The sequence below is a fragment of the Anas acuta genome, chromosome 1 (genome assembly GCF_963932015.1).
Source record: "Anas acuta chromosome 1, bAnaAcu1.1, whole genome shotgun sequence".
In the NCBI taxonomy this organism is placed as follows: Eukaryota; Metazoa; Chordata; class Aves; order Anseriformes; family Anatidae; genus Anas; species Anas acuta.
The window spans coordinates 102,148,606-102,220,694 of record NC_088979.1 but is presented as its reverse complement, the minus strand read 5'-3'; positions in this window follow the sequence as shown (position 1 = coordinate 102,220,694).

Here is a 72,089-nt window from a genome sequence, read left to right as displayed (position 1 = left end):
TCTATAGCCCTCTCACTTTGGTGTTTACCAGCAAAGGAGCATTCTGCTCTTCGTTTTACCTTAGTGAATATTGGATTCCTAGTGTATGTTTTTTTTCATTATTTAAGTTTATAAATGCTTTTCTCTGAAACAAAGCAGATCTATTACAAAATGGTCCAATTTCCATCCTCCATTTTGAAATTTGTAGTAAAAGCAGTATTTTGAGCTCTTTGTGGTAATATATGGCATGACATACCAACACTGGCTCTAAAATAATTTTAAAGGTAAATTGTATAGTAAATTAGAGATGGCTCCAAGCCAATTCACAGCCACCTTATGCAATTTTAGAGCTTATGAGTCTCCAGAGGAGGAAATAGGTCCACCAAAGTAGTACAATTTGGTTTTCCAGATCAGCTTCTACTTGCACTCACTTTATTTGAGCCTTAGCTTGTCTTCCTTGTCAATTCTGCTTATTTAGAAATCTTCCTTCAGCTCATGCTTCTCAAGCTAAATTTAAAGCATCTCATCTGGGTAACTCTTCTCTGGAGCAGAATGTGTGCTCTGCAATTCAGATTTAGCAACTGGATGTCTGATTTATCCTTTTTTAACTTTATTTATTTATTTATTTATCTATTTATTTATTTTTAATCCCCTTTAGGGGCCATAGAATAGCTAATGTGCTGCAGAACATTCGGCCTTGACAATCTCACCCCTTAAAACAGTTTGTCTGGTTGACACTTAAGGACTTTCCTGTGTATCTGAAGGTCTCTGGATAACCCTGAAGAATTCACACCCCTCTAGAAGGAGAGTGAGTAACAGTAAAATTACCTAAAATTTCATTGGATTATTTTTCATTACAAATAAATAAAAAGATACATACTTGTTTACTTCAAATGAATTAACATCTGCTGGGACATGGTTTAGTGCTGGGTTTGTGGCTGGACTTGATGATCTTAGAGGTCTTTTCAAACCTAAATGATTCTATGAACATATTGCCTAAAAACTGAATTGTATTCCAGTTACAATTGCATGACTTGAACTAATAGGATTTTAAAGGACATTTTGGTTAGAGATTTGTGCTTGTTTCATCCAGTAAGGGTGAAAATGAATCTAACAAAAGCAACTGAAAAAAGCTGTTTTGTGACTAGAGAAAAACAGAAAAGGGTCCATTGTGGCTGATGATAATTTTATCACAGTTGTATAGTGTAACACAGGCTGAAAGGAACCTCCTGAGGTCAGCTAGTCCAACCATCTGCTCAAAGCAGGGCAAAATTTTGCTTTTTCCTTTTTTTTTTTTTTCTCCTATTCTTTTTTTATTAACATAAAGTTCAAGATAATCTCCAAATCATTCTATCAAAAATGATTTTAACAGATCAAAAAAAAAAGATTGCTGGTAATAGTCTACAGGAATTCCAAGATAGAATAAAAATTTGCAAATGTGTTTATCCTCTTCTGATGGGTTTGAAACAGTTGTATATATTCATGGTAGACGTTGGACTAGATGATCTTAGGGGTTTCCAATCTAAATGATTTTATGATATTCAGGGGTTTCCTTGTGCTGGTTCTTTTATATTTTTATTTTATTTTATTTTAGTTTAGTTTAGTTTAGTTTTGTTTTGTTTTGTTTTTGTACATGTGTGTCCTTTACCTCTGATCACATGGAGACCTCAATTTAAATGAACACAGTCCATTGTGTCAAGGTAGAATCCACCATTCAACTCCTGATAAGAGGTGCCATTAAATAAAATAGATGTTCTCTGATCTAGTTTTATTTTTAAATGCTTTGTCTTCTGTTGAGAAGGGAATGATATTGCAGACACATCAAAATGCACAACAGCCAGTGCTGGAGTTGTTGAGTACTGACGTTATCTACATTGAGTAATGCTTTTCTCTTCAGTAAGCTCATAACCACTTAGGAGGAACTATGGTTAAGCTAAGGCTTTTACAGAGATATCTGGGCCAGTGTAGTGAAATGGCTCTGCATATTGCTTAGACAATTAAGGAGATGAGCATTTGATTTCAGTCCAGCAAAGCACTTAAGTTTTCCTGTGCTTATGTGCGGTAGTTGTCTCTCACAGGAGAAAGTACATTGTGAGTGGTTTCTAACTTTTAGACAAGGTAGGTCTCAGTGCCATCCCTGTACGTGATACTCCTGTAAGATTTTGAACTGGTTTCATGAGACTTAGAAGAGAATCAGCATGTCTTTACCCAGCAGTCTAAATAAGAGCTGACTTTCATAATTTTTTATTGTGTATGGAGTAAGTTAAGCCATTATACATTTGTTAATAGATGGAGACTGTCTCATCTCTTCTTTTTCTACAGCTATACTAGCTATACAAGGCTCTCTGAAATCACTTTTCACTGGTAACCTGAATTCTTTCTCTTCCATCCTTGATTTCAGTGTGGTCTGCCAAACACCATTATCTTTTTTTTTTCAGGTGTTCACCTACTAGAACTCAAAAGGAAGATCAGTGTGCAATGCCTCTTGAAACGTTAAAGATTTCATTAAGTTCTATTTACTTTTAGGTTTTGATGTGAAGTATTTCTTTTCCAAAGGTTGGACAGGGCATCAAGGAAAAATGGAAAAGGAATGAGGTTTTTAAGATATTCCCTAGATGCAATTTACAGCAACATATGTAGTCACATGCATCTATTGCTGCTCAAGGCTAGCAGTTCTTACTCAGTTAAGTGCATTAAGACTTCTGCATCTGGTTCCTGAACTTTTGCATGGGCAGTCTTCTCAATTGAAAGATAGTTGATTTCTCAGGTAAAACCAGTGGGGAGAAGTTGATTTAAAAAAAAATAAAAAAATCATAGAATTCATCCGGTGGTACCAGCAGTTGTGAAATTTTGAAATATCCTTTCCTTTCAATAGGTGGCTTATTTTTAATTAAATTGGCAAGACTTCAATTATCTCAAGTAACTAAATACATTATGTATTCATTTAGACAGCCCATATTGAGGCTTAGTACCAGTTGCACTCATTTTGACAAATTTTAGGCAGAAAATTTCTCAGGGGAGTCCTGCTTTCTGTCATTTAAAAAGCTTTTATAATCACTTAGTCCAAAATGGTGATGTAGGCCGAAGTTTGAATCCCTGGCATATTGCTATAATGCTGCATTAGCTTAATCCTTCATTTTCTTGTCAATTAAGGACTTATCTTTATTCACAGATTCACTTATCTGTTATTCTTAGTGTATTTTAATGCTAGTAGTTAAAATCCCTTTGTTTATGGCAATAAGGCACCATTCAGTTTGTGAACTTTATAAAACCAACCTCTGCCAATTTTGCTGTTTGAGAATTGCTGTAAAGAAGTGTTCCCACAGTAATTACTTATTCCAGAGATGTTCACTAAAGAATGAAGTAAGGGGAAAGTGTATAAAACAATTGTACACCAGCTGAGGCGAGTTTTACCAAGCACCTTCCCAGCAACTGCAGGACATTAAGAAAAAAAAAATCTCCTTGCAAAACAGTACACAAAAATCTGTTTGTCATTAATGCAGTTGCATATACTGACTTTACAAATATTGGCAATTACTTAAGGTATTCACATTTAAATTAGATCTGGCCAAAAGGTTGGGAAAAAGTGAGGGAGGAGAAGCAGGGGGGTTGGCAATGGCTTTTCAACATGGGGCTCAGCTGCCCATCATTACTTGCTTTGAATGGTTTGGGTCATGGGTAGTGTCACTCATTTTAATACCCACTTAGTCACATTGAAGGAGGAACAGCAACGCTGAGATAAAGAAATATGCAATAAACAAAAACCTGTGCAAAATCTTTCCAGTTGGATATTGCTTACAACACTTTATTTTTGTTGTTGTTGTTATTTTTGAAAATGTACTATAAGTGAAAGTGTGGGGTACAAAAGAAGAGTTTGTGCTATTAATATTCAATATTGATTGTGGAAAGCAGCCATGGGCCTGTACTTTGAGCAGTTTATTGTAGCAGTACTCACAGAACACACTCAGACCAGAGAACCATTGTGGAAAGCTTAGTGAAAACTTTAATGAGGCCAGGAGTTTACCCATAGCAACTGCCCCGATCACTTGAAGCATCACTTCTCAGAAAAAAATAGCAACTCTGGAAGATTCTGTTTTTATGGTACCTTAGAACACTCAATTAAAAAAAAGTATAAAACAACTTTTTACTTTAAAATTTCGGTAAATTTTGCCTTGGAGGCCCTTAGTGGAAATATATCACTGTTAGTGTAACATAGAAATGACAGAAAAAAAGGATAACAAGTGCATAATTTTTTATTCACATTTAAATTTTTGGTATTAGTAACCTAGTTAGATGTGTTCTGCTTTCAGCCTTTAAGGACTGTACTTCTTCATGGGCATCAAGGCAGTTATTGGTATACTGGAGAACGGTTTGTTATGATCATTTATTTTGCTTTCTCAGAAAAGAGATATGGCCTGTTTTTCAGATGGCAGAACTGTCAGAAGCTTAACACTATTTTCAGATAGCTCCACCTGAATGAACCAGCTGTAGCTCATCAGGACCTCGCATAGCAGTCTCATTTTGTATGCTAGGTAGGCTTCCCTTCTGAAGACAAATGTCAGTTGAAATTATCTCAAACGTGCACACATGTTGGTGTTCTACTTGCAGAGGAAGCTTGGCCTTTTTTGAGGTCAGAGAGACTTTGGGACTGTAACCAAAATCAACCCTGTGCTCAGTCATCCTACTGGTGCAGTCTCCAGCACCAGGTGATCAACATCCTGCCACAAACAGAAACATAAAATAATTTCAAATTGTAAACCTTTCACTAGCATTTAAAAGTCATTTCATTCTTTAAAATATGTGTTCCTATAGTACAAGATAAGGCATGTCTCACTGTCTTAACAGATACTTATTGCTTTGTTTCTATTTCTATAACACGAATAGGTAAGTGATCTTGGTTGAAAGGAGGGAGTAATGTAGGAGTTACTGAATTCAATGAAGAGTGATGAAATGCAACCGAAGCTGAAATTTGGTTGCATAACTAGTCAAGTAATGGTCATTAATATGAGGAGCTTGCCTTTCAAATTCCAGGGTGATTCAGTCCTCTTGTTTTTAGCTAAAAAGAATAGGAAGATAAAAAAAAAGGAGGGAAGGAGGGAAGAGTATGTCTGTTCCACTGATACTGTTCACCTGAATAGGCTCATGAAGATTTCTCCTGATAAACCATAACAGTCATTTTTAGGGCATTTATCTTTTCTTTCATTATGGCTGAATCAGGAAAAAAGTTAGAAAAATTTACTAAGAAAAAAATTGCCAAAATGTTATTGTGAAACCTTGCAAGACAGGATTCTAAGGTCCCTTTTAAATAGAAACTTTATTCAGGGAAAAGGTTGGCATAGTAGTTATAAAGACCAAGCTTAATAGATTTCTTCCACTTTTCAAAGTGTTTCAGAATTGGGTTAGTAATTGGATTTTAACCTAGAAAACTGGGTTCTCTCATTATTGGTCTTTGCAAATAATGAGATACTATTTTGCCTGTTTTGTTTTTTGCCTTTTTTTTTTTTTTTAACCTGCAGCTTAATGGCATGGGATGACCTGATGCTACATGTTGTATGAGATGGCAAATGTCAGCAGAAAGATCACAACTTAAAACTGATTCTTTCTATCTGTCTAGTGTGCTGCACTAGACTGAATGAGTAAATTTTTCTTGAGCACTTGGTTTTGAGGGTTATTATATACCTGTAATACCAGACAGACAGACCTTCTATCTTTGTTGTAAACCAAAGCAATCTCTCTAACCAATAGAGATTACTGAGAAAAAGTAAGACTGCTGGTTCCAACTGACCTGTATATTAAACCCTGAGCCCTGTGCTCGTCTTCTTGGGTGAACTCTGACTCTGACTCTGCATTCCTCCTGTGTTATTTAAAAATGACATTTGCCTGCCAGAAGCATGGCATGAGCAATAGCTGTAAAATGTTGCCTAAGGATGGAAATGCTACTGAGATGGTTTCACAATTAAGTTAACTTTTCTCTTGCAAGTTAAATACTTTTCATAGCATTTGCTTGAAAACAGGCACTGTTTCCATTGCATTTCCCTGGTTTTACTTTTAACTGTTTTTGTAAAACTTGATTTCATATTAACTGTCCTTCTTTTTAGTTATTGTATGTCTCACTACATACATTGCTTCACAGGTTTTAATCAGTAGCTTGTTTTTTTGAGGGCAAAAACGTGCATTTGTTTTAGGTTACATAATGCCAGTACTGAATGAAAGCAGATAATGTTGTACATATGCAACTATATAATTTTTCAGAATTCTCTATGCCATTATTCTGTGGAACACTATGTTAAAATGCTTTTCTAGTAATGAAAGTGTAGATTGTGAACTGTAATCTCCTCAGCCATGTCATGCTTCAGATTCCGTTAAATGATCCTCATCTTATCTTTTAAATGATCAGCACAGCAAATGCTTAACTCTGAATTTCTAGATAATTCAGTTGTCATAAACAATCATTTTTAAACTGATTGTTCTTCAGACTGCTGCCAGCTTAAGGAGCAGTGAACTCAGCTGTATCCTGCTATTAAACTCTGTGCTGTATTCCAAATGAAGGCACAGGAGACAACCATAGTAAAACTTGAAAAGTTAATTCACCAACAGTGTCTGCATTAAGGGAGCTTTTTATTCCTTTATTGAATGATACCGGGCAAGTAAAAACAAGTTTCCCTTACATGAAATTTCCTTTTGACTGGGTAAGCAGTGTATGTACTAAATATTGATTACCAAGATCAACCAAGAATCTGTATCATCTGTAGCAAAAATCAGATTAGTAATAATTGAACCCAGGCGCTGATGGGGGGGAGAAGATCACTCATCAACTTATGCAGTGCAGTTAATGAGGGGATGCGTGGAAGGAACAAGAGCTTGCTCTTGGAACCGATCTGAGGAAAGCATCTGGGGTATGTAAGTCTTCTTTTACTAATCTGTTTTCAGCGAGTTTCAAAAACGTAGCTGTGAATGGAGCCCACCTACCTGAAAGCGTAAGATGTGTGTTATCTTGGAATTGTTGTATGAGTTTCCTCTCAGTTATTGTATGTGTAAGATATCCAAAGATAGTATGTGGAAACTTATCAGTGGAAGACTGTTCTTTACTCATGATCTTGCAAACTGAACTGAGCTGAATGGGTGCACCAGTTTAGAGAGTCCAGGCAAGATCATCCGGCATTATAGGGTTAGGCATCAATAGGTTAATTTGTCTCTCATAATATCTTCCTGCCAAGTATTTTCCAAAAGATGTAGTAGACTAAGTGAGCTACTAAAAAAAAAAAAAAAAAAAAAAAAAACCACTTTAAAATAAAGTGTTTTAAAATAAATATTTAAAATATTTTTAAAATTATATTTATATTATATTTAAAATAATTTAGGAGGTATGATCTCAAAGACTTTTAGTGAAGTGTAGAACCTGACTTTCTTATTGATGCTCTGAGTAGCCCATAAATGCTTACCCATTAAACTCATTTTTCTATGTTTCTACTGGCACCTCTGCATCTTGTGAATTGTAAGCAGCCACACTTACATACACTTTCAGCAGACATACTTTGGAGCCACATATATCTACGACTAGATCTTTAGACAGAATATGAGAAATGCAATGGATTTTCTATTTGTCTTTTTTTGTTGGACCTCAGCTTACCCCACAAATACTTTGATGTTAGTGGTCTGATACAGATAATATCTTTGTCCATGGGTTTATAGCTTGCAAATTAAAATTAGCATCATGAAATGAAGACACACTGAGAATGTACTTACTTGGGAGTGTCAAAGTAAATATTCTCTATAAAGCGCTTGATCTGAAACTAAACATAATTGTAAAGTATTTTATTTTGTATTGTCTTTATATTTTAAAAATCATTGGTTGGTATTTCCTCAATTTTAGGACCAAAAAGTATCTCAGTGAGATAAAAGTTTCCTTTTTATTTTTTTGTCAGTAGTTTCTTGATGCAAGCTACTCTAACTTTACTCTCTGTTCCCTTGTAATATAATTAAACTTAAAATAGGCTATCTAGTTTTATTTTCATCAGTCCGAAGTATATTGCTCTCCTGTTAACAAAGATGTGAGATTTGCCAGAAATAATTTACATAGTTTAGTCTGATCTACAACTATCTTCAACTTTTCCCTCCTTAAACTTACATTCAAGTGTAATCTTGATTTGGCTTCTTACACCTACATAAAAATACATAACACATATAGAGATATATGCATTATAATAGGTAACCAATTAATAAGATTATTGTTCTGAATAGAAAACAATATGGTAGAAAGTTCATGTAGATTTCCCAAATTAGTAAATTTGCATTGTAAAACTTATGGACATGTTAACATCTTATATCCTGAAAAATATGCAACAGTTCTGTAGACTCTGGAGAACATGTCAATTTCAAAAATATTATGGCATGTTATGAAAGTATTTCACTAGTGTTTTTTTTTTGTTTCAAACAGAATAGTTTAAACAATTTTATTTTATTTTTTTTCCTCTACAGTCCTGAATAATCTGTAAGCAGCTGTACTGAGTCAGTGAAATAATCTATTAGGGAAAGCTTCTGGTGTGAAGAACTGAAGCAGGTGGGGCATGGGATGGGACCAAATAAATTTCAGTATAATACCCTTTCATGAAAAGGCTGGATTCAGTTGTTATTTGTAGTTGTAGTACTGACCTTTTTCTGAGTGGCTTACTACATAAATGCTTTTTTTGTTGTTCTTGTTGCAAAACATAGAGCAAAAATTCTTATACTGAAGAACTTGCACCATGTGTAACGTTTGCTGGACCACAATAAGCCATGCCAGCATGTGTGCTGTATATGGTCAGATGGACCTCAAGCACCTGCTCTCCTCTGTAAACATTCCCTTGTCTACCATAAAAAAGGCTTTCTCTGCATATAATTATCTTTTGGAAAGAGACAAATCTATCAGACTACAGATTTTTTATGTATCTATTTACTTATACAAAAGTATATAAGTACACACATCTGGCTAATACAGGGGAAGAGACAATATTATTTTAAGATTTTCCGAACTTCACCAGATCATCATCAAATCATTAGTGAGTCTGCTACAAAACACAATTTTATTAAGCAGATATTTATTAAAAGGATGAGTTTCTCCAGTCTTTGTTGAACTTTGAGAAAGGAGGTAACAGAATTGTACCTCCACTGATTAAAAAGAAATAAAAGACTTTAAAAGCCAGATATTAATTTAAAGTATCTACTTTTATAGTTGGGTGGTAACATTTTGAAGGTATTTGGGCCCTGCTTGTGAAAGGTATCAGTTTGTTTTCAGGTAGTTATTATGTTCACAATTTGTGTGTGTGTGTGTGGGGTAAACAGTAGTAGTAGTACATTGACCATGCTTGGTTTGACTGGATTGCAGCTATGGTTAAGATGGTCTCTGTAGGCAGCAGAGTAATTAATTAATCTCTCTGTGCATAGGCATGACTTTTTATTTTATTTCTTGATTTACTGGATATGGTAGTGATGCTCCTCCTTTTCTGTAATGGTCTGGTAGCACTCAGAAACCTTAGATATGAAGGTTCAAACTCTACCCTGGTAAATTCTGTGCAAATTTCAGCTGAGAACCCTTTTTTAAGGCAATTTGATTTCTTAATCTGTGTGGAGCGTGCAAGAGCTCTGATGAATAGTAGATGATGCAATTTAGAGCTGTTGAAGTCTTCAAAAGATTATCCAAAACTGTCTTTGATTCTTTGACTCTTCCTGGGACTATATGCATTTCGACAGTGTTGTCTCCTGCCATGTACTGTGACACTGGAAGTGCAGGTAGCTCGAATTTACCTTTTACCCAAGAGCCTCTCCCTGCAAGGCAAAGACAGCCTGTTTGGCTGCCATGTCTATCCAGCAGGCTCAAGAAATACCAGACTTCTGGGTGCCCATCTTTAAAAGCAAAGGAAATCAACAGTAGCTATCGAAACCAGGCAGTGCAGTTTATTTTTCTAAATATTTTAATTCAATTTACAGGCTTTTCCTTGCTTCCTTTATTTGCCCTATTGTGGACTGGACTGAACTTCTATGTGATGTTCTAGAGTTTAAGTTTGAAAGCTCTGTCTGTCCTGTCTTCCATTCTTTCCTACCCCTTTCCTACTTTTTTTTTTTTTTTTTGGCTGGTACAGGGTTTTCAACTGACAATAACAAAGTTAACAGTTCACATATTATATGTGTTTAGAGAATAAAAAAAAATATTGAAAGCTACAAAATTATTGTGAACTAAGATTGAAGGCAAACTACATGTGAAAACGTGTTCTATCAGAGCATCTGTTTATTTTTCTCTTCATTTTAACTCACTCTTCGGTCTATTTGTTCTGAATGGATAAAAGGTCTTGTAACATTAATACTTGTAATTATTTGAAAATCAATTTCTAAATGTTCTGTTTCTCTGCATACAAGCATAAATAAGATAACAATGGTTAAGGAAGGGCTGTTCAATTCATTTCATTGCTGCATGTGTAGGATGATCATAGGACTATGTACATATCAGATAAGCTTTTTTTCACATCTACATTTCTAAAAGTCTTAGAAGTTTGGGATCGTAGGATGAAATATCAAAATAATTGGAAAATGTAAAATCTACCAGATGAAGGCTAATAAGGAATTTAGAAAAGAAGAAATACACAGACTTCCCCTCTTGGATCACTCTGGGATGCTCAAAGCATCACTGAGTTTTGAGTTTTTTCCTTCCAACTGCCACAAAAAAGAATACTAGGAATATTTGGTGACTATAGCAGTAGTCAGTATGTACAATACAGTATGGCATGTTCAGGATGGGTGAAGTAGTTTGTAGGCTACAGACGTAAGCTTATATGGACAAGGCAATTCAAACAAAGCCTTACTGAGCTTGAGAACAGAAAACACGAAGATGTCTAATACATGATGATGCTTCCTTCTTCACTAAATTCTCTCATCCTTCAGTTGCTCAAGCAGTTTAGGACTATCTTAAGCCAGAGGCTATGCCTGCATCTTTCTGTTAGTAGGCTATAATTTATCTGATTCTTGCATATATTTTCAGCTTTTTTTTTTTTTTTGAACATTTACGCTTATGATGTCTTCAGTATTCTGTGCCAATGAATTCCATGTTCTAGATATAAGCCGTGTGGAAAGATGCTTCTCTTGCATGTTTTAAAGCTGCTTTCTAATAATTATACTTGAGGTTTACTAACGAGAAACAGCAAATAATCATTTCCACTCACATTCTCTATAGTGCTAATAATTTTATAGCTTTTTAATTTATCCCGGTAAAGAAATGTTCTCACAAATGTGATCGCATAGATCATCATCTTCATTCTTCTCTTGCAGAGTTCTGTTTTTGTGTTTGTTTGTTTGTTTTTTCCCTCCAAGGATGCCAGAATATTGCCTGGATTTAATTTTAAATCATGTTCTCTGTTCTTTCCCTATCAAGTCCCTAATATTGTATATCTTTTTTGACTTTCACTGAATGTAAAGTTGGTATTCATATAGGGTTACGGGCAATATAATCTGTCCTAAATGGTGATGGCCAATTAATATTGCATTATTATGCATACCCTGTGTACCTAATTATGCACATGTATGTATACACTTACATATGTGTTATATGTTAAGATATATATTCATGCATATGTATGGATATTTGAGTTAATATTCCTGAAGTGCAGTACTTTACATTTATCAAAGAATTTCACTTGTTATGTTACAAGCTAATGGTTTGATATGAGAAGTCCTCCATAACTCTCCATACTCCTTTGGCTACACAAATAATTTTGTATCTGTAACAGTCTTTTCGCTATTCCTCCCACTTCTGTTACTATATATGACAAAGAAGTATCCTGAACAAAACAGGGCCTGGCATAGACCACTGTATGACTGCTTTGGTAGACTTCCCTTATCATCAAAACAGAATGTTAATTTCTTACTCCTAGTTTTGTTGCTTTCAATATTTTATTGCATTTTGCTAATGGTTCTGTTGAACGTGCTGAAAACCAAAGTAACCAATATGAGAGGGCAAGCAGTGCTGACCTGCCCTTAGCTCCCTGAGGGGAAAGGATCTGCCTGTGCATTTAGGAAAATGGATGTATTTCTGGAGGCTTATTTTAGCCAGCCAGAAATAGGTGGGGTTACTTTGTATGTCGATGGAAGAAATTCTGTACCAGTCCTACACACAGAGTTAAAACACATAAATACAGATTTACTTTAGGGTTTCAACTACCTCTGATATTTGATATCTCTGTTACAATTTCCACAAATATTCCTTAAAGGCTAAGAATTTCACTTACTGAAGCTGACAGTTCTGTGTCAAGTTACTTACCCCAGTACATCTAGGACTTCTGACCCAATATATATATATGCAGCCTCATATATTGCTACTTAATGAGTCAATGACATTAACACACACAGATGTATGAGGCTAATGTATGTGTATGTTGTAAGTATGTCCTGGATGCAGTGGAGTTTTATTCCCTACAGATACTGCTAACACAAATAAGGTGTCACAGCAATTATTCTTTGCTATGACTGTCCTCCCAGCCTTATTTTGTTTATAAGCAGCCATGGTGAAGTACCACATAAAGTGCACAAGTAGAAGAGCTTTAGCTTTCTGTTCTTGTTTTGTGGAAATTAGATACTTCTATCCGGAGTAAGGGTTCTCTTTGTCTAACAAAAGCTTGTTTGTTTTTTTTTCCTAGTCTTGCTTTTTTCACATCACAGGCCTTTAGAGTTGGTTTAAAGCTTTTATAACAGTTTTGTATAACTTTGCAACACAGGAGAGTATAGTGCAAATTAATATATCTTTATTTTTCTATTTAGCTGATTTGTAGCTATTACTGCTTAAATGCATATTTTCATCACATTTCAATGCATCAGATGCACTTGGGCATTTTAAATGAAAAAAAAATCAGAGCAAAAGTAAACATACAGTTTTGATATGGCTTTCTCATTAAGGAGAGTTACAAAGTCACTAGATATTAAAACTTCAACGTTCTATTTGTATTCCAGATGAAACAAGTTATAATCAGTCAGCAATATGTGAGAAGTCATCTCAGTACAATTATTGGAATTGTGCCCTTAGTAAGGGACTCTAGATTTCTGAAGGTATGACCTATAAACCACAACAGGACAGAAAAATGTTTTGCTGTTTGTACGCTGACTTCTTTAAGGACATCAGTATGTCTCTTTGGTCGCTGTTTCTCTGCTGGATCAAACATTTTACCTTGGTCACAGAATGTGACTTTTGGAAGTCCTCAGAATCAGCTTATAATTAATTGTCATAGATGGCAACTTTTTTGACTAGCCTTCTTATCTTGTCCAGACTGAGCTGCCAGTATTTTACTTTTAATCAGGCCTTCCTGAATTTCCACTGGCCTAGGCAGGTTCCAGGTCAGTGAAAGAAAGAGAGGGAGTAGAACAATACCAGGATTCTCCATTTCTTCACTCTGACTGCTCTATTGTTTTTATAACAGTGTGAAAAGAGAGGACTGAAATATGCTATTTGCAAGTATCTGTTCCATGCCATGGCCTGATTAAAGAAAGCATATTTGGTCCTTTGCGATGCTGTTTTTACCAGAAAGGTCTCTATTTCTACTGCACTCAAGGTGTTAGGTGCCATGCTTACCCTGAGATATAAAAGATTGTCTGTTAGAATATATCATCAATGCATGCAGTCTGTGCCTTATGATTAAAAATTAGTCACCAGGACTCCTTGTCAGAAACACAGGTTATGTACTTGAAGGACAGCTGTCACTGCTAGAAGCCCTTTTGTTGTTTTCCTGTTAATTCCTTTATTTGCTTAATCTACAGCTGTGTGGAAGACATCTGTCCCTGGTACGAGCATGTGGTGTGAGTCTTGTGGGTCTAATGAACAGATAAATTTTCTTATCTACTTCTCCTGGGTGATGGGTATATTAGGGCAAGCATCCTTGGACAGCTGGGTCTGGTCAAAATTGCTGGAGTGCAGGTTGTATAAGTACCACTTGCAGTGCCTGGGTCATGGCTAAGCTGCAGAGACCCTCTGGTGGCTTAGTCATAGCTCCAGGCATCAAACTGAGAACAGTCAGAAGTGGAAGAAAACCAAGTCATACTCCTCTTTCAAGAGAGGACAAATAAACACAGTCTGCTCTAAAGCACATCAAAGCTCCTCTATGATGATCCTCAGTAGAAACCTCAGGGAGGTAGTATGTTGACATAGAACTTGCTTACTCATTAGGACATGACTAATTTTAAGCTTTGCCTGGAAGTAAAAAATAGTCATTTTTTATAAAGACTTTGTCTGTACTTGTCTGTATTGCTATTTGACCAGTCAAAACATGCTACCTATTTTCCTGGCCTACATATGGCTGGAACGTGTTAGAATATTAACAGCAGTTCAGATAAATGTGCTGGGTTTTGATGTATTTGGAGGGCAAATGCTGCTTGAGAGAAAGCAGCTGATCAAAGGGAAAGAGAAGAAAGCGCAGTTGTGAGGCTGGGATCCTCACAAAAGCCAGTGTTGCTACCAAACCCCGTCATGCTCTTGGTCATGTACCTCATCCCACAGCTCTCAAGGCAGCTGCCTTCGATCCTGGATGGTCTGCGAGATATTAGGCACTTGTGCTTTGCCTTCCAGTTACTTGACCTTGCTGTGTGATTTATGCTCTACCAAGCTAATTTATGTTTTCAGCCAGCATGTACCCACTGTTCACTTTTTACTTGCAAGAAAGCCTTAATCCTAGATCCTAATAACAGTATAGAGAGCCAAGCTTCAGTCTACATCTGTGCCAAAATCTGTAAAGTTCCCAAGCAGTTAAATTGGGGAAGTTTTGCTGGGTAGGGTTATTTTATTTATTTTTTTTTTTTTTAGCCACAATGAGATTGTTTTATCGGCTGGGGAAATGGCAAGCACATGTGATTGCTCTTTTTCTTTCCTTCACATTTGGACTTTTTTGTACAGTATGCTGAGTAGTATCCAGCAGTGGCTGTTTAAGTGAAATGGCTACGAATAATTGATGTGAATGTGACATACTTCTCTCGGTTTTGTAAACACTTGCTTTTGACTGATATCTTTTGACCGATATCATTATCATCTTGTCTCCATTCTTCTCACAGGACTTAGAGAGGTTGGATTTTACTTCTTTATTACGACTTTAATGTTTGTTCTGCGCTGTTTTCTTGGCACGGAACCGCTCGCTAGGTGGTGAGGGCTTTGCCGAGCAGGGAGGAAGGGCTCTGCCACTGCTTCTGCCCCGAGGGCTTACGCAGACCGCCAAAGCTGCCGCCGCCTCTCCCCCTTCCAGAAGCTTCTCGTTTCGGGGGGCGGCTGGCCGCTAGAGGATGCTCCTGGTCCGGCGCTGGAGGCCAGCCCCGGCTGGGCGGGAGCAGCGCCAGGGACCGGGCTCTGCAGCGCACCTGGGGGCCTGCAGCGGGCCTGCGGGCGGGCGGCCCGCTGGGGCCAGCCCCGGTGCCGCAGCGCCGTGCAGCGCGGTCCCCTCAGCGCTTACCGGGGCTCAGTAAGGCGCCCGGCCGACAGGGGAGGCGTGGTTGTGCTCTTGGGGATAGCAGAAGAGTCCTTGTAGAGAAAATCGGGGGCTACTTGGCATGTAGAGGCTTTCACAAGTCTGAGTATACAAGCCTTAAGTGAAAAGCAAAGCGTGGCATTAAAAAAGTTACACGTAGAAACATCCTTCTTGTCGTCCTGTCCTGCCCTTCCAAAATTCCTGTGTAGCATGAGTTCTCTGACACAGCGCAGGATTTCACGTGTAGAAATAATGTAGAAAGAATATTTTTAAGGTAACGAAATGCTCAAAAGTTATGAAGGTTTGAGGTCACTTGAGATAGCTCGTGTGCCCTAGAACACAATATTTCCCTGTGTCATTGCATTCTACTGCTTTCTCCCCATCCCCTCACTGCCGATGCGATTTCTGCCTTACCCCAACAACAATTTAGACCTACCTAGAGATGCGTAAGGCTGTGTAACAGAGGAGACTCTTCATTTCTTGTAGCTGGATGGCATGTAGTAGATAAATCAACAACCACAGGAAAGGAAATATATAGGCAAGAAGTTAGATAAGACTGAAAAATAGGATTGTAGTCTTGTCTCCACCACCGGTGTGTTTAGTGAAGTCAGGAAATTTTTCATACCGTGCCTGTATTCCCCAGCTTCTACATGCTGACTGTGAGATCCTATGCTCTGATTAATTAGAAGTGTTGAACACCCACATCTACTCACCAAGTCACTAGAGAGTTGTGTTTTGAGTCTACAGAATAATGAATAGTACTATCTACCATGCCAGTTTATGTGCTAGATGTCTCAGATTTTGTGTACCTGTATCTCTCTGACTGTAATCTCAGTGCACATCTTTTGTCATCTGTAGAAGGCAGGTACAGATTTCAAGGCTGCAGTGAAAATAATATGTCTGAATCACTCGTATCCTCTAATAATGAGCGCCAAAGAAATGCCTGGACAAAGTAAATGCATTTGTCTTCAGGGCAGGTTTTGAACCACAGATAGGAAAGAAAGCCTACTACACAGGATCACAAAGTGAACAATGGAACAAGAGAAAATGCTACAGTGATGCTCTTAAAATGAACGTTGTCTATCTTGTGCATTAAATAAGGCAACAATAGTGTTGTTTTTTGTTTTGTTTTAATGAGTATAAGCCATTTGTTAATCAAACCTAGATATGCATTTAGGCTGAGTTTGGATTGCTCTCTAATTCTGCAATTTCCTAGCATGTGTACTTAATTCTGTAACTGGGCTGATACTGTTTTATGTTCCCATCTGTGTGGAATAAATAAAAAACAAACAATTCACAGTACAGTCAGTGATTGCAGGATAACACTTTTTAGTAAGGGATGTAGTACAGCTTCAGGTAAGATTCTAAAACATGATTTAACTCTTTTTTTTCCCCCCTCTCATTTAGTTTCTCAAGTAAAGTGTGTTTAAAAATAATAATAATACATTTCCTGTGACAAGAAGTAGGGAACTTAGCTGTTGGAGAACAAAAACTCATGTAGAAATGCATCTGTTTTCTTTGGGTGGAGGCTCATCACACGCCTTTGGTGGTTACTGTTCTTAACACGAGCTCCCTTCCCTGTGAAGGAGAATGAAGCTCCTATCTTTCTATCCCTTATTTCTGCATTTCTCTGCATGTAAACAAAACAATTTTACATCATGTGTTGAATGAGTTTGCTTCCTGATGCTCAGGAAGCACGTGCTCTGTAAAGCCAGGCAGGGTTTGGATGAGCTGCGTTGTTCCAGAAGCATTAAACTTGACAACAAGTACACAATAATGCCATGTGCACAGCTACTCTAGCTTATCCCTTCTGCTTTCCTGTGTGGCTCATATTTTGTGCAGAATTCTGTAGGCTTGCAGTTAAGTAAATTGCTCTCTAAACACTTGAAAAGAGACATTGGAAGATTTGCAGATGGTGGTGTGTAGGTGTGATAAGTTAAAACCTTCTTTACTTCAGCCAGTGAACTCAGCTTCCTTCTTGCCTCTGTAACTTGTTTTCCTGCTTGTAAGATGATTAAATGCCAAAATTCAGCAAAGTAACCCAGAAAAGAGGCTGAAGATCTCATTCATATTACACAATAATTCAGCCCATTTGTATGTGTTAGAAAGCAAAAGATGTTTGGTTTTGATTTTGTAATTTGTGCTGGAATATACTTGCACATACAGAATACAAGCTGTGATTTATTTTTTTATATTTTTCTGTAGCATTTTTTTATTTTTTTTTCATTATTAAACTGTTTTATTCCAGAGTATGGTTGTAGGAGTGTGAAAGAAAGGCACCCTTAGAGACACTAACTTAAAAATCTGTTATTGAGTCCACATTATAGCTGCTCTGTTTTGCTATGTATGCAAAGTGGTGTGTATCTAAATAAAGATAGGGAGATAAATAGAGATGCTGAAACTGAATGGCCAAGAAGCATTCGTTTATATTCTTGAGTGATTTGGGAATCTTACTCTAATTCACTGCTCAGATTGTGGTGTTTACAAAGATGCTTAGATCCTAATTAATTCCCACGTGCTGGGAAACATTCCCAAGAGGGGGTAAAAGACTGAAGGCAACTCTGGAGGTTGTTGAAGTAATGTTGTTATTTAAGGTAACTTTTCAACAAATGATAGATTCATTTGTTGTACTGCAGCTTGGAATTAGAAAAAAATGCTGGAGGCTTTCAAAATTTCATATCACAGAGTGAAAAAGGGAGTGGTGGTGGCAGAACAGAATAGATTTTTTAAATCTAGTTAGAAAATTTTCATCAGTACGCAATGCTTTGAAAGCTATGAAGGTCAAAGCTACTTTTATTACTTCTGTGTTTTTCTGCTCTATTAACATTTTTTTATACTATTGAGTAAGCTACAATGTGTTTTCCTGTTCTTTTATGTTTAGTTTGATTTCAGTGTCTTGGCTTGAGAGTGATAATCTCTTTAATAGTGTCTATTTTTTTATATGTCTGTATGAGTAGAGATATTTGAATGACATTAACTCGAGTGGAATGACTCGAGTCAAAGAATCTATAGAACTGGAATTTGGTCCTTTTTATGGTCAGGGAGGGGTCGTGAGACAGGAGGGGACCACAGAGCTCTACTTGAACCCTGGGGTTCCAAGACATTTTCAGCTTGTGCCCTACACTTGTGCTCCTCACAGGGAAGCCTACACCATCCACAGATGCTAGACACACCAGATTTCTGTAACAGTATAAAGACATGCTTAATGTCTCAGTAATTCACTGTGAATTTTGGAGGTGCATTCTTGATCCAGGGTGTCTTCTGACTTTTTTCTGCCTGAAAAACCCTCTTTTACAGTGTGGTCAAATGCAGATAGCTACCACTGTCCTACACCTCCCGGTCTGTAAGGAAGTCTAGTGTTGGTGTTTGAAAAATGAATTGTTTGGAGAGGAGCTTAGTCAAGGTGAGTTCACAAGGATGGGAGAAGGGCAGGGTGCGTGGTTAACCCAGTCAGGACTTCTGGTCTCAGCTGCTCCCAGAGATGGAGGAGCAGTCCCCAGCTGGGGCATCAGGAGCATGAATGCGTTATAAGCAGGCATCGTCATAGACTGCAATGATGGTGGGAAGAATTCCCCCCATACACATCCCAGTCTATTTCAGTGGAAACCAGTCAGTCAAAATGGTCATATTGGTAATTTATGATGTGATGTGCAATCAGGTAGGCACTTTGGCCATTTTTCATGTGTTTTGCTAATGGTGGGTCGCACAGCTACACTGTGAGGTTTCAGTGATTAAAGCCATCAGAAGAGCTAGCCCTGGTGACTGATATTCTCTGACCTCATGACCTACCAAAGGCCATAGTACCACACTTAATAAAGCTGTCTCAAGCTCATCGCTTCTCTTGGGCTCCAGCACAGATTTTGAGGAGATGGTCAGGCTTGCCTTAAAGACTTTCAGGATTTATCTGCCATGTCCACAAATAGGCAGTTTTAATTAAATATTCTTTGTGTTAGAAACATTAGTTTTGTCTTTAATAGGATTGTGTCCAGCTTCCTCTTACTATGATTTTTTAATTTATAAGTAGTCTCTTCCCACCTATGTACCGGAAGCTACTCATTGGCTGGGTTTCATTTGTCTTTGTAGATACAACTCTGGATTACGTGTAGAATGTGATGTGGTAGGAAGAGGCTTCTTTTTAATACAATATTATGAAGTCTTCTCTGTGAAGTATAAATATCCAAGAACAAAAGTATGCTTCTGTCATCCATGCATGTAAAGACCAGTCTTGCAGTCTGCAATTCAGCATGACAGTTGCCACATCTTCTCGGTATAAAAGGCATTGAAATACCTCTCCTCAGCTTGGTCTTCAAAAAGCATGAATAAAATAGGAAATCTTTTTGATTTTCATTGTTGTCTCATGCCATATTTGAACTTGCACTAAGTTGTAAAATGCTGGGATGGCAGCACTAGTCAGCAGCAAAGTGGTTACATTAGGTGCCACATGGTTTGCAGCTTCACTTGCAAAGTCTGGGACACTCAATGATCACACCATGCTGAAATTGAAAGGAGTGCAGCAAAGGTCATGTTGTGATTTTCATGTGTCCCTTTGAGTTATAACCCTGTCCCAATACAGTAGGGAGTAGATCCCATTTTTACTGTTTGTGGGGTGCTCTCAGGGTTGGGAGCAAGGGAAACAAAACCATCCCTTACTGCTTTGTCATGTCCTTCTGCATGCAGCCCACCTGGGAGAAAAATAAGTTTCAGACTAGCTTAGCCAACTTAACTCTTGAGGTTAAAGCTTTACTGTCCAGCTGTTCACCAGGAGGAGATCCACTGCTTTATTACCCTTCATACAATATACTGCATAAATATAATCCTGAGGACTGCACTTGTCATGCTTGCTTTTTAATTCATTGTGTTTCTTGTTGCTGTTGCCTTTGAAACTCAGTGAAACCCTGATGGGTTGTCCCAGTCTCCTGTTTCCTATCTCTACTGAGCTACTGCATTGCAATCATCTGTCAAAGATGAGTGGGAGTCAAGGAAATGGAGCACCTCAAGTGGCTGACAATGCTGAGCAGATACCCTTCTATTTTTGCTGACTGCATGCCTTCAGAGTACAGATATGTGAGCTGGATTAGATACACAAAGTTTGTAACACCTTCATTTTTATAATAATGGCAGAACTGATTGCACATGAAAATTACACACTTTTAGCAGCTGCTATGGCCTAGAAGTACAAGTTCCTTTGCCATGGATGCAGTCATGATGACACTTTAGACCAGATGCATTCCAGGGTTGTAGTCATTTAATGCTGTGGTTAAAAATAAATAACCTACTGCATCTATTGCAAATTGGCTAAGCTAATGAAGTTCTTGCAAGAAATCAGTCTGAAACGTAGAAGTGTTGTTGCTGATGCATGATGTCATGTTCTTCTTCTCCCTAAAATCTCCAGACTGCACATGCTATCTGAAACCCATTTCCAATCCATAGTGGCTTTAGAAATGTGGATGTAGGAAAAAAGGAACCATTGCAGAGTATCTGCCCCAGAAGTACTGACTGGCACAGGAGTAAACCATGTAGGACCTGTAGAAAGTATTTGGTGGAAGTTTAGCTAGTAAAACTGATTGCATCTTAAACAATACATACATTTGTCACACTAAAAAATGTTTAAAAAACATTCATTAAAAATGAATGTTTAAGTATACAGGAACTATCCTAAACTAATATGTACTACTCAAATTAGACTCTCCCCCTCCTTTTTCTAACAGTTTTGCAGAACTGAATATGCTACAATAGTGTGTAGACAGCTTTATAATTGTTTTTTTTATTTTTTTTTTCTTCCTTATTCTGAAACAAAATACAAATTTTCCACTAACATCTTCAGAATGGTAAAGTGTGGAGGGTCCCTCTCAAATGGCTACATCTTTGGCTCCCTGGTTCTAAAAGCAGTATTCTGTTGGAATCCCCAATTAAGCCAATTCCTTCCATGTTTCATTTCTCTCAGCAGCAGAAATGTAAGCTATGGCCTCTGGCCCTAATGAAATCCTTTTAAATGCAGTCTACATAGCAAAAGGTTAGGGGGGCAAAGAACAGTTTAATTTCCCAGTAACACTTTATGGGCACCTCTGAAAATGTACTTGGTTCTGGAGTTTTCTAACAGTAGTCAATTTGTAGTCTAGAAGTTGCTGTATTAAAATTACATACATGAGAGAGGTTGGAGGGCAGTCGGGTACAGAACCTTCCTGCTAAATTGCTAATCCAAATTGGGCCTTAGTCAATCTCTTACAAAGTTGTCGACATGCAGTGACCTATCTGAAATGAGCTGGTAGCCTCAGCCCGCTTCCCGGAGAGGTGTGCACGTCAGAGGAGCGATCAGCTGGCACTAATTGGCACCCTGGCTCGCAGCCTTGGCAGAGGGCCAGAGGTCTGGTCAGGACTGGAGACTGAAGAGTGCTCTCAACCTTCAAGATGGTCCCTCCAGGTCGGAGTTTAGGGTGTACTTGTAGTGTCACCTGTGGAGTTCAGCTGTGCATCTTGCCGTGCTATGCTTGGGCTGGGGTAGGGAGCTGCACTCCTCAGGGCTTTCACAGGGCGTTTCAAATGCTGAAAACACTTCAGCTTCCCTTCAGATGAAAATATAAAGAGAACATTCCCCACAAAATAACCTGATACTCTGAGGCACTGGTTGATAAATAGCCATTCCAGTAGCAGGACTGCACTAGAAAGGGGAAAGTGAGGGGGCAGGTATTGCTTCAAGACAGAACTTTTTCAAGTCCTTATCCTGCATGCATGAGTACCTTTGTGCTGCCAGTTTTTCTGCCCACTGGGCTCAGCAAGGGTATAAATTAGCATTGCCTAAATATTAAAGATACGTTTTTTTGAATAGGTTTGTGAAGTTCTGCTTACTTTAAAAAATGTAGTAATAGATGGTCTCTATACACTTGGAAATGTTCCCAGACCAGAATCATATCAGAAAGTTTATTATTGGCTATTGTCTCTGTACAAGTCTTGTATTTTAGAAGTTTATTTCTTTCATTCTTCTGTTTACAAAGTTTCAATCATTCAGGCAAATAATAATGTCATGAACCTCAAGCCGTCAGCTCATTCAGCTCAAATAGGGTGAGTGACGTAACATTAAGAAATGAGTAATGTACCTGTCTAGTGTTTTAAGCCACGCAGTCAAAGGTGATAAAATATATGGTCTGAATTAGAAGTTGAGCAAATTCTCTTTACCTCTGTTTACCCTTGAACATACCAATGAATAATGAGCAGCAATGACAAATGGTTGGTTGTAGTGCTAACCAGAAAAAATAGGTTAATCTGATGCAAGTTAGTGTGTTTCACAAAACATTGTGTGTCTTCAGAAAGTAGATTTTGTCCATCTATATAAGGGCAAATGAAATGAAGGTCCTGCACAGGGCATGCGTGTTTCCAGAAACCAGAACATACTTTATTTTTTATGTTTTTTTTTTTTTTTTTTTTTTTTTCCCTCATAGCTTTGCAATAGAGGAGTTACTGATGATCTGCAATTTTTCCCCACTAAATCAGGTAATAAAAGAAACCAGGATCACAGCCACAACTGAAGTGATAGAGTTCTGAAAGTAACACCCTCTTCCAGTCACACTGCAGCCCCTTTCGCTGCCTCTGTGCTGTGCCTCTGGATGATCTGTTGTACATTTATCTGACAGACTAATACTGGAGCAGCACAGAAGGGAAGGTTGTGAGGTTGTGTTTGTGTCCCTAAGCGGGGGGGAAAGAGAGAGAGAGAGAGAGAGAGAGAGTGGGCTCTGCTCTCAATGTTGCTGAAGCCCGATGCAAAAATCACCCTGAATAATGTTTGTGTTTTAATGTTTCACACTGAAGCACAGTGGTACCCAAAATGTATAAGAAGTTACTATTGCAAATTCCCACCTATGGTTTGTGTTTCCGGAAATACTACCCCTCACTCTAGTCTGGACATTGCCCCAGGTGGTGTCTGACTCTTAACCCAAATCAAACAGTAATCGCTCAGACACTGTCTGGCTCTCACACAGTGGACAGGGAAAGCACAACAGCCTTCTAGTTGCCTCTTACAAAGCCCAGGCAAGTATTTCCCTCAGGAAATCTCCAGCCTGTTTTCTTCATTGGCCTTTAGGGCAAGGTTTTAGGGTCACAGCCGCCGTTGCCCTCCCCACTGCTGCAGGGCTCAGCACACTTGGTGAGCAGACTGCACACTGAAGGGGTATCACAGTGGTATTGCAAAGCACTGGCTTTTTAACTTTTTTTTTTTTTCTTGTTGTGCCTTGGTAATATGCCATAACTTCGGAGTGGCCAGACTGTGACTCTGGAGCTGTAAGTGGATTGTCAGCAGTAGAGGTGTTGTTGCCAGTCCAGCTGTTATGGCTACCGTGCTGCATTTGGTTGTTGAAGGGTAGCTCAGCTTGCAGGCTGCTGGAAGAGAAAAGCCAGCCAGTTCTCTGAGGCCGCCATCAGAGCGGCTGCAGGTCCCAGCTGCGCGCTCTCCCTCGGCTCACTTGGCAGCAGCCCTCCTGCCAGTTGTGATCAGCTTGCCTAACTCTGGCAGCTCTGTGCCTAGGGGTGCAGCTCCTGATGCCGCAAGAGGCGGCAGCCTCCGTGCCTGTAAAATCAGAGTTTCTCTTTACAAAGACTGAAAATACAACGGTGCTTGAACGTGCATGCAGACAGCATCAAGCACACCAGGCAGTGTGGACTGCCCTGCCTGCCTTAGCCAAAATGTATTGCTGCCATCCAAATGCTGGATGTAGAGTGAGGTGTATGCCTGAGATCCCTGTTTATTTGAGCTGGACTTGTACCTAGTTTTTTGTCCTTTTAGCCTAAACTTGCACCTTAGTCCTCTTCAGAAGACATATATACACACCATGGACCTAAGCAACACCTAAAGCTGTCAGTGAAGGGGGAAGAGAGGAAGTAACTGCTGTTTTAATTAAATAAATAAAGAAATTAGTGTTCTGAAAATCAAAGAACGCTAATGTTTTGGTATTTGATGCAATATGTTTACAGTCATATTTCTTAATTCAGTTAAGAAAATATATGTTTGTTTTGGAAACAGGTTTTTGGTGATATGAACTGTTTCCGTAATAATTCTGGTGACAGTATACTGTCTCGAAGAAGGAACCAGCTAACGAGAGAGATTTCTAATATCTGAGACTATGAACTGTTGCACTCTTCCGTAACATTTTAGTCTTATCTTTGAAAGTAAGATAGTTCAGCTGTTCTAGTTCACTTTCCTGTGTGACTAAGCTAAGCAATAGAGCTTTGCACTTTCAGATTTTTGTATGAACCCTGTGCCATCTCAGGAAACTCATGTTAATCCTTGGGAGGACCAAAAGAATCTACTAACATATGCACACTGCCAAAGTAAATGATGGTTGGATTCCTGAGATAATCTTTGCCTTTGATCTTGTATATCAGAAAATTTATTTGGTAAAGTAGTGATGAAAAAAATTCTGTCTGTTCTGAAGTATCGGCTGCGAACAACCCAGACCTTCTGAATTTCAAGATAAATCAGGACATGTTTTTTTTTTTTTTTCTCCCTTTCCAATCCTTGGTAATCTCCATTGAAAGCTTTATATTAAAGCAATTCAGAGAGTAGCAACAGCCATTCTTTTTCTGGCACTTACAACCTTGTATGCAAAATTGCACAAGTTGTGTCGGTGCACGGAAATCTGACTGTATTGTTATCTGTGAAAATAATGGTAGAAAGAAATGCCAGCTATTGCCTTACAGTTCTTCCTCCTTGGATACATGTTTTTTCCTTCTTTCCCTGACCTACGCTAAAGTTCACAATTCATGGTGTTTCTGTGCTCACTCCATTGTACAGAAAATAACATAAAAGCATATGGCCATGTCTTGCTTGTGGTGGGTCTCCAGCATGGAACTTACTGGTCTACACCAATCTTTCTTGCTCTAATTTTTCAATGTTTTCATGGAAGCCCCCTCAAATGATTCTGCTGTGTTCTCTGTTTGTTACTGGTCTTGCTTTGATGGGTCCCCTGGTTGCCAGTTTGTTGTATGGGATCTTCCTTTTCCTGCGGTGTCCATTCACTTCATATTTTCATATTGTTTTATGTTTTCATATTTAAACCGATTCATCAAATTTTCAATGCAGTGGGTCGGGTCATTCCCTTCCATTTTTAATGCGTAGGGATGTTTTTATGTACCTTTGCAGAACATCACTGAAACTCAATCTTTGAATCTGTTTTAAATCCTTTTTGGAGATTTTATTTTTATTTTTTTTATTTTTTTTAATTTTATTTTTATTTGTATTTTTATCTATTTGTTGTTATACGGTTTTGTCTCGTAGGAAGAATACAACCTAGATTTTTGCAAAACACACTATTCTTCACACTGAATGGCACACTCTTATTTCAGGACTCCCTGAAGTTTAAAGCCATATGCAATAATGAAACAAAACTTTTACTAGTTACTCTGTAAAACTTACATGATAATGAAGTCCGTGCATGAAGCAGCTTATGCTCTGGGCAGAGATTTTACAAACGAGAAACTGGGGTGCAGAAAGATCAAGTTGCCTCCTTGATGACTAAGGAGAGGTGGGGTGGAGCTCTGCTAAAATCTTGGGCATGTTTCAAGGTGTTTTTCTCCTGCAAGCAGAGATCATCAACGACATCATCTATTAAGACAGGTAGCACATTAAAGAAGGAAAAGTCAATGTTCCCAGTACATGGCTGTCGCTGCTGCATTACTCATTTTGTTAGTACGTTCTGTCTCTGACCTCTCCACTGTGAGTGATGCTGTTGTATCCAGGACTGCTGTGTAGGCCTGGATAAGAAAACCCACCGAACAGGTCTATCCCATCCTCCAGAGGTGGAGCAGTGACTGCAGACAGGGCGGCCAGATAGAAGAGGCTGCCCTGCCCACCCACGCATGGCTGTCCCACCAGCCCCATACCTGCCTTGGCACAGTGGTGGATGCGGAGGTGGTCTCCAGGCTGTTGTGCTGCTGGGGGAAGGCAGGTTTTGGGAAGGCTAAAACGTGTTAAGGCTTTCTGCAGGGACTGCAACATGCAGAAGAGAAGGCAGTAACTTCCAGCCGTGATTTCTAACCTTGCTCAGCCCTGGAGGAGAGATGGAAAAAAGGGCAGGTCTGCTGCACATCCATAGCCAGTAAAGGCTTGAATCGTTTAAGCAGTTGTTGCAGTTCATGATGATGTCTCAAAACTGGAAAACTGATTTCCAGGTTGCTTTGTTGCTCACCTTCAGATTTCAAATTCGGGCTGATAGAGCCCCAAACTGTCTGCTGCTAATTACATAGCTGTATGGAGAATATATGCTTTTTCCTGCATGTGAACACAACAGTAACGAAAATATTTTTTTCTAAAAATAATAGCAATTAAAGTAGTATTAAACATAATCAGTAACCTCTTACTGAAGAATAAGTTAATATTTTTTTTCTCTGTACTAATATGCTTGATATCAGATATTTTATCTGCTTGTGGTGGTTTTGTTCACTCTTTTTTTTTTCATTTTGCTCATGATTTTATTTAATGGAAGAATCACTTTTCACATATTGGTTTGACAATTTACAAACATTTGCTTGTGCTGAATTAGGTGCATTTCTAAACTTTGTATGTTGCTACTGACAGTTTGGGAATGGATTTTTTTAACCCTAGAGAGGTGCCTTTTTGTCTTTAAGGCAAATTGAAGTTGACTGCTGGAGCGTTCCTTGGCAGAAGATGGAATCTTCTTTTGGGATATTTTGCCATTGAGAAACTTCAACAAGGTTTCGTGACACCAAAAAATAAAAAATTCACAGACAAAGTAGCATCATTAACTTTTGGAGTAAATAAATAGGAGCAAACATGACTAAGCTTTTTTTTTTTTTTCTTTTTTCTTTTTTCCTTTTTCTTTTTTCTTTTTTCTTTTTTCTTTTTTCTTTTTTTTTTTCCCCTCTCCTGTAGCATTCTGTCAGGGAAGTATACCTAGATATGCAGTAGGTAACAATTTTCTAGGCTTTTATTCTGAAGGCATGTGTCAACTTCTCATCTAACTGCAGAGAAGTGGTGGCACCGCCATCCCTGGAAAAGGTTGGACGTGACCCTTAGGGACATGGTTTAGTGGGTGATATTGGTAGTAGGGTGATGGTTGGACCAGATGATCTGGAAGGTCTTTTCCAACCTTAACAATTCTGTGATGATTCAAAATAGTCTGTAAGCGATTACAGATGGCTAGTTTCTTATATTAGGACTGAGGTTCTGTATGTGAGTAATTTTCTGTTATTACAAGTACCACTGTGTGGCAGATACCATCATATTCTTTATTAATTTTTATTGCAAAACAGATGTTTTGGTACATGGTAACTTCTGTGTGCACCTACCTGCTTACACCAGAAAGCACATGTGCAAAGCACACATGGAAATTAAGGCTGAAGATGCACCTTTCTTCTGTTCTTTTCCATGAAGAATAGAATGAAATTACCTCAAAACCAGTGTTAAAAATAAACCCAGGCACAGGATGAGAGGTAGAGGGCAGTCTCTGTGGCTGACAGGCAACCTCTCTCTCTGACAAGCCAAATGGCCTGGGAGAGCCAGCCCCAGAAAAGGGGCCCTCAGCCCCCCTGACTCTTCTCCTTCAATGTGAGAGCATCTCCTAGGCTGCTCCTAACACAGCCACCTTGGGCTGCTCACATTGGCCATCACAGTAGCTTGCTGGCTACCATTGCCCTGCTCTGGGCCCTATAAAACAAGACCCCTGCAGCTGACCCACCATTTGCTGAACTTCTAGGCCCTCTGAAGCCAGCTTGTGTGGCAGGAAGGAAACCAGAAGCAGGAAGGCAAGTGGCAGCCCTCCTTGGTGTGAGAGGACAGAGATGCTGTCCCTGGAAGCACTGAGAAGGAAAGCACCTGATGGGAAGGGGAAGTGGCATGGGCAGAGGGATAGCGCCTGTGGCATGAGAACAGACACCAGTGCTAAGGGGACCTCTGGCATGCAGCTCACAGACATGTATATGTATGAGTGTGGCAAAGACACGAGGCCATGACATTAACCTTGGTACCACAATGGCGTGGGGCACAGGCCATCCCGTCCACCATACAGTGCCAGTGTGCCTGGGCCTTACCATTGGCACAACGGTGGCATGGGGCAAAGGCAGGAGTGCTGGCTGGACAGCTATGTGGAGCAGAGGCCTGCCTGTCATCCAGAATACAGCGTGGGACCCAGACATGGCCATAAACCAGACGGCAGCATTGGACCCATGCATGGAAATGAACTGGACAGTGGCATGGGACCTAGGCATGGAAGTGGATGGTCCGCTAACTCTGCACTCTGGCCTGAAAACTTCCAAAGACAACCCATTTGGGCAGTCCCAGGAAAGGACTGGCTTAGCCTTTTGCCAAGCACCATGGAGCCCATGGAGGTGGATCTACCAGATGTGGAGGAACTGATGGAAGTGATCCACCTCAGCCTGAGCACACCTGGAACTACCTTGGCATGTCTTTGCTCCCTGCCATCAGAGTGCAGCAACAGCATCGCAGGCATGCCTGGCCAGCTCCCTACCTGTGGCTCAGCCTCTACCCCAAGCATTAGCTTGAAGCTGCCAAACACCATGGACATCTCGCAGGCTCACCTGCAAGATGTCCTGGCAATAAAGAACTCTTGTTGCCGGCTCTCAGGGTTTGCATGAGTGCTTCTTTCCCATCACCCAGCCCTTGTGCAAGAGGTGACATCCCTTCTGCACAGAGCCTCAAGGAAGAGCACAAGCGAGGACCCAGCTCCCTTTGGGCTGCTGCACTGGGGTGACAGGAGGAGTCCCCAAGGGCCACTGTGTGCCTTTAACGTTTGTGAGACTGAAGGGTGAAAATAGTAGTGTGTAAGCGATTATAGCTGGCTAATTTCTTATATTAGGAGTGACTTTCTATATCCGAGTAATTGGTAATGACAGACATTGAGAAGGCTGAGGTATTCAACATGTTCTTTGCCTCTGTCTTCACTGACAGACAGGCTTCCCAAGTCTTTCATTTCCCTGAACCTGTAGATGGAGGCCGGGGGAACAAAGTTCCACCCACTTTAAGTGAAGAGCGGGTTTTGGACTACCTGATGAATCTAAACAGGTACAAGCCTATGGGACCTGGTGACATGCACCTCAGGGTCCCGAGGGAACTGGCTGATGTAGTTTCTAAGCCTTTTTCCATCATAGGTGAAAAGTCCTGGCAGTCGGGCAAAGTCCCTGGTGAGTGGAAAAAGGGAAACGTCATGCCCCTTTTTAAATAGGGATGAGAAAGTCAGGTTGTTTAGAAAGCAGAGGAACTCCTACTCAGACTGGGGAGGAAGAAGAAGATGAGAGAGGCTACTCCAAAGTGGCTGGGCCATCAGAGGAACAGGAAGTCGAAGAGGGAGATACCATAAGAGCATCAATAACTACCCGAGGCCTATACCAGCGTGAGTCTAATTGGGAATGAGTGGCAAAAGTACCCTATTGTTACTGGCTTGGGTGCTCTGTGCATCCTTGGCATAGACTGTGTCAGGAGAGGATATTTCAAGGGCCTTTTTTCTTCAGGGAGACAATCTAATGCGAGAAAAAGCATCTCTCCCTGTCCCCCTTTTGTTCACTCTCCCTTTCTCCTTCACCCTCCTCTTCTCCTCCAGGCTAGTTATGATAGCTCTTTAGGTCTTTGAATATCCTTGGGATGTTCAGACCAGAATGTTATTATTATTATGTCTCCTGACTGCACTTCAGGTTTTGTTTAAGGTTAAACAACTACTTAGGAATGCCATCCAGAGATCTGTCCTGAGGCAGGATAGTTATGAGTGGCAAGGTGTGTGGGAGGATATGGGCAGGCATCTAGAGCAGTGGGCACCTCCAGTGCTTTGGAAATTCACCCTTGAACAGGTGCAAAATCCTAAATAAAAATAAATAATAATAAAAAAAAAATAAATCCCTGGCAGAATGCTTGAAAAAGGTGTGTCACCACTCTGGCAATTCCAGGGAGACACAAATCACTGCAACGTGTTGGGGCTTGACCTGTGCCTACCGAGCTGTAAGTGATGCCACTCCAAGCCTTGTGACAGGCCAGGTGGCTGCTCCAAGCCCCACACTGGGCACCAAAAGGACTGTTGTGGTTTGACCTGGCTGGCAGCTAAGCACCACACAGTTGTTCGCTCAACATTAAGCCTATGGGTTGAGATAGAGACAGTTTATTAGGGCAGAAAAGAAAGGAAAATAATAATGATAATAGTACTACTAATAATAATGTGTACAGAGAAGTGATGCACAATGCAATTGCTCACCACCTGCTGACCGATGCCCAGTCTATCCCTGAGCAGTCTGGCCTCCCTCCCCCCGGCTAGCCACCCCATTGTTTAGCATGACGTCAGACGGGATGGAATACCCCTTTTGCCAGTTTGGGTCAGCTGTCCTGGGTCTGTCCCCTCCCAGCTTCTGCTGCACCCCCAGCCTGCCTGCTGGCAGGACAGAGTGAGAAGCTGAAAAGTCCTTGGCACTGCTCTGCAACAATTAAGACATCAGCATGGTATCAACGTTATGCTCATCCTAAATCCCAAACACAGCACCATACCAGCTACTAGGAGGAAAATTAACTCTATCCTTGCTAAAACCAGGACATCACATCACAAGGTATGGAATATCCCTTTGGCCAGTTGGGGTCACCTGTCCTGTTTTTGTTCCCTCCCAGCTCCTGCTGCACCCCCAGCCTCCTCGCTGGCAGGGCAGAGTGAGAAGCTGAGAAGTCCTTGACTCAGTGCAAGCACTACTCTTCAACAATTAAAACAATTAGGAGGCATTTCTTTGCAGAAAGAGTGGTCAGGCATTGGAAGGGGTTGCCCAGGGAAGTGGTGGCAAGGAAAGTGGGGGTGTTCAAGGAAAGTTTGTACCTGGTGCATAGGGACATGGTTTATTGAGTGATATTGGTAGTAGGGTGATGGTTGGACCAGATGATCTGGAAGGTCTTTTCCAATCTTAATGATTCTATGATTCTAAACTCGAAACATTTTTATTTATTATTATTTTTTTTTAGGATATTCATGTTCTTTCAAGAAAAGATTTATGGCTTGTCTCTATTATCATCAGGGGTTTAGGGGTTACAGACATGAATGACCTGTGCATGGAGATGCAGGATTTCTGCCAGACAGGTGCCTTATGAAATCTTTGTTTGCATCAAGTAGGGATAGATGCTTGCTTGTTTGTTTGTTTATTTATTCAGATAGCTCTAGCCCTGCATACCCAGCCACAGAGACTATTTTCTCAGCTTTTCTCAAGCCTATATCCACCCAGACCTCGCTTCCTGGGATGCTTGGATTCACTCATGTATCTCTATCTCCAGGGTCTTTTTGGCACTAGATTTGTTTTATAGGAATACACACACAAATATATATATTAGAAATACATATTACAAATATAAATACTGCTAAAATTAAATAGTGTGGATGTATGAATCTGGTTTCTCTTATGTGGTCAAAATGAAAACTGCCTCACACCTGACCAACAAAGATGAATCCACCCATCCTGATCAATACTGTTTTTTTGTTTGTTTGCTTTCTGTGATGGTACGTTGGCAGGATACTGGTGAGGTGATGTACAGACCTCATTAAACTCTCATTTAATGCTTGTCACTGGAATGACTACATCTGTTTTTGTCTTCAGGATTTTCATTCTCTTTAATCCCAGTCTTTTTATTCACTCATACTTCCAAGACCCAAGAGACACAAATAAGTAAACAAAATTCTTCACTCCTTGAGTAAGGTAACAAATGACAGTCAAACCCACTTGTTTTCATTCCATGGAAATCATGCCAGCTGAAATAAGATTTTCACCACACAGCACTTAAACAAGTTCTAAGAACCAATTTATTGATGAAAGTCTTATCCTGGTGGTTATAAAATATTTAAAGGACCTCTAGCTATCTGCAAACTTACTTTAAACCTTCTTTGGTATCTTCTCATGGGATTTTTTTATACATTTGAATCCTGAAAATTTGATGTCTCTCAGTATGCGTCTGCAGACCTAAATATCAATCATCTCCAGATGCCACCAAGTTGGGTGAGAGTGATGAGGATAGGAAGGTTCAGCACAGGGATCTGGATAGGCCATGTCCAGTTGTGTATGGCCCTCAGCAAGGGCAAGTGTTGAGTCCAGTATCTGGGTCATAACAACACCATGCAGTGATATAGGCTTGGGTCAGAGTGGCTGGAAAGTTGCCTGGCAGAAGAGAAGCTGGGAATGCTGGTCAGCAGCTGGCTGAACATGAGCTGGTAGTGTGGCTAGGAAGGCCAATGACATCTTGGCTTGTATCAGAGATAGCATGGCCAACAGGTGTAGGGAAACGATGGGCCCCCTGTACTCAGCCCTGGTGAGATCACACCTCAAGTCCAGTGTTCAGTTTGGGGTCCCTCACTATGAGAAGGACATTGAGGTGCTGGAGCATGTTCAGAGAAGAGCAATGAAGCCGGTGAAGGGACTAGAAAAATGATGTTATTTAGTCTGGAGAAAAGGAGGCTGATGGGAGACCTCATTGCTTTCTACAGCAACCTGAAAGGAAGATGTGGGGAGCTGGGGGTTGGCCTCTTCTCACAGGTGACAAGTGATAGTATGTGAGGAAATGGCCTCAGTTGGCAAGGATGCACTTAGCTTGGATATCAGGAAGAATTTCTCAATGGAAAGGATGGTTAGGTATTGTAACAGGCTGCCCTTTTGTGGTTTGCCTGTTTGTGGGATGTGGTTTAGTGGTGGACTTGGTATAAGTAGACAGTTGGATTTCATGATCTTAAGGGTCTTTTCCAACCTAAATGATTCCATGATTTGCCTCCTTTGATCTTTGCTTTCCCTTCTCAGATTCCTTCTGTAATATTTGTGACAATTCTTTTTTAGTCATTACCAGAGTAAGATTTCTGCAAAATCAAAGAAACAAAATTTACAATATTCAAAGAAGAAAAAAAAGCCTCTTCAAACTTGACTGTCTTGTAGATGAATACAAAAACACTAAGGTGGTGTTTAAGATGGCGTAAATGAGAGATGACAGGGTGCAGGGTCTGATGTTGCTCCATTGAGCAACAATGCTCAACAATGGTGAGCAACATCCCAGAGCTAATGTACAACCAGATCCAGGGGGTAGCCCAGAGTGCAAACAGTTCACATTTTCTGCCCTGTTCTCAATTCTACTTGTTTTTTTTTTTTTTGTTTTGTTTCAAGTTCAGTAAAAAATATAAAACAACTTGAAATGTAGATCTTTATTTAAATTGAAACTATCTTTAAATTAGGTCATAACATCCATTAATAGTATGAAGTCAGAATAATTTTTTACATCACTTTATCCTCCTACTTTTTGTTTTGGATAGGCCAGTTGGATGTCGATCTTTATGAACTCTACCTGCTCTACCTTAATCAAGTATGTTCCTGTTTTGTCCTTTTGACTGAAGACTTCTGATGTTTAGAATTAACTTTGTTCTCGGTTGTTTTCCATTCCGTGTTGGGCTTTACACCTAATTAGAGGTAATTGTTTCCTTGTTCCTACAGCATCAACCAAGCAAGCAGATCTTGGCTGCATCTCCCCACTATATGGGGGGCTCCATTCCAGGGAGAGTATAGCAAAGACTTCGGTCATTTAGTGTTTATCTCTATTTCTTTCGTTGTTCTGAACCTCTAACAAACATGCCTTAGATGCGTTTCACTTACTTCACTAAGCTGTGAAAATCATGGAAATCAGTGTTTTGGAATGATAGCATGAATGCTATAGTGTTGTCACAATGGTTTTAGCTCTAGATTGCTTTAACACTTTTTTAGGCTTGTATTGGGTTCTCTTGTTGTTGTTGTTGTTTTTGTTTGTTTGTTTGTTTTTTGTGTTTTTTTTTTTTTTCATAGTTTTGCTGTTTCTAATCCAGGACTCAGACAAGATATCTGAACTGGGTTCAATTTGTGTCTAATAATAAAATGCAAATTCCCGTTAAGTTTGTAATTGTGGAATAGGAGGGAGAAGGATTTAGAAGGCAGTGGTAGGAGGAGAACTCTAAGTAGCAGTGCATGGCGAATGAGATGCACAGCTTCCATTATCAATAGAAGCTGCATATCTAATCCACCAGGCTTGGTGCTGGAGAAAATGTACCCTGGGATGTCAGGTGTTAAGGGGAAGAATGGGCCTCTCACGTTCTTTGCGCTTACAAGCTGGCTGTAACCTTTTGACTCTCTCTCTCTTTCTCTTCTCGAGTTTTGTTTCCTGAAAGGAAAAGGGGGTGGGGGAAGGTAGGGGAAGGAGATTTGAAGAGTGGAAGATCTGTTACAAAGTGCTGTAGTGCATTTGCAAGCTTTTTTTTTTTTTGAGGAGGGATTAGTTTTGTGTTATCTTTTAAGAAAGAAGTTGCTTTTCAGGTAAAGTATTTAGGCTTAAGATATAAGAATCAGTGGGTAACACTATTGACACATTATGCTGTAGGGTTTTGCACGTAGCTTTTTTACCTCTCTAACTAAAATGAATATAGTTTCATTTAAAAGCATAATAGGTGAGGAGAGCTGGTACTATGAATTAATGTTACTTTTATATTCATTAGGTACTATGCAGAAAAACAACCCCCCAGATAACAAAATCCCTTTCATTCTCAAAGGATCCCCTAATGTGGTATGGTCAAGTATTCTATCCATTGCACAAAAAGAATTGGTCACATTGAACTTGGGTGTACTCCAGACCTGACGATGTGCGTACGCAAAGGAAAAGCTTGTATAATACTCGCACATTTCATCTACTTGCTGTCTCTGAGTTACTAAGTGTGGAAAACATCCGTGTGAATGTACCCTAGGTGAGTGTTTACTTATTGGAATTAAAAAAACACGTGGTAAAAAATACAGGAAAAAATTAACGGTGTCTAATTAAGGTAGGTCTACAAACTTCATGACTTCATGAGAAGAAAGAGCAGAATGTGGAAAAATATGCCAAAAGGTATGTTGTCCTTCCTTGAAATAGCGTCTGTACTGATCTTACTAGAATGTAAAAACGGCAACACAAATAAGGTGGTGTTTACTTTCTTTAGTTAAAGAAAGTCTTGCTCGTAGGAGAATGTCCTGAGAACCTAAAGGAATTCTATATATTTCTGGCTATCACCTTGGGTTTGAGAGCCATGTGCCTCTTCTAGCTTTGCATCTTTACTCGTTCATGATTATTTTGAAATGGCTCATATTGCCTTTGCTTGGCTGTAATGTGGCAGCAATGGAGTAGAGCCAATGGAGGGGTAATTTTACAGCCAGCAATCAGGAAAAGGAAGAGCCCTTAGCCAGGGGACTCAACAGTGCCAGGAGGAGCCATTATTCTATTATTATTTCCAGTGTGGAGGCATTGTTTTAAGTTACATTAAAAACATCCTTTAAATGTCATCGTTATTTGTGTTGTAAATTTTCCATATCAACCTTTCCAAAAGAAAGGTGTGTGAATTTGTTACATATATCCAAGTGGAGTGCTTGGGATGTATCTTGCTTTACAAACTATATGTTAAAGGGGAACCTCAAATTTAAGGTATTTCTCCTGATTTAGAAAGCCTGGAAGACCACAGAGATTGGGCAAACATGGCAGGAGTACTATGTTTCTTAACAGTTGCTGGGAACAACTCTCTGAGCAGCCTTTCTCCTGGCAGGCACAGCCTTACCATCCTTTCTATTATTAAGGACTCCAACCCCTTGTGATTTAAGTGCTCAACCCTATACATTTTGCAGGAACCTATCATTTAGATGGCTAAAAGAGAATGAAGTCTATATCATTATTCATGTGTGTGGGTTTGCATTTGTCTTCTGGAGATCGTGTGTTTGCTGAAACCCATGATGGATTTAAATGGTGATTTGGAGAATTTGATATAGATAGCTTGCTTGTTTTCAGTTACTCGGAAGTCCTAGGATATTAAGTGTTTTATACTTAATCCTTCTTTAATTTCACCAGGTAGAGCATGTGTTGTGAACTAATATTGAAAGGATCTGTTTTTGAATATTATCACCACTTTTTTTATGGATAGTCTTCCTGGAGGTAAAGGCCTTGCATCTATGAGGCAAGTGACATTTGGCATAAATGCAAAAAGGTGAAGCAATGTGCCTGAAATCATTAGGGCAGTCTGAGACATAAGGGGGAACTGAACCCAAATATCCTAAAACCCTGTCCCAGTGTCTTAATCCTGGGACCATTTTTTTTCATTCAAAATTTAAGTTTCCATGATTATTATTTCTACTGCCAGGGCTTTCCAGGGATTTAAACATGACCTAATTTATTAAATGCTGTCTTATGTGCAAGACAGAAGCAAAATCCTTACCCCAGGGCACTTAGTCAGTGGCCCTGATCCTGCAATCTGATCTCTGGAATGAACGTCTGAACTAACACAAGCCATGCTGCATGGTCAGAGAGCTCGACTGGGGTTTTAATGGAGAAGAGACATGTAGAGTGCAGGTTGCCTACAACATCCTCAGTGATTTTCAATGCGCTACTATTACTTTCCTGTCTTATTATGTGTTTCCCTGCATTCTCTCTTAGCTTTTGAGCAGTTGTTTCTCAGTTACCTTAAGTAAGGGGAGAAGTTTGGTCTGGACTGTTTTTTTTTTTTTTGTTTTGTTTTTTGTTTTTTTTCCCTCCCTCCCCCCCTCTTCCAGCTATCTATAAGCCTTGATCTGTTGCACTACTTAAAGACGCTTTGCGATGCACCTTGAGATTAAAGTGCATCGCCCCTGCCGTGCATTGATCTTGTCTGGGCCAGAAAGGGGTTGTCATAGATCTGCTTTTGAAATCAGGACTCCCTCATGGGTTTTTCCAAGGCATCATCCATGTCATTGGGTTGGCAGGATATGAAGCTGAGGGTCTTTTTGAAGTTTTCCTTCACACCAAGGGGTGTATGCTTGTCATGTGGGAATCGTGGTAAGTTACACCCTCTTCTCCCTGTGTGTTCAATGCGGGATAACTTGATGCAGTATTTAAATATTCGAGGTCTTTTAAGAAAGTCTATTGTTTGGTTTGTTATATTGGAGTCCTAAAATGGAGAGTGGAATCTGAACGCGCTCAACTCATTTCTTGGAGGGGACTGAAACGCACAGGCTGATCTTCATGAATTAATTAAATAGTCCTACAAACATCCATCCCCTTGCAGCTACAGACAATAGTCTTATTTTAGGAAACACGGTCCTGTACTTCATCAAGTATCACTCATGCCACTATTATTTAGTTTTTGCATAATTGTAAAGCAAATACCACTTTTAAAGATTGCTAAAGTATCTCACATTTCAGTCTCTCTCTCTCTCTCTTTATTTATTTATTTATTTTTAAGTACAAAAAAGTTAGTTTCCTGCATCAAATGATTTGTTGCTGGAAAAGCAAAGTAACATTTCTTTACTGAAAGCTCTTCTTCCTGAGAAATTGTAGTACATGGAAAATATTTTTCAGCTTTTGGAATTTATTTGATTTTGAACACTTTTGGTTATGTAAGTTTTAATAAGTAGCTTTGGTGTACCCCTAAAGGCACACCCCACACACTTATGTTGTGTGACCTAGGGTCACAAGTAATGGCTGCAAGCTAATTGATTGAGAAAGGCTTGTCTGACTGGGCCCCTTTGAGTCCTCCCTTTACATTCCTAAATTTCTGTAAAGGAGGCACTGGCAGCTTTGCCTAGTGAGAGGAGGGGTTGGGGGAAAGGGAGGAAGTTTCTCCGTTTCTGATTATGCGCAGAGTTTCCTTGTACTGAGCTTATGTTCTCCACCCACTACTTAGTAAGAACTCCTTAACAACTTAAAGCTTTATCCCTGTGAGTACCAGAAAAGTGATTTGAGTATTTATTGAGCAGGGAGAACAAACTGCTTGCTCCGGGCAGGGAGAAAGCTTATGGAAATGATATTAGACCTTCAGCAAAGTGCACAGCTGCATCATACAGAAGCTGAGACTCAAACTGACAGGCAAATAAGCCAGATCACGGAAGGGGCCTCTGTGTGGCAGCTCTGAGCTACCAAGTGTTGGACAACTAGGCAAAAAGTGCAATGGAACAGGGCAGAAAATAGCACACTAACTTCAGGCAACTGTTGCTTTTTCATGGTGAGTCCAGATTTGAAATGTTGTTTGAAATGTAGCTGCTGTTGTTGTTTCTAAAAACCCTTCCGCTTTACCACAGCTATCCTTTTGCAAAGCTCATTGTGTTACAGATTATTTGTCCGGATGTGCACTTCAATTCTGAACGGTGCAGAAGTGTACAGGGATGGTCCTTTCCTTGCTGCTTGCATGCTGTTTTTCTTTTGCTTGCTTCAAGAGACAGGTCCTGTTCTTAAAAGCATGTGGTGCGGCTTCTGATTTGCAAAGAAATAGTTTTGCAGCTAGCTCTTGGTGTGCAACTGCACATAGGTGAATAAGTGACTGTGATTTCTGTGCACAGTTTTCTGCTGCAGCTTGAGCTTTGTGGCACCTCTCCATTGCTCCTTATTTCGCTGCCTTATCTTGAGAATGTATGGCACGGTCACTATGAAAAGAGCTTTGTGTTTGAATTCCTGGTGAGTCGAAGGGTCAGGGCCTATGAGTTATCTGCCTGCCAGCAAGACTCATTGCTGTGTCCCTTTATTTTTCAAGCTGAAATAGAAAAAACATGTGTCCTCATCCCTTTTATATAAACGTATTTTGAATTCAGATTTTACATGCTGTTCGTGTGTGCTTTGTTCCTTTGACAAACTTGGGTTTTGAGGGGAAGCCAGTTTTATTCTGTCCATATTTATTCTATTTACTCAAGCTTTCTTGCAGCTTTTTTGCATTCCTTTGTTGTGATGCACATAAATTTTTCTTAAAACAACATTCATTGATTCTGATTTCTGCTAAGAAGAAACAAAGGATTTTATGCATATCTCTAAACATACCAGGGAGCTATCTAAATTTTAGGTAAGTTGCAAAATTATACAGAAGATAACTTTTGTAACTTTTGCCTCTCTTAAGGAGGGAAACAATACTTCTGGGTAAGTTCTTGAACAGATTGTGTTAGATGTACTAGTCATCTAGTGTAATGGTAGTAAATCTGATCTGAGCTATAATGTTATTTCAGTCACTGGCTTTGTTTGAAAAAGCTGCTGTATTAGTAGAGCAACAGAATTAAACATTACATGTTGACAGTAACATTAGAAATATGTTTGCAAAAACTGTTGAGTGGATGAAATTTAGAGCAATAAATCATCAAGACGTCAAAATTACTCTGTATGTGATGTTTTAAGATGCTTGTGATTTAGAGGAGAAATTAATCTGTTTTTTCCTCCAACAGAAGTGTGTTTCTGTACAAAAAGATCTTTGTTGTATCTTTCTTCAAATAAATAGTTTTCTTTTCAAAAAGTAAATAATCTAAGTCAGAAGGTGCAAGAAAAGTCTCAGAATTATGTAGCCTTTATTTGGAGCTAAAGGAAGGATAGATTTGGTAGGATAATTCCACTATGCAGTGTAATGAGTTGGTCAGATGAAGCCTCCACAGGTGGTGCCACTTGTTTCTTGACATGTCTTTCTAAGTTTGTTTGCTCACCTGAAGAAAACAATTAAAAGGATGCCCTTTTAATGTGTGTGTGTGTGTGTGTGTGTATATATATATATATATATATATATGCACATATATAGAGAGAGCTTCAGAACTGGGTTGATCTGGTGCTGCAATCCCTTTCAAATGCAAAAGGTCAGGTTGTTTGTCTATTGTGCTCATTTGCCAGTCTGAGCTCTTGAATTTGCCCATGAATTTTGGAAAAGAAACAAGAAAAAAGGAAAGAAAAAGGAGGGAAAATTGGTTTCAAAGAAATGCTAACCAATACAGGGTGGTAGGTGATGATACAATGTAAGATGATTTAAACAGACATTAGGCTTCTTGTTTTCTTTTTGTGGATTGGATTCCTATTTATTTTGACGTGGGCTAAACCTTAGGCTTTCTACAAGAAAATCCTGGCTGTGTCCTTAGTGCAATTAAGAATATACTTTTCTTTTAAGAGTTTCAGGGTCTACTTTACAGGAAAGAAATGTGTCCTCTGATGTGGCATAAATATATGACACCTGCTGAAGTGCTCTTTACACCCTGAAAACCTGACAGTAGAAGAAACTTTGAGGAGTCATTCTCCTTCCAGCTTTGGTAGCCTGCAGCACTGGGAAGCTGGTGGCCTCTTAGTGGTGGCAAGGGGCTGGGGGCACAGGGATGGTGGGCATGCACCGCCGCCACCTCCCGGGGGGTACACAGGCAGGGGACCTGCCCTCCCTGTGCTGCTGTGATTTCATTGGCGAAATGAGGCACCGGTGTTGTTGTGAAACCTGATTAGAGGATTATGGAACATTTCTTCACGCTCTGATGACTGGCCTGATGAAGGGGAAAGGGCTTAATGAGGTGGAGAAGAATTTACTGATGATTTTCTGCTTATATTTATCGTTAAAAGAAGAATATAATCTCCCAATGACTGTGTTTTACGACTCAACAGTAATGACAGGAGTGATGATTAACATTAGTATTCTTACTGGCCATCTAAGATGCACTTTTGATAGAAGACTGACAGAAAATATTGTGGTTGCCAGGAAGTTTAAACATGACTAATATACCTCTAAATACTATTATTTTTGTTTTGAGAACCAGCATATAATACTGAAATACAGAAACAGCATATAACTCCTGAAATAAAAATCTGTGGCCTTAGCAGGGGAGAGTAACATCAAAAGAGTAAATGGGAAAAATGCAGGAGAAAGTGATCAGCAAGCAACTTAAAACATAAAAATGTGGCACAGCAGAGTGAGAGAAGCAGTCTGTGCTGACAATATCTTTCTTTCTAACAAGTGGAACTCAAACTGTGTTTTCCATATGGAGGCCCTATGAAACCCATTCTTTCAAGCTCTAGCTGGAAGTTCAGGAGGAAAGGAGAATTTCCAGGAGTACCAAGTGTAGGCCTAGTTATCCTCCTGCTGAAGTCAATGAGAGTTGCATAAGAATAAAGCAAAAACTGTACTATCTGATGCTAAATAAAATACAGGACTCTCCAAATTCTTTCCCTGTGTATTTTTTTTTTTCCTAGTCATTTATAAGTTTCTGGAAAAAAAACAAAACAAAACACAAAACAACAAGAAATTTAGCAGGATCTGGAAATATAATCCTCTTTTAGGTTACACCAAACTATTTCCTTTGTATCACTTTGTCATTTTTTGGAATGTATTTTTTGGCCTGATTTCTTTTGTTTTGTAGTCACAAACCACAGGTGATTATTTTTCTTTTTGTTTAAGGAATTATTTTAACACTATGTGAAGCAGCAGAAGTGGGAATAAATTATACTTTTCCTGTGAAAACTGCAGTAAATGAAACAAATACAACAAAAGACTTTGAACAACAATTTGTGGAACAATTTGATCAACAGGTAGTTTGTAGCTTTTTTTTTTTTTTTTTTTTTTTTTTCCCCAGAGGGCTTAAGATTTAACAAAAAATGTAAATGATTTTATACTGGATATGTTAAATTATAGCTGTTATGTACCTTTTGGCAGTTAAGTGCTAGGCTACTGTTGTCCTTGCTCTGAGGATCATATGGCAAACTGGGCATTGCACATGTATAGCACTGTCTAGTCCTTTGAGAGCCCAATGTTGAAAGAACTTAGCCTGTGCACATTTAGCTGGGTGCTGAGAAGTGAAAGCACTAGAAGTAGTTACCATCTTGGAGCACCTCACGTGGAGAAGGAATGAACCCCCTCTTAATTTTCCCAATTCTTCAAGTCTTACAATTTTGATGTAGATTATTCATTTTAATGCTTCTGTTGGCTCTGTCCCCCAGAATGGTTTTGATTTCATACTGAACCAGAATTTGAGAAAGAGGGAATACCTCTTTGAAGTGTTCAGAATGAATAGGGCTTGTGTAAGTTTTGTATGTATGTTGCTATATATATTGCTATATACATGTATATGTATATAGTTAGTAATACAAGGAGATAACCTCTTTTTTTCCACAAAGCTTTCCTAGACTTGAATTTGAATTTGGCAGCAGGCTGTATTAACTCAAAATTCACGTGTTTTGTTTTTTTTTTTTTTTTTTTTTTTAAATCTTGTGCCGCTTATACATCAGTGTGATAATTCAACAGCTTCTCTCCCAGTGTTATCACCAGGAAGCTGTGACTAGCTGGTACATGCAACTCAGCTACCTGGTCAGGTGGCTGCTCTCAGGCAGGACAGGCAGCAGTAGTAGTGACCTCCTTCTGGTTTACCTCTAAGCTTCTTTTTTCTGCTCATACAATTATGTTCAACAACCTGTTATTCTTGTTATAGAATCACATCAGATTATGTAGTGTTTGAATTTTTTGACATATCAGCGGGTCTTGGGGGATATAGCTTTTGAACTTTTTTTTTTTTTTTAAGTAGATATTTAGAGAATTCCATAGAAAACCACTAAGCCACACTTTATTCTTATTAATGTTACCTACCAGGGAACAGTGGGATTGTAACCCACAATATCTTGACTTTATTTAGTCTACTACACTTTTTATATTATTAAGGCTTCAGTCATATTACATTTTTTTTTAATATCATGCTTAGTTTAATGTATTAATCCATAATAGTTTTGCCTAAACTTTGGCTAAAACTGCTCCCTCAAAAAGTATCTATTCCTGAAGAAAAAAAAATATAATGAATAAAAATGAATATATATATATATATATATATATATATATATATATATACACATATATGATGAGCAAAAGCAATAGATGATTATCTATAAGCAAAGACATATTTTTTTGGAAAAAGGGGATTTAACTAAACTTACCTGATTATGCTCTATTTAATAATTATATATTAAATCACGTGGTGTTATTACTATAAACAGAATTTCTTTGTGCCCAATCTTTTCAGCTATAAATTGCAATTAGTCAAGCATTTTATACATGGTTTGATATTTTGACTGCAAAGAACCCTTCTATTGTTGAGTGGACTCCCAGAGGAGAAACATGACAACAGTTTTTTTTCTGTTAGCCAAAACAGAAACATCAAAAACTTTAGATGGAAATTTGGAAATAAGCCCCCCACCCCTCACCCCTCTCCTCCCTGTGAATGGGAATTTGTTCTTAAGACAGTCCCGTTCTGAACTGTTGGAAAGCCCTTCCATTCCAACTTCACACATCAGTTTGGTTGAATGCCTTGATTTCAGTTTAAGTATTTGAAAATGTAGCCCTTCTTCAAGACTTAAGAAACAGAAATGAAGTGACCAAAGACATTGACATTATCACCATCTCTGTCATTCTGCTCTTACTCTGAGTTTACTACTGCATTAAGAAATTCTAAAAGTTTTAGCCTGCGTTTAGATGTAGAAATCTCAAGGAGTTTTCTAATTTCCTTGTAGTCTTGGGCAAATCACTTTAAACATGGAATTTCTTACTGCTAGAAGTAATTTTCTTGTATTTTTTTTTTTTAAGTAATATGTTCCTTTATAGCTTCCTCTATATGAATTTGATTGTATGCAGGGTTTTTTGTATATTTTGTTTCTAAATCTGCAGATCTAATTTTCTATTTTGTATGTACAATTATTTACATCTCTTAGGATATGTCTGTGTCTAAAACTCTGAAAGTGAGGGTCCTGTATTTTGAAGTGCTAAGTATAATGCAGGTTGTACTTAGTGAGATACTAGATTCCTGCCATGTTGAAAATTAGGTCATTTGTCAGTTTCTAAAAGTGCATTTAAGAGCATAATCTTAGAATATATATAAAAAACAAACAAAACAAAACAACGTAAAAACCCTTTGGCTAACCATTCAGACAGCTTGTGAACTTTCACTTTTTCAACAGTATTTAAATACCATTAAGTATTTAAATATTTGCTATTTCTCTTATTTATTTTTTTTATGGAAGTGAGGCTTTTTTGAAGGTTTGACTGTTCTTTACTTTTCCCTCCTCTGTGGGTTTTGAACCCTTTTGTCTCTCAGTTAAGTTAGAAATATGATTAAGTTTCAATCATGTCTCATAAAAATCTGTGGCTGTATGAAGGAAAGAAACCCAAATCAGTGCCAATTTTGAGGAAAAGGCAGGCAGAACATAGCTGTTATACATTCTGTTTGGCAGTGGCTCAGTGGCCAAACAAAATGTGCGTAGTCCCAGACTAGTCACAGCACAGTTTTCTCCTGCCAGGTGACAGTGTAATAGGCAATGTGCAGAGATCTGGGTATTTGCAGTAAGAAGAAAGATTGTGGAGTTACAGAGCAAAGAGATTAAAACTGTAGGAAAACAGGTTTCAGTCAATCTGCTGCTTACAGGGCAACTTGGGTTTGCTGCTGCAAAAGAATAAAGGACCAAATGCTAGATCTTAAAAGGATGTAAATAGGTTTAGAAAAAAAAAAAAAGAACATCTTGTATGCAATTTTTTCTACTTACTGAGCATTTTATCCTGTATAGAAAAAAAAAAAAAAAATTACTATTTCAGTCATCACAGGCTTTACTGAATATATGAGACGCATAGTAATCATATGAATTCATACATGTGAGATGTCCAACTGCAATTAAGTTCTATATAAGCAATAAGATGTGGATGCTGAGATGCTAAGTAAGATGACAAAACTCAAGATAGAGGAAACCTTCTTTTTCAAACTGGGAGTTTAGCCAGAACTTCATTCTTATCCTGGCTCTGTTGAACTTAGTGTAAATGTGTTTAGGTGGGGATAAAAGCCTGATTTTAGAGCAGTTCAGTATTTTCTGTTTGTTTACATTTACCGTGGCTGTGTCCCACTTTCTTATTTCTGTGGACCTTTCTGAAGATGCGAATTGATGCTTATCTATTCTTTTTGTATAAATAATACAAATATATAATATACAGTGGACATGAATCACTTTTACCTTTCATGATTTCATTGATTACGTGGATAGTTTCCTAAAATGTTGGATCTAAGATAATTGTCTTTTTCCTAAAATCATTTCTGATAAGAGAAAACACCAAATAATGTTTGTTAGTATGCTTTGTTTTATAAACAGAATAATCATCAGCAATCTCTAGTTTATTTATTAGAGAAAAATAGTAACCTGTGACATTTGGGTATCAGATGTCTTCTATGAACTGTTTCAGAAGGGTACTAGTTCTAATATCCTCCTGAGTAATTTTGATGATAGGAATGTTACCAGTAGCAACAGGATATTCTAATGATTCAGGTCACTCTGCAAACAGTGTCCATTCAGCAATAAGTTTCAGATGGAATTTGTAACTGTAGAAAAGAAGTTATTAGTGATGAGGATGAACTGCATACTTTGAAATGCTGAATAACACCACATACCTATTTTTTAAAGCAAATATAAGCGAAATGTTAAAATCCTATGATTCAGCAATAGTGCAGGATTCAGTACAGTACAGGTTCAGTACAGTAAGTTTTCCCTGGATCCCTTTTTGCCCCAGTAGCCCTCTGTTTCTTATTCATTTCAAGTGATCTTAATTACAGCTGTGATCCTGAAGGCTAAGTGCTTCATTTTTAAGCAACTGTGCTTCTAATGTGATATATGTTCTTTGAGATAGGGATTATAAACCTGAAAGTTCATGGTTCTGTGTGAGAAGTTTGGTTTTGGCTAGGAACCTGTTTTATAGAAGCATCATTGCTCATCAGTGACTGTGCTGTGGATACCAGGAAAAAGAGAAGAAAAAAGAAACAGAAATGAAAACAATCTAAAACACTTCTGCTGATCATAGTAAAGATATTTCAAATTCATTGTAATCTGACAGAAAAATAGCTTAAGAGCAAAAATGCAGAATTCTGTTTAGAAGATGGAAAATTAGACTTAATTCTTTTGCAGTGAAATTTGTGTTCATGTGGATTTCACTAGACATAAGCACTTGCAAATAGTGATGTGTTTTGAGCACTTGGTCCACTGTTTAATATAAAAATAAATAATATATAAAACATGTTATAATTGCTGTGTATGCGAAGTGTTGTGTGCGTACTGCTTGCAAAACTGTTGTTGCATAGGTATGAGATTGCTATTCGGCAGTACATCTGCAGACTCCCCTGTGCTTCTGAACTTTACTGCCAGCAAGAAGCTCCTCTGGCATTTAGTGGCTCTTCTCTGATATCTGCTGGGCATGCAAGTTCAATGCTCAGGGCACCAGTCTTTTCCTTTCTTCAGTTAGAGGGGCAGTTAGAGTTTGAGAAATGTCTCAGAGCTCTTCCATTCTTCCAGGTGGTAATTCAGAAAATGAGGCTGCTTTGAAAGTGGTATATGAAGGTCTTTTTGTTGCTAATTTCTGCGAATTTCCAAACACCTTTTTTAGTGGGTATTACAATGGGGCTTCTCTGAAGGAAAAGATTCTTCAGTATGTGAAATAGCAAATTATTGCTTCCAAGCAAGTTTTTCTGTCTCTTCAGTGCTCCCCCATTTCATGTCCATTCAGAAACTAGGAACCAGACCAGTAGGTGCTTTTCCTTTTAGCAGCATGTTGTGATGTTAGAACTTCCTGCAAAATCATGTTTCATATGTTTTTTATACTTTAATCACATTTTTAAAAAGTGCTTCCAGATGCAAACGTGTATTTGGTTAGTTTACGGCACTCTCTTATATAATGATAAGCTGGTAAGGCCTTCATCCAACACCCTTTAAATCAACATGTGGCTTTCTGTTGACTTCCAAAAGCTCTGTTTAGAGCTGTTGGACTCTTAGTGTTGGTATAGTCAGTGTATTCAGGCCACCAGTTTTCTCGGAGTTATTAACAGTACAGTAGTTACAATAGTTACAGCAGCTAAGCAATATGAAGGCTGCTACTGAAAGAGGAAATGCTTTTCCTTTTTCCTTCCTCCTCCATGAAACAGACGTCTCCTCATGCTTCAGTTAGCTCTTGTCAAATGCAGGTGAAGCATCTATCCAAACAGAGAGGCTTGAGTACAAGCAGAGGGCTTCCATATTTCTGTGCAGGAAATGCTACTGCGTGCACAGCAAGATTAACTTACTCTGGACTTGAGAAACCCTCACACAAATGCACTGTAGGTGCTAATGCAGGAGGTAATGTGCTTTTATTTTCCTTTTTTTTCCCCTCTCCTCTGATTGTGAAATTCATGCCTGCTCATGGCATCCCTTTACTAGAGGCTCTTCTGCTTTCTCTCTAAGCAGTCCTGATACAAGTAATGCTTGTGGGAAACAGGCCCCAGGAAAACGATGGGATGAGTTCTGTGCATACATGCAATAAATGGCTGGAAGTGCATGTAAGATAGGTGTATCACATGTTGGTTTTGTCAAAGGCTCACTCCTTGTTGTGGTTCACCCATTTTCCGTTTCTGAATAGGAACCATCTGCAAAAGCAATGACCAGCAAGTTAGCTACTGCTAAATCTGCTTCTGTAAGAACTGCAGCAGACAAATATAGAGAGATGACAAAGAGAAGGAAGCTCTGTGTAGTGCCCCTTAAGTCTGGATTGTGGGAGGCTGATGAAGGTGTTTATTTCTACAGGACCCCTCTTGAATGTCTCCTGGTTCAGAGTTAGGGCAGTTCCCTAAGAAATCCCGTATCCTAAACAAGAGGAAAGCTGTGGAATAGGTATCTGAGACCTGTGGAATAATTTCCTGGAAGGACTGAAGGCTTCGAACAAACACAAGTTTTCAGCTCATAGGCAGGAAAAGCAAGAACTTGGAAGCTTGTCACAGAGGTAAAATCGCAGTATTTTGTAAAGGCTTACGAAGTGAAAGCTAGGAAAATGAAACTTCACTTGATGTATGTTGTATTCATAGTCAACAATAAACTGGGAGAGTCGGGAACAGATTGGTGGCAAAGTCTGTTCAGATCATGCCGTGCAGGGACATTTGCTGGTAGCTTGAGGAAAATCTTCAACAAAAAGATAGTGTGAGAGATGCACAGAAATGTTCATCATTTATCTGAATCACTTCAAATGTGGTAAGGTAAACTCAGTCTTGGCTTAGAGGCTGCATGATGCTGGAGTTTTACAAAAAGCAGATTTTATTTGGTTCACTCAGGACGCCTCAAATATTGATAAACTGGAAAGGACTGTGCCAGTGCTTCTGTCATATGGTGACAGAGAAAAACATGTACAACAGAAATGTACTGTGCAATGAATCAAGTAACACAGTTTCAATTCAGATCACAGCCCTGCGGGTAGATTCTGTGTAGAGTAGTTTTACCCTCTTAGAAGTGAGTCACTAGAATAGCTCTATAAAGACAAGAAATAACAGAAGCCTGGTAATTAAACATGCTGAATTAAAAAAAAAAAAAAAAAAAAAAAAGTTATTGCAATAAGATTGAAACACTTAAAATCTTTTCAGTTAGTCTCACACTAGTCTTTGTGCACCGCTGGCATTTAAATTAAAACCAGTATGTTTCCATAAATAGAGAGGTTGGTTTTGATGAAGGCATATTTTTTTATTATTTTTTATTATTATTTTTTTAATGAAAACAGCTTCCATTTGAAATAGCTGACTGCATCTATAAAGCAACTTCTTTGAACAGTATCCTGCTGGCATACTGTTGATGACAATAAAGCCAAATATAAGTACTGAAAGATATCTGGAAATATATGTATGCATATATGCTTACATATATAACTGAGGATTGGAATTAATTGGAAAACTCAGTGTATCTAATTCAAATGCAGATGCAGTCCTACGATCTTTTTCCCCCAGGTCTGACCAAACAGCTATATTTACAGTTCCTGGATAGTGTAGATGACAACACAGCCCACTGTGCCATGTATGCACAAGGCCCAATCTGATCAGCATATAAATGCAAGACTGCTGCAGTACACATACTGGTGTGAAGACCTACAGACAACTGCTGAGAATGGACACCTGGGATGATGTGTAGTGCTAACATAGGCTGGAAATCATGGGGCAGAGATCCAGAGAATTTTCACAGGAAGATTTTTGTTGTGTTTATTTTTATTTTTTTAAACATTGCTGTTTTTTTGCAAGAAATATGTCTTGGTGTCATCATTTCACAATGCCTTCCTTTAAAAAAAAAAAAAAAAAGACCACTACCACTTTTTATTATATAATTATTCATATAACTAAGCTTAGGATGGCTTTGATCTACTGATTTGTCCCTGCTTTTCAAGTTCTACAACAAGCAAGTAAAGCTGGTTTGTTTACTTGTACATTTAAATTGGATGCTGAGGCAATCTTCCATCAAAATACTTGTATTTAGGAAGAAATCATTGCTGGAATAAACTTTTTTTTTTTTTTTTTTTTTTTTTTTTTTTTTTTTTTTAAGATGTATTGTGGTAAAATATTAAGACAGACATAAATTGCAAGTCTGAATTACTAATGTGTCTACTTTTTTAGTATGTGTTCAGAGAGGTGCCTTTGTTGGCACTTTTCAGTCAGTTGTAGTTGCTGGCAAGATCCATTAGAGGCTCTATTTTCAGATACTTTGTTTTCATTACTTTGCTTTCACTGTTGTACTTATAAACATACAATAAGATATATTTGCAAGGAGCATGAATTTTATTCTTGTGTATGATTACTTTGACAGAATTCATAGAGCAGCTACTATTTTATAAATGGGTTATGGTTATACAGAGAAAGCAAGTATTTACTGTTTCTCATCTTATATCGCTAAGCATGTTAATATCTACTATGCTTCTAAACTTGGGAGAAAAATATAATTTGGGACAAAGAAGGTTTTTTTATGTTTTATTTTCATTACCTTTTAATCACAATAGTAATCCTTTTCTGTATCTGAAATACTTCTGCTATTAAGTAATGTATTTTTTTTTGCAATTGATTTACTTATTACAGCAAATGGTGAAATATCCTGCTGCTTCAAAATTACCACATGTGTACAGCATATGGTATACAAGTATGTGTGTATTTATCTAGAAAAATCACCTTAAAAGGTCATCTGATTTCTCTGGTCCTTACTAGCTGAAGGTAGCTGAACACATGATAAATGGAACAAAAACTGAGAGAGAAGAAAATAACTGGCAAATTAATCAATAAATTGATAGACAACAGTGAAAATATCTGTTGATGTTTTGTAGTGTCTGGGATAACAGTGAAAGGGTTCAGTACCTCTGATGCTTTGTACTGTTTTTACAATGCTTGTAGCCATAAACCTGCCTTAAAACACCAATTAAGCAGGGTTTATGACTGCTTTGTGTTACTGAAGTGATGCAAAAGATCAACACGTATCAATGAAACTAGCCTATTGTTTTTTCAAAACAAATCTGAGTAGCATTAGGAAGTCAGAGTGTCTTTTACTTTAAAAAGTTGCCTGCATGTTGGTTAATCCTCTCACTCCCTGTAAATTAATCCCAAAAGAAGTTATTGGAATGAAATAGCTGGTGACAGGCTGTTTAGCCCGTAAGGTTTGTTTGAATCACCTGGTAGCTGGAACGGGTAGGTGCTGGAGACTCAGACCGCTGTCCTAGCCAGAAAGAGCAATGGAGCATACCTGGGGAGGGCCTCAGGCTTGGAGCTGGTGAGGAAGGTACAGCTGCAGGGTACAAGTGTGCAGGACCTGACAGTAAAGATTTAGATGTGGAGAAAATCTGTAGCTAGGAAGATGTTTGTGAAGATTTACCTTTGTTGTAGCTGATTCAATCTTGATCTAAAAGGGCGAAGGACAGAGAACCTGTCACCAAGTAACCGTTCTTTGTGTCTCTGGTCTGCATCATATATTGTGTGTGAACTTGTCTGCTCAAGCTTGTTTGTAAAGTTGCCTGTTACTTGTAAGAGCCTCCTGTCAAAACTCTTTTAAATGGTTATCAAGTTGGACATAATTTTCATAGGGCAAATGGAACTGCATTAAAGAGTTTGTTCCAATCCTTTATTTCTGAGGCTCTTCAGAGTTTCTTGAATTCATGAGTTTTTTGTTTTGTAGACTCCAGACGTTGATACAGTTTTCCAGCACTAGATTCTTAAAAGCCAAGTATACAGTTAATCCAAGCTCTCTAGTATTATTCCGGGTTCTTCCATGCAGGCCTCCAGGGATGCATTTTTCCCTTGGCCCTGACAGCACATCAGGAGCTCATGTTCAGCAGAGTCGTGTCCATTCATACTGCCAACTCCTTTTAAGAATTGTTGCCCCCAGCAAAAACTTTCTCATTCTGCCAAGAGGACCCTACTATCTTGTTTAATTTATAGATACATAAATTGGCTTCCAGAATGAAGTGACTTGCCTAGAGGCTCACAGTGGCAGAGCCTGGGAGGAATCATCAAACTCCTAAATATCATTCTGTGTCCTTGCCAATGGACTATTCATTTACTTCCCCTGTACTTTACGTTCCATATGACTGAATATTTTCCCTGTTTCCGTGCATGAGCTGAAGCTGTACGTGTGAACTCTTTTGGATTTGATCTGGTTCCATCTAATGAACAGAGTTTACTTTCGGGATTACAAGGTGATAATGCTATTTTTAATCATGTTTATTCTTATTATTACAACAAAATCTTATCTATAGGATTAATTATTTCCTGTAATCGTGTGATGAATAAAATATTAATTCCCCAATATGTTACAGAATGCCTCACATCTCATTTAACCCACGTTAAATTCAGGATTATATTTCTTTCATTGCCGCTGGACCCTGTTCAGGGTGGTACTTCCCCTGCTTCCTCTGGAGAGCTGATATCATGCTGGTTTGTAACATTCATTATCAGCCCAGCCCTTTTCCCAGGGATAACCTCTGGTTACGACCATTTCAAAAGTTTCCGCTTTTAAGTGCAACAAGAAGCAAATTATTTCAAAGAAAAAGATGCTTGAATCTGAAACCCGCTTTATGGGCTGAATGCAGAGTATGAAGAGGGAGCCCCATTCTTCCTATAGTAGATTAATGTTACCAGTTTGACACCCTTCACCAAGGGCAGAAACTATCATTTCTCTTTTGAGGTGGTAGAAGACCACTCCCTGTACTGAGTAGAAAAGCAAGGCTAATTTTTAGGTATACTCAGCCTTTGAATGCTTCCACTTGAATGGAGCAGGCACTTCATAGGGAAAAGCAAGCAAACAAAACAAAATGAACAAAACTTGATTGCTTAGGATATCAAACTGGATATGAAAAGTTAACCCCACAGAAAGCTGAACCAACTTGAAGTTAGCAGTTGTTCTTAAAATTTTTAACTGTTGATCATCTTCCATGCAAAGAAGGAGGCCTTTTCTTCTATTCTTTGTTGTCATTTTCTCCAGAGACTCTTTGCTAAAGCAGCTGTCCACTGTAAGTAATATGGATCGCAGGTCTGTGGTCAAATGTGTGCCCATCCATGGTGGCTCCAACCACAGGCCGAGGCAGCGCAGCACGGTGGTGTCAGCTGGCGCTGCCTCAATGCGGGTGACACGATGTAGATGGCAGTAGCTCCCTGGTTTTGGTAACCTGCCATCTGTGGTGATCTTTAACATCTCGTGCCATGCTGAAGGGAAGAAGGCAGCAACGACAAGTTTTTATGGGTGTGAGGAACCTGGGCCATTACGGAAGGCCCTGGCAGAGTGTGGCATGGCTGTCTGCCACCAGGAGCCCAACCCATTTACTCCATGGTGGCTGACAGGGCCAGCTGGGAGCTGAGGTGCTTTCTTGGGTTAGAGACAGGTGCCATGCCAGGTACCAAGAAGAAGCCCAGGGCCAGCATGAGCTGCTACAGCCCTGCATCATGTCCCATGAGAGGCCTGGCTTTGGCACACTTCAGCATCCTGGTCAGTATCAGGCCTGGAGCACTGCCACTATGGCAGCCTTGGTGGTGGCCATGTCCTGACTGTCCCTCGCCATCCAGCAGGGACTTGAAGTGGGATGGGGGCTCCCTCACTGAGCCCCCACCCTGTGCCAGGCCCCTTGCTCTGACCTGGACCCTTCAGGATGGGGGACACAGTGACTGGCATGAGGGAGATAAAGAAGAGCAAGGCCAGCAAAGAGGAGCTTTTCCTCTCATGAGACTTTTCAGTTTTGGGGCTGGCTGGTGTGAAACATTATCCTGTGGAAGTTCCTCAGTTAAACAGGAAGTGCTAGATACATGTGATGGTGCAACTGCATCAGCAGCACTTGGAGGATTAAAATGATGACCCACCGGAGCAAAACAGGACATTGAAGTGTAAGGCTGAAGAGACATTTTAGTCAATAAAAAGTCGTTGGCTTTTTGGAGGTATGTAGAAATGTATTTTACACTACTCAAAGGGCTCAGTTTTCAAAGCTGTAAATCTGTTTTTTATACTTTAGCTTTATTTTTTTTTTTTTTTCCACCTACCAGGTAATGAGCCCTTATGAAATTAGAAAACTAAACCTTGTCTGGCTTGGGTAAATAGAAAGATTGGCTTGCCTTTAAAAGATTGATTACTTTTAAATTACTGTGAAAGCTCCTTTTAAACAGGTCAATGCAAGCAACAAAGTAAGCAAAGCTACTCCTTTTACCCCCTTTGTTAAGAGTAGCTTTAACATTTTTGGCATAGGTTTATGGTCTGGAACTTAAGATAACATGCTACTAACACATTTCTAAAATGATACACATTTATTGTGAATGGAGTCGAGGTGTTACATGCAATGAAGATTTATAAATTTTCCTTTCTAGATACAGGAAAGGTCTATAACACAAGATAGGTCTTGGTTGTAACATCTGTGCGGTTCAGAAGCTGAAGTTTGTATATCTTGGTAAGTTTTATTTTTCCTCTTTTTGTCTTGGAAGAAAGGAGATGATAATGTTAGCATCTCCATTTCCGAGAAGAGAAAGAAAACGACGATTCTTTACCATCTTCTTTTTTTTTGTGACCTACTTTCAGAAATTTCTGCAGATTAAACAGCTGGGGAGAGATGAACTAATTTTGGCAGGGAATTCTGTAACAGTTCACAAAGGGTGGGTTTGATATTAGTGCATTGTAAGCTATTAAACATGGACAGTAAGTACAGTTTAATATTAAGCATTCAAGACACTATGGTAAAGAATCTGCTGAGAATGCTCATACACTAGGGTAGGTGCATCCTGGAAAGTTTGAATCTGAGATAATCTAGGAATTAGGTAACTGGAAGTTAGTAGCAGAGGTGGCATCAGCAGATAGTATAAAATGTACCAAGGTTTAGGCAGGGGTTTTGCTTTTAAAATTTGAGTATTGGTCTCTTCCTTACTGTTTATCATAGAATAATAAATGATCATGTTAGACTGCTTATCAGTAAGGTCCAAACTTTGCAGGACAGCCTGTGTAGGGGCCTGATTCACAAAACCAGTATTTAATAGAAAAGTCAAGCATATCTGTTCATACATCTTACACTCTGCATTGTTCACATTTTGTAATTGAGGTTTGCTGCTACAGAATAGTTTACACTGCTTAAAGTAGTCTGTATTGTAATCCATCCTTACTTGTAAAGATAACACAAAGTTATTGTTATAAAACATGAACGATTTTATAGGAAGTGTTCTGGGGACTGCTTTCTGAGCCCATGTGTACATGACTCCTATCATAACACCATTGAAGTAGAAGAACAGAGCCAACTGAGAGACTGATCATATGAAAGCAGATTATGCCTTGCTGGTATACCACAGAAGTTTGATATCTTCCGAGAACAGTCTGACAGGTCTAATACTATAGAAAATATACATGTACTGCCAATCACCAGAAATGAGAGAGGCGGTAGAGCAGCTGAGACTGAGGTGAAAATCAATGCAGCAGGTTAACCTTACTGTAACATGTGAAACCTTCCTATGCTCTGTGTTTTCTTCTAAGTAAATCTCAGCACAACATGCCTCCCATCTCCCACTAAGTTTCTCTGTTGTTACTTTCCATCATGTTTTGTGGGCAACACAGGTGCCTAGTGATATTTTTCATAGCTGCCTTTCTGGTGGTTCGTGCTTGTTCTCCAAGGCAACATCTGCTGAGCCCTCAGTACCTTTCCAGAAGGGAGGTACCAATGCCCAGGGCATTGTTACTGCTTGCATCTTCACTTGTTGGTGCAGAGGAGATATAGATCATATAGAGGAGGCATAGATCTGTGCTGTGGAAGCACTTACACAGGGCATGGATTGCGAGAGCTGAGCCCAAAACTCCAAAGGGAGTTTGTCAGGACAAAAGTAAAATAGAGCTGACTCTCAGCTTATGCTGGCCTCCCAGAGGCAGCTGAGGCCTGACGTCTTTGGCCCCGCAGCTTGCCAAAGAGCAATTGGACACAGCATGAGGATTTAGAAAAATGAATAAATATTTGGGGAGCGAAGGAGTGGAAAGAGCATGCTTTACTATGTAACTTGTTTAAAAGACAGAGTTTGCTGCCAGAACTGTTTGCAGGTCAGTCATATGCCCAATGAGGAGTCCAGGGTACCTGCCTGTATTTAGTAGTTCTCTGCTTGGCTGCGATCCCGGGGCTGTTACAGATGTTTGGTGTACAGATATCTTTACAAATGACTTGTTTAAATTTCAAGCTGTAACACTGTCTAGAAGAGAAGAAAAGCTTTTAGAACTATGTTTCTAAAAACCTAGGAAACCACTGAACATTAGTTTCAAAAATCTCAAATCTCTACAGCTTGATTTAGCTGGTAGTCCCAGGTTTTGGGTTGATTCATGTGGCGGGTGTTGCAGTGGACCGTGGCAGAGAGGTGACAGATGTCCACAGCAAAAAGTACCACTGGATCCTGCTGACAGTTCAGGTCAAAGCACCCTTGAGTACTCTGTAATAAGGGTGCATTTGTTTGAACCTCTAAGATTTATGTTTGCTTCATACTTCTGAAACCAAACTAGAGACTCTACGGTTTCATTACATCTTTACGAGAACAGCTGCATTATGCTGAAAGCTCATCAAAATCTTAAAACTTTAAACATGGCTCTTTAGAGTTGATCATAATTAGAATTTAATGCATCGTTTTGCTTGTTTACATTAGCAAATATTACAGAGTAATAGAATGAAATCTGAAAAGCAGAATGTTTTATGCAGAAGACCTGATATCCATGCCTGGGGACACTTTCTTGGTTTTGACTTCTGATTAGGTCCAGTCTGGTTGTGTGAACTGAATGTTCATTTATGATCAGAAAGCATACTGTTATAAACAAGCAGCTTCACTCTTTTTTCACTCTTATTTTTATTTAATGTGTTTTTATCTTTGGCAGGAGATGAATATGATATTCTGGTGTAGGTTTGGGTTATATACTTGACGTATAGTAGGTAGCACAATGAAATGCAAATTAGTCTTAGGTTGATTAAGGAGGTTTTTAAAATGAGAGCTTTCTTTACAGATATCACACGTTTTGATGAGGTTTCACTACATATTTTACTGAAATTACTGTTTTAGGGCTATGGAGATTGCAGGCTGAGACAGGTTGCAGGCCATCTGCTCAATATGTTTTCTGTGATGGCAGCCAGTTCCAGGTGCTTCAGTTTGGAGTCCCTATATTAGATGGCTGTAGAATAAAAAAGCCCCAGGGCAATGTCTATGAGGTCCATATCATGTTCTGTGTTTGCTATGTTACCTTCAGCAAAATATTTTGAAAATAGTTTAGTCAGAAAACAAACATGGTTTACTTCATACATATCAAGAGACTGGCAGTACAAAAGACCTCTCTATGGCCAAGCTTTTAGGTACAGACAACTTACCAGCTACTCTATTATATCTTCAATTGGCTTTGAGCATGATCTACAGATATGATTTACAAGTTTTAAGTTTACTGAAATTGATTTCTCATTTCAGTAGATCAGTTGAATCAGTGCAAGAGCTGCCTTCTCTGATTAGAAGACTTTCATTTTTTAATGATAAAGCAAGTCTCTATATGCATTTGTTCATTTTGCAAGACCTGTCCCTCAGAAAGTTAAGTTACTAAACAGCTATAGAAATACAGTATGCATCCTTTTACCACCAAAATTTTTATTAATTTTAGGTATTAATAATAATGATAAAAAAAAGACTTGTGGCCTATGTTTGACTAGAATTTTAGTAGACTTTTTGCAGTCCTCCTTCATCGATAGCTTTCTTGAATCTTTTGGACTATGCTTTCAAAAGTCACAAGTAGGATATTTGAAAATGAAATTTAGATGCCAGGAAAATTATTTTTTTTTCTCTCTCTTTTTTTTTTTTTTTTTAATTTATTATTATATATAGGATTTCATAGCTCACTAGGACTTCCTGTAGTTAGGTATTATTTGTATACCTCCATTTGCCACTTTTTTGCAATAGTTTTTGTCTCCCGTTCACTCCAGCATGCATTTATGAACAAGTGCATTTCCTTAGGTTTCTCTTTGACATTTGTATATTTTTAAAAAACTGTAGACGTTGTAACTTGTCACTCAAAATCCTGTAGAAGACCTGTTTTTGCTCCATCAATTCCTCTGAGGCTGACAGGGCAGGGCGGGCTGGCTGGCTGCAGGGATTGCTTACGCAACCCAAACTGGCACTCACGAAAGGCAGATGCCCAAGACGGTAGTGAAACTTTCCACTCGGAGCACAAGGGTGTCATTTTTCCTTTCTCCGTGTTTCTCCTCCTTCCTCTGCCTTGTAAATATATTGGACAGCATTCACAGCTGGCTTAGCTGTTGACAGGGGAAAACTAATGCAGCTGGTTTTTTTGGAAGCTTTTTTTTTTTTTTTGGTGAAAGTGAGGTTGAATGCAGGGTTATGTTGTGTTGTAAGCATGGTATATAAAACAAAATGAAGCCAAAAGCTGCATGTATGACACATCTGACTACACCTCAACCCATCTTCCCTTTTTTGTGTTCTCCAGACTCAAAATGCAGATGTGTGAGAACATCCTGACAAAATCCAGTTCTACCCAAATCTTACAGTTTTATATTGTGTTTAGGTCTAGTTGATGTTTGTGCCGTCAGTAAAATACTCCACAGGTCATTTGGCACAGCCGTTTGTTTCCTTGATCTGTATTCCTGTCCCCTCTTCTCTCAGCAAGTACCATCAAACAAAACTGTTTTAAACTTTTACCTGCTCAGAAAATCTCTCTGGTGGTTCTTATTTCAACAATATTAACAAAGCTGTCTTTGAAGGAACACAAACCCTCTGACAAGGAGCAGTGCAAAGAGTCTTGCTCGTCCCAGTACTGAAAGCAACTTGAAAAAGTAATTACATTTCACTTCACTTCTAAGATGGAGGAAAAAGTCTTTGCAATGTGAATACTTAAGTGAAATGTAGAGGAGATATACCATTCCATTCAACTGAATAAGTAAAGCAAAAAGCTCTGAATATGTTTTGAGTTCTCAAAAGGAATAGCACAAAGGTGAGAGATGTGTGGCTTACTTTGGGAGGTTTGCTGTGGGTTGCTAGCAGTGGGTCTTGAATTCGTTCTGGTATGTTCAGTAGTGGTGGACAGCAGGACTTGGTGGAGAGAGACCTGAGAAGAGACAAAACCTTGTGTCCCTTCCACGAGGTTTTAGCCTGCTTCTCTTTGGCAGCAGATCGTTGATTCGTGCCATGTTCTCTCTCTGATGCTGGGCTGATGACCCTTACTGCCTCTTCATGCTCCCTTTTAAGGAGACCACGTTTCTTAAGGGCAGTGTTGAATTGGAAACAACTTTATGGACTTGCTTTTTGTTATGTGAATTAACTACTTGAACTACTTGTCTTTCTGCTGTGTTTATGGACTTGCCTGTTCCTTATATGAAGCGGTTTAATTAGCTGTGTCCGTTCCAGTGCTCGCAGAAAGATTTACAATGGTTGATCTTTGCTGATATTTCCACCCCACAATCTCCAATTTTATGTGGTGTTAGCCCTCCACAAGGGAATATCACGTAAGTGGAGATCATGCCGTGATGAGCTCCCAGGGACTGTGGCATGTCTATGCCTGTATATGTGTGTATTCTTTTCGCTTATAACTAAATACTATCTGTAAGAAATACTGTAGCTACATTGGATGTGATGATATTTCAGATTAATTCTCCCTCCATGTGTTTGGCTTAAGTTATAGGTTATGCATTGCTTCTTATTTAGGGAGAATAACATCTGGTGAATATCAGAAGTAAAATGCCGATTTAAGAAATACTTAAACTATTTTGAAATATTAAGTGTTACAAATATTGCTTTAATAATCTTCTATGTTTCCAACATTATTAAAACAATCCAGATTGTTGTTTAAAATCTCTTATTTGCTATTTGAAATATACTCCAAGTTTATAAATCAAATAGAAACCCCCAGTTTGTAGAACATTTTCCAGCAGAATTCTAAATATTTTTCTCACTTTTGATTTTTCTTCCTCTTTGGCCTTTGTTTACACCTAGTGACAGCTTTCCTGCTAAGTGTGTCCCCAAACAAAGTGTTCGGTTTTTTGAAGGTACTTAAGGAAAAATGGTTATACTACAGATTCTATTTTTTTATTTTATTTTATTTTTTTTTTAAGAGTCTGATTTCTCTGCATCCTGCAAAGCTACAGTGTGTTTAAAGGAGATCTTCTGATATATTATAGAAAGACTGTAGGCCAATTTATTTATCTGGTAACTGAAAATATTTCATAATCAGAATCTGAAATGGAGACAACCTTAATCACTATTTCAAGTGAGAATATACAGATACTGTTCTCCTTATTGCAAAGGAATGTTAGGAAGATTTTTGATATTAAATTAAGCAAGATGTTAAGCAATATGGACTTTTAAAACTATTTTTCATGCTAAGGAGATCATTGTTTTTTTCTGACTTATAATAACTGTTATTGATTTTATTTTAGCATATCTCATCTAATTTGACATGCAAATTTTCAAAAAGAAATATGAGGAAATATGAGTTTGTGTGTTAATTGACAAAGTAGATACGGGGTATTTTAATATTCAAATGAATTTTGCCCTAGTATCTTTTGATGGTTTTGCCCTAGCATCCTAGCATCTATGCTTTAAGAAGAAAATTAATAAACAAATGCAAAAGAGTATTATCAGCCTCTTCTCAAAAAAGAGAGGTATTGAAGTAATGTAGAAATGCTTCATTCTTAAACAACACAGTCAGGTGAGCTCAGCCCAAGGACTTGGACTATGAACACCACATTTGGTGTGTGACTTCATGATTTAATGTCACTCTGTTAGCCCTTGTCGGCACAACTGTATTGAAAATTCAGGCGGCTTCAGTCCCAGTACCATCTAAGTTGGCCTCCAACTTGGTGTTCTTCTAGATTGCAAAACAGAAATCATACAAAATTAACAGACTTCCAGTCAAACTTAGTAAAACACATGCTTTTCTAACTACCTTTTATTGCCTTCCTTTTCTAGGTCTGTAGGGATTTTACACTGCATATCTGGAAAAACAAGTCACCATTTAAACACTAAGTCTACAGCATGAATGGTAAGAGGTAGCTGTATTTCTGTGCTGTTACTTCTCAATTAGTATGAAGCTGATTACTTGGATGGAGGAAGTGGAATTCTAGTATCTTTGCTTGGACATTTCATGCTTTAGGTCAATATACACCTGTAATGTATTGGTTTAAAAGTCATATAAAATCATCCACCGCTTACTGCTTTTTGCTGGCTACTAAAAGCAGTAGAGATTCTTCAGTTCCTGTTGACATCACTGGTATTCCTTGGACTTTATACACAGGCCTTTTCTTGCATAGTGTTCTATTTTTTTAACATACGTAATGTTTCAAAAATATTCAGTATATGGTTGCTTATAATTCCTGTTCTGTATCACCCAGGTTTGCAGTGGTTTTGCTGTCAGGCTGGCAAGTGTTGTCTATGAATGTTACCTAGCATTTTCCACTCTAAGACCCTGCTTTCAATCAATTTATGGCAAACCATAATCATTTGAGTTAGTTATCCATCTGCTTAACTTTTTGCTTTCTCTTTCTGCCAGAAAAAAGGATTCAGAAATTCACAGGAAAAACCTTCTTGCCATTAACATTCAGGCAAGCTTTTCTAGGAAGTGTCTTCTGCCCTTCTTTTAATGTATCAGGGCAGAAATGAAGGTGCGTTTTGTAGCACTAGAAAAAAAATCTCAAATTTGGCCACATTGCAAGCTTTCAGAATACTTCAATTTTTTTTATTTTTTATTTTTTTGCATGCTCAGTGGAGAGCTCTAGACCTTCATCTGGAGAGTTTGCATTCTTTCTGCACTGAATAAACACCACCATAGGTCTGAGCAGAATATTATTTGCTGCTTCAATCAGGAGCTGCTGCAGGCAAATTTGAATTTCAGTATGGACCAGAACCAAAAGCAGTCTGTATCTTTCCTGGGATCTCAGTGTCTGTGCTTCTGGACCTGACTTGAATGCAAACCAGACAGAGAGGGAGGTTTGTTAGGTTGGTATTCTTTGAGGGATGTTTATATAAGGACAGTGGGCAAAGAAATGGAGATGTAGCAAAGAACTGGACAAGTAGAATAGTGCATCACACATTAAGGTAGCACTTAGAGAAATTGATATTTATTCTAGTTATTCTGAACCCCAAGTGAGATGGTTTTCTACGGCATTAATTGTAGCTGTTTATAGCACATGCTGAGCATATATTTTTATTTTGGGGTGGTGATAATTAATTACAACAGCTTCAGAATACTAGAATATAATCAACAGGAAAGTGATGACATCCATGAGGAGTACTGACCATTCCTCTCTGTTTTGAGGCCATCTGGAATTCATTGAAGAAAAAGTTGCTGGATCCCAAGAGGCACTGCTTCAGTGTTTCATAAAGGTGCTCTAGTTTGTGTTTGTTTGTTTGTTTGTTTCATGTTTCAGTAACTCTTGCAAGGGCTTAGTTGGTCTGTCTTAGGTTTCAGCAGATTTTTGAAGACTTTGGAGCCACTGGAGTTTTTCATATACACCTTTTTTCGTGAGGATACTAATGGTGAATTCTGACAATGGCTCTGCAATCTGTCCAGCATCTCCTCTAGTCAAGGAAATCTGAAGGAACAAAGTTCAGAACAGAAATCCTTCAACCTACAAACTGATTTGCTAATGTTCAGCCATTTGTTGAATTTATGCCTAAATGAGAGGATGAGCAAAAGCTGGAATAGAAAGGATAGCAAAGACAGGCAATGGCAAAATTTGCTGCATGAATGACTAGAGTTGATTTATTCACATCTGTTACCGCATGTATTTGCAGTATGTCTAAGAGAGCATTTAGGGGTTTAGAATGCTATGAATCAAAAGAAAAAACTTCACAGAAGTGTCCCAAAATATTATTAAACATACTTAAACAGTGGATGCTTTCAATTCATTTTTAAGAATAAAAATCTTCTCCTTCGGTTGCTTGTGTATGAAGCCTCTAGCTACCCAATTTATCTTTGTATCCTGTTTCAGGATAAACCGGCCCTTTCAAAGCAGGCTTCTGAGATATTAAAGATAGTCTGAAACAAGCAATTTCCTAGAGAAGTAGCCTGGGAATACAAGCCCAGCAGAAAGCAAACAAGGAAGGCTGGAAATTAATCTTTTGGAGGAAAAGCCCAGTAGGAAAGAATGAAGATGCCCATCTTAACTCCCTAGTAAAAGATGTGCAGGATGATGCCTGCGAGGGATTGTGAGGCAGGGGAAAACACTTGGATGACATTTGGAATGTATTTCTCTTGAAACAAAATGTAACCTAAAACTCATGCCCTGAAGAAAATTAACTTAACTGCTATAGCTCATAGGAACTCTCTGAAACACTAGCCAGTGTATTAAACCACTAATTTAGAGGTTCCTTGGGTATCTAAAAAATATATGAAGTCTTCAGGGCAGGGAAATATTTTCTAATACATTTGTATGTCATCAAGCGTAATGCCAAGAAATGCAGGTTCTATTTATGCCAGTAAGAGTGTTGAATGAAAACTACTTTGTAAGTCTGTAGCTTACTTTCCTTTTAGGGTTTATGTCATTTTAGCCCTTGAATTTGCTGGAGAAAGTTCATGATGTTAGCACCAAAGTAACAGTTCATATGGTATCTAGAATCCAATGTGAAGTGATAAAGCCCTTCTGTCTAGCTGGCATCTATAGAACACAACAGATCAGTAAACAGTTAAAAACTGTCTCGTGTGTAGGAGCATTCATTGCCAATATTTGTCTAGGGAAAGGGGCAGGAACAGATAAGGAGTCTGGGAGAGGATTGCAAAGAGAAATTGCTCTTATTTGGCTTCCAAGGAATGATGAATTTCAGGGAAAGATGGGAAAGAATATGAACTGATGCATTCAGACCTGTTTGTTCCATTTTTATTTTTATTTTTTTCCTTCCTACCTGAGCAAATAGCAGAGTGCTCTGAGGGGTTTGGTTCTGGTCATTGATTGCTCCAACTGCAACTGATGGCAGAGTAAACCAGCACCTAACTGGAACCAGATGAGGAGACAGTCACGCCAGGTGTCTGGTCTGAGGGGACGCAGTCCAAGCCAGAGGGAGATGCCAATTTGAGGTCTAAATTAGGGTTACAGGACACGTCTGTTCTGTGGAATAGGATAAGGGGCGAAGGAGGCACTGCAGCCAGTACATCCACTCACCACAGTGTTGTGCAGGCTTACTAGCATGCCTATAGGAGAGGGGAAGCTCTGCTGATACCTGCCAAGGCTGAAGGAAGCTGGGGAGACTTTTCTTGGTGTCTTGTCTTGCCTTGGCATTATACATATGCATGGAGCTGTAACACTTTAACAGTTGATCTGATTTTGAATGTTGGTCCAGAACATCCCCTCACCACCCATTTTCTGCTGTTAGTGGTGATGGCCAGCATGGGCTTCTCAGTACCTGTCAGGGTTGGCATGCTTACTGAGAACAAAAAATATTAGAAGTACAGTGCAAAGACAAGCTTTGTCTTCTGCCCCTACCCTTGCCACCATGCACAAACAAATGTCTGGAAAATATTTTCACAATTCTTCTCTGGCATAAACCCTCCTCCCCCCCTCCCCTTTTTTTTTTTTTTTTTTTTTTAATTCACTGAGGTGAGGCTGACTGTCCACCACCAGGTCCCTTGCTTCATTTCAGCAGCAGGCCCACATTTCTCCCCGTCTTTCTTTTGCTGTTGAAATACCTGTAGAAGCCCTTCTTCTTGCCCTTCACATCCCTTGCCATATTCAACTCTGGCTGGTCTTTGGCCTTTCTAACCCCATCCTTGCACACTTAGATGGTTTTTCAGTGTGTATCTTCATTCAGAAAATATAATCTTAGACTGTCAGGAATATGTGATTTGAACAGTATCTATGGGGGAATATATGACTTGAGTTGACGACTTAAATTAAATCCCCAAACCCAAATAACATAAATATGTAACGTGATAAAAATAACAGTAATAGTTGTGATCTAAAAATGAAACCTATTTCCTAGGCAAAACTTTATATAAATATTTTTCTGTTCTGTAAGGAACATGCCTGACCTGCGAATGATATCCATATTTTTGTTGTGTATTTGCCTTCGTTTCTTTCTTTGTTCTATTGAGTTGATAACGATAAGATTAACTTATGATCCATGCCTCCTTAAGTAAAGCATCTAGTTTTCCTTCATTATTAACAGTTAACGTTTTTTAGTCAAGTGTTATGTAAATCATGGCCAGATATTGGAGTAGGTACTAAGTGCACTTCCTTCTTTCTTAGATGTATTTGAACTGCTTACAAACAGACCTACCAGATTTCTTTGATAAATAAAAACATATCTGTTCTAGGTGCAGACTTTGTAGGTGAAAATATAACCCAGATCACCTTTGAAAAAGGCTTTATCTCACTTTTCTAGAATGTAAGTGCATAGTGAGAGATGTGTCCCCAGACTACAGAAGTAGTTTCAGTTTACAGCTATCTTTATCCATCCTGCTTTATAAAAAAAAGTCGAAACATAGGTGTAGGTCTCTTGGTGGTCCTTCTGTAAGCGACAGAAGCTTTTAATCTTTATCTTAGTTTAATTTGTGTCCAATATTCTGCGTGGTTGTTTGATATTGTCAGCCCTGTGCTGACGTTAAAGTTAGGCAATACCTGCTTACTCATTATCCTCTTGAATGCTCTTAAGCGAATGTGGTTTCACTGCATTTATGGAGAGGATCAATTAAGATAATCTTGGATTAATCCCATTACACTCTTTGGTCTTGTTTATGGCTTTCTTTGTTGTCGAATTCACACAAACTGTGAAAAGACAGTATCCTGTTTGATCCTGTTTGTGGTACTGTCATTACCATTTGTTACAGAATTCCCTCCCCTATAAAAATGTAAATGTATCCTTTATTGTGTTCAACTGCTTACAGACCTACCAAAGATTTTGTATTATGTTACTCTAAAACTACTTTCTTTTAGGTACTGATTTTATATATATAAAAAAAATAAAAACAATAATATATAAAATAATAATATATATTATTATAGGGTCGCCTTGATATGGTTCTGTGGAATTTTTGGTGGTCCTAGAAAAACAAACTTTCTTTTCTTACTTAAGTTTTAGGAAGATCAAGACTTCTAGAAGGGAATCAAATTTAAAACTTTTAACTCCTAATGGAGATTAAAAATGATCCTCTTGCTTTTCTGCTACTAGTGAGTTTACAAAATGGCACTGTACACTGGAGCTAAAAAAAAAAGTGCACTTACCTTTTTCAGTTCCAAACTATTAGCACAACGTTTATGGGATCATAAAAGTATTTCTTGTTTGAAAGAATGCTTTGATGAGCAAACCTGCTAAGAGCATTGAGAAGCATATGGTAGGTAGTGTAATTTCAAGTTGAGCTGCAATCATATTTTTGATGTGTCAACATGAAGTGGAGTAATCTGTTTCATTTTAAGAAAAAGTGGGTCTGATTCAGTTTGACTGGGTCAATTGCTGTGGTTAATCCAGACTCTTTGTCAGCTTGCAGTCTCTCTTGAGTGTTGTGTTTTTTACACTTTTGCCTAAAAGGCAGATAAGATGATACTGTTAGCACTTTTTCACTTGTTTTTTACTTGGAAAAATAATCGCTTTTAGCAAATTCTGGTATTTTGTGTGTGTGTTTATAGGGAAACAGTTGGCTGGAGAAGGATAGAATGCCTCTGATTTAGTTGTGTTAACTTTTTTTTTTTTTTTCTGTTTATGATATTGTCTTTAGTGTCACACAAAGCAGAAGTCTTGAAATTAATTTGTGAAATACAAACTTGGGCATTCCTGGAGGGGGGATTTTTTTTTTTTTTATTTTAGTTTTAAATGCTGGCACAACTCTTAAAGAAATGTAATTTATTGTGCAAAGGCTCAAAGGGAAAAAATATGACTTTGTGCTTTCTAAATATTTAACCAAATGAAAATTGCTGAGGACTGTGACATGTCCACAGCATGAGCTCATCTTCTGTGCTTCATAACTGGATTGCAGGAATGATCCTCTCCCCCAGCTTTGTGCTTATTTTCTAGCGCAGCGTATCTTCTGTGTTTGTTCCTAGTCATATTGTGTTTTGTTTTATTTTTTATTTTATTTCTTTTTTAGTTTTGCATTCTAATTCTCAGTATTCCTGACTAGAGTTTTTGTTCATATTTCTTAGCAAAATTTCATACAGAGGGAAGTAAGAAGCCAGGAGTTGTTGGGTAATGTGTTGTCCCCAAAGGGAGGTATACAAAGAAGTGACTGAGTGGTTTAGGCTTGCAAATGAATCCACATTTGACAATGTTGCTACAGATACCCAGCACGCAGGAATATTTCAGTATTGGGTCCCAAAGGCAGTCATCAAAATAAAGAGCATTAATTCCTGTAAAGGAATTTATGTATGGGGACTAAGAGCTTTGGTAGCTCTGTGGCTTGTGTGTGTATAAATGCAGTATAATGATTTTGTTTCCTAGATTTTATTTTTTTTTTTTCAGTATTTGAAACCGCTACAGCAGTGAGAACTGTTTTGTGAAACCTAACTCCATGTATGGAATAGGTAAAGTCCTCAGAGAACTAGTGTTGCCAAGAGTCTGGAAAGTCCAGCCTGGCTTGTTGTAGATGGTACAGTTTAAAGATAATTAAAGCTGTTCTTTTAGTATGAGAACTTTGCTTAAATTTTGTGAAGTTTAAATATTGACAAAGAGGCAAAACCCAAGTGGTACATAATTTTTAAAAGGATTAAAGAAAAATAGCTTGAAGGGAAGCTTGGACTAATCCCGTTGGAGGAAAAAACAAAAAAAAAAAATTCTCCCTCCTCCATCCCTTGGCCAGCCAGCCCATGCCACAGCCCTTCCTGCAGCCTACCCATGGCCTACCGATGGCTTACCCTTAGCCTGCTGCCCACCCTGCCCTGCTGCCCTGCCCTGCCCTTGTCACACTCCTCTGGGCCCCACCTGGGCCAGGCCCGTCACGGTCCCCCCCAGCCCCTCCATCAGGGCTCTGTGTTTGCTTGCCTGGCGGCCGCTGGACATTTGTTCCGCCCTCCCCACAGCCAGCGGGTGCCGGTTTTTCTCCCCTGTCGCTCGCCTTTTTTCCTCAGTGCACGGGGGGCTGGAAAATCGGAAATGATCTTAATTAAATGTTTTCTATACAGAAACAAGCGGGCTCTTTTTGTGCGAGGCGAAGGCAGCAGACCTTATCACAAAAGACAAAGACAAATATTTATCAGGGAACAAAAGATGTCCATGGTTGCTTCCAACGGGGGGAGATTTTTCTCTCTCTCCTGGTGAAGATGTTTAACGGTGTAAGATGTTTATCGGGACTGCTTGTTGAAATTCTTTGTTTCCCTGTAAGAACTACAAATGAAACTGTTTTTCTTTCTGTGAAGCACACAATGAAATCCACGAGTTGAAGTGCAGAGAATGCAAACACCTGCTTGTCCCTGTGTTGACTTTGTGTTTCCAGAAGATCTTTTCTGTTTCTCACGATAATGGTTTGGGGGCCTGGTTTTGTTTTGGTTTTCATTCCGTGAGGAAAGAAATGGTCATCTTGTCTGTCTTCCTTTTGTGTCGCTTCTGAGCCGGCGTTTGTCTCCCTTGAAGGAATACCGGGGTTGTTAAATAAAAGTATTCCTTCTCTCGCAGAGTGGTATGGTATGTGTCATCAAGGGAATAAGCTGTGAGGTTTTACTGCTTTGCCTGTCTGGTGGCTGCTTATTTTGTATGCTTAGTTTTAAACGCTCTGATTGATAAGCTACATGTTCGACAACTTTGTGTTTTAAGCTATGAACAGAGGGAGAAAACATTGCAGTCTGTGTAACTCTTTATAGCATTTTTGCCAATTCCCCTGAAATATTTGTAGAAACAGTATTTCAGATGTACTCGAGTACTGATTAGTTGATGATTTCATGTACACGTCTTTAATACAAACTGATTTTATTTGATATTTGAACTGTGCAAATGCTTACTTTTATGAGCATTTGTCCCAAAGAGCTAGGTTCATCAGTTACCTACAAATGCTTACATAAAAGCTCATGATTTTTTAACAAAGAAAACAATTTGTACAAATGGTGAAGAGAGCAGTTGAGATTAAATTTGTTCACATGGCAAATGTTCAGCCACATAATAAGTATAATAAACTGATGTTATTGCACAAATTTCTGGCACCAAAACATGTAATTCATATCTGTGTCTGAGCTCCAATATTTGGGCTTTTATTATAGTTCACAGGATTCAAGGAATACTTTAAAATATTTTTCCATGAGAAGTTACAACAGGGATTTAGAATGACGTAGGCTTTTAAGTACAATGCTGTACAGTAAGCCTACTATGTCATAACAGGAGTGTCATAGCCAGTTGAGGTTCTGCTGCTGTTTTAACGTATTTCAGAAATGTGTGTGTGTGGGGGGGGGGGGGGGGGGCGGGGGGAGAAGGAGGTAGTCTTCAAATAACTATACTGCAGCTAGTCCTGTTTATCTGATAAAATGTTTTCAAGCTGGTGGCACTCCTGAGAGCAAGCACTTGAAGAATCGACAAACATCTGTTTCATATGCATCATTACATTTTAAATTAGTAATGAAAAATAAAGCTTTGAAATGTGACATGGATGAAAATATTCTGCTTGTTGTTTCTTTGTTCGTGACAGTAATGTTTTTCTCAAACTTCTCAGTCTCTGAAACTTCACTGAACTGCGTGCTTTTGAAGGGTGTGTTTATAAGTTATTTACCTTTGCGCAGAATTTAAAGCAATTGGTTTAAATGAAATTAATCATTTTAGTTCACATTTAACAAGAGTTTGAAGATAAAGCTGCTATATGATTCTTCATTTACATGTATCTATTTTTATTCTGATTTTAGAGTTTTCATTCTATTAATTCTATTTTTCTTTACTCATTCCAGATAGCCTGACACAATTTATCTTGCTTTAACGTTGTATAGAGAAGCAGTAAATTAAATGGCCTAGCAATGTTCTTAAAACAGATAAAATTATCCTTTCATACTGTTGTTTGGCTTTTTATTTTTTATTCAGAGCTCTTTCTTTACTTTCCTGTAAGTAAAACTTGTTCTATGGTAATTTGTAAGATTTCTATGCTATTCTAAAACTTTTTGCATTTACTGTAATGTTACAGTGTGTCTGGAAATTAACACACAAATATGAGTGTTAATTAACACACAAATATGAGTGTTAATTTGTTAACAAAAATGAAGTACATAGTATTGTGATTTTTCATTTTAATAAAACAAAGTGATTAGCTAGGCTATCTTGGCTTGAACAACTATCTTTTCCTCAGGCTCCCTGGCAAGACAGAAGTACTCTCGTAGAGAGAGATTTATTCTTCTGAAACAGAATATATTCTGTAGAAATGTTGGCATATACTTTTGAACTGGTTTTGCCTGCAAGATGAATTTTCTTCTATAAACATAAGCTGGGGCTGCTCCAGCTTTCTTTTCTAACAACATATGCAGTATTTGAGGATGTTATCTTTAGTTTTCTAAACCTTGAAATGAAGTAGTATTAGCACAGAAGTATGAGAATAAGAAAGAAGGGGAAAAAAAGCGAGGAAAAAACCCTAGTATATGCTCACATTGATAGAAAAAGCTCATCTTCAAAGATAACTTGCCTTCCTGTTTGCTTTTATCAGACAGCATATTCTTATCATTCCTTTTATCTGAAAAACAAACACAATAATAATAAAAATGGCTACACGGTCAAGAACTGAAAAATAATGAAAACTGTACTGCTGTTGAAATTAATTCAGTCCAGCATTAGAAAGGAGTTTGCATTATATTACTGCATTGTTGCTTGTGATAGCAGCACTGACTGTTTGATACGGTGGTTGGTGGTGAAGAAACAGCCTTTTTAATTTATTTTTTAATGTGAGCAAGGTATTTAGAGAACTTTGAAAGGGAAAGATATTAAAATATGAGTGTTTTTAGTACAAATTTGTACAGATGCGACTGTAATTGGTGACATGGGAATAGTATATATACTGAAATGTTTGAAATGCTAATTCATTTTTGCTTCAGTTTTCCAACTACCAGCTGTAATTATGGATCTCATTTAACAGATGCTAACACGGGGAGTAACTTCACTCCTGGAGTAATCCCGCTGTGACACAGAAGTAAAGTTAAAGCTTAGGTACCAAGGCACCGGTGTGGATGCAGTTCTAGGAATTTGCTGGGTGCTGCTATTAAGGACCTAGTATCCAGGTCCTAAACCATTTGCATTTTGAATATATTTTGTTATATGTAAACTGGCTTACTCACTAATTTTCTTTATCAAGATTAATAGAAGCCTTTAGATTAAAGTTTATCACAGGTTACAATCCCTAAAATTCAATTATTCTCTGAGGGAGGGGGATGAATCTGAAATCTTTTCTAGCTCTACAGATCTCCTGTAAAATTTGAGAGAGAGATTTGAAACGGTCTATGGAATCTTTTCAATTAGTTTTACATTCTTTTTCCAAAGGGCTGCATTAAATAGGTGTGTTTTAATAACTGTGATAATGTCTCTAAAATTCCTTGAATCTTTCTTTAAAACAAACAAACAAACAAAAAAACGGGTGAATAAGACATTTATTTAACCTAAGTTAAAAACAAGAGTTCAATTGACAGAATGAAGGGCTTTGATCAGCATCTTCATTCTGCTAAAATGAAGGAAACCCTCTAAAAGATAATTGGTTTTAAACTAACTTTATTTAATGTTAAAATATAAAAGCATCTAAATATGTAGAATAAAGTTCAATAATTATTTTTGTTTCATAAATATTTATATTTGTGTGCCATTTATAGTTCCATTTTTATTTAATAGAAAGATTGCATTTAACTTCATTGGGAAACATACTATATTTTTTCATTCCAATCTAAAACTTCATGTTGAACTTTGAGGTCAAATGAAATGTCTTTGTAATTACAAAATTAAATATTATTAATATCCTGAATGACTTCTTCCGTCCCATAGTTGTTTTTTTTTTTTTTTTTTTTTTTTTTTTTTTTTTCCCCTAAGGATGTAGTAGGAAAGAATCCAAAAGAAGTTCTTTATAACATTAATGGAAATTACCTTAAATTCTTTGTTGTGTAATATGAAATATGTTATTTTTGTACCATTTCATACCTGCTGAATATTTCTGTAAGATTTTTATAGTAGAGATACAGTTTTGTTCTAGTTTCAGAACTTCTAGGACAGGGCAATTTATTTATTTTTTTTCTCTGTAAAGATAGAAAACCTTACGGGACAAGGGAATAAAAGCATAAAGGAGTGAACTGCACAGTAGAACAGTTTTTCCTCAATTCCTAAATAGAAAACTGTATTTATTATCTTTCTTTTTCCCAAGTGATTTTAAAATGCTTTAGGAGTTAACGAGAAAACAGAAAACACATTTTGAAGCAGTGTCTGAGAGCTTCACAATAAATGAAATAGTCCAATTCTGTGTTTCCATTTGAAACTTAAACTTAGACCAAAATATTTTTGTGTGCCTTGAGATGCTTTTTTTCCTCATTGATTTGAAAGCACTGTAATTGAGTAGTGATTTGTTTTGATTAGAGCTAATATAAGTGTAATTGTAAAAGGGTGAATGGAGAGGACAAAAGATCGTATTGTTTCAGATTTTCTAAAATATCGAATCATTATTTCCTTTACGTTTATGCTACCCTTATGTCAATGCAAAAAAATGAGGATGTGATTAATGCAGTACTTAGAAGG